Below are 72089 nucleotides of genomic sequence, written 5' to 3' on the forward strand. Positions count from 1 at the left end.
CTCCCATATTTTGTGCATAAATATCTATTTCCCAATTAAACCAAAGGATAAAACCTAAATATCCATAAAGATAAAATGAAAACATGAATATGATTCTGTCCACTTTTTCATAACTGTATTACACATTCATATTTATATTTATTGCTAAGCATAAAAACAAAGGCAAGTTTGTTTTGTGTTGATTTAGATATGATGTCAATGGATTTCTGCCTTTAATTCTATGTTCATATCTACATTACAGTGACCTGTAATGTATGAAGTTTTCATCACTAATTCAAGGCAAACATATAGTGTGAAGCACACGTTTACTGACCTGAAACTAATATAATATTAAAAGATAGAGTCAAGTTCATAACACATACAGGTGTTCATATTAGCATTCCAAAATATTAGGTAATATGCTGTGACAGCATCCTTGAGCTATTAGATCGAACTGTAAATTTTGCAATATATATATATCTCACTTTGTAAGCAACGTAGTTGCTTATCATCCTCTGTTGTCCAATAGCTACTCTTGGCCTTTTGGGGCTCCAAATAACTACATGAAGATATGTCTCAAATGTACTGAGTAAAGCATCATTCAATGAATGCTTTAAAGAATTCTCACTAGTCATTCCAACCCGACTTGTGTTATACTACCATGCCAAGGGTGTGAAAACAACAGGCACATTCCTATTAAAGCACTGTCAAATAACTCTGTCACAGCATAAATGGAGCAATTCACATTGCACAGATATATTTGAACACCACATTTTAAAGATTATGCTAAGTAGCTCTACTCATTGACTAATTCAGGAGTTGTGGAACATGAGCTCTGATAACAATACATATTGCTATAAATTCTGTTTTGCCCTCCTGAATTTTACTTTAATAGTATGATAACACATCAAAAAACTAATGTTCTTTGAGGTTAAGTAACAGCATTGTCCTAACATTATGAGATCAAAAACCAAAGTTTTGAGTCTATGGGAAACCTTTCTGAAAGGTGTAAATTTCTATCCTGAAATTCAGAGCCTCTCAAGTTATCATCTACTCATTTGCAGACCCATGTTTAGCTCCTTTGCCAATAATACAACCAATAGATCCCTACAATTCTCTAACTTCCAAATGATTGTTCTCTAAGATAAGAGTGGGCTAATTTTCTTTAATTGGAAGAGCCATAATAATTACAACCTTCAGAATGCTAATAATCTTCACTTCTGCATACTCATGACCCAAATATTCATATGACACATCCCAAATGCCCAGTTAGTATCCTCAAGTCTCACCACAGTGGAATATCAAGAAATTAAGTTTGTAGAAAAAGGATGAATGTTATTAGAAGTGGAGTTGTGACAAGAAAGGGCTTATGAGGAGGAAATGTGATTAAAAATTCTAGATGTTATATACTAGTGTGAGACTGCCATTTAAATTGATATGTGATATAGAAAAGTCAGCTATAATAAATTCAGCTCCATAATGCATAAAATTTACTCATTTATTATTCAAATGCTATAAAGCTTACCTCATGTTTTACATCATGCGACAAATATGGGTTGACCATGGTGTCAAAGCCATTCAAAAGTATTGCTCTGCCTTTTGTTCTTGGAAGACTGTTAAGTCAAGAAATTCTTGCTCACCTGGACCCTTCACATGACCTCAATCTCTGACTTATTGAAGCACCTTTGAATCTTTAACAGTATATATAATTTCTTATGCACTTTGTATGCCAACTTCCCAAGTCACATCAGCTGGATTTTCTTCTATCCAAAATCATTCCATGCTTCCGAATATTGTTTTTAACTTATGGAAGAATCTGAGATTTAATGCAAATTATTTTGATGATCTTTCTCTCTCCAATAATGTTGTTCTACTCCCATAAGTTTAAAAAAAAATCAATACTAGAAGGCTGGAGTTTCCTCCTAACTGTTGTCATACTTATACTCTATATCCATAAGGTAACTTTAAGAAAGTAACTAAACCCTTTCCTCTTTGTCAGTTATAGCTTTTTTTTAATGAGGACATTAGCTAGAAGGGAAAGGTTAGACACTCTATGAGCTGCTAGAAGGAACTGTAAATGTGCTGTTATCCTAAACATGAGGGAGAGCTCAGTCATTGCAGAAACAGACAACGTCTTCTTTCTGACTTTTCCCCCTGAGTGACTCTATTCTGTAGTCTAGAAGCAGGTGGAAATGATGGGATAAAGATTCAAAACTATGTTGCATTTGGTAAAAACTTTAATATTGTTACTAAGAACTCACATGGCAGATCATGAGATACAGACCAGCCAGAGGATTACCACTTGTGCATGCAACCATCCTCTGTCTTTGTTCTTTCCTTGTGTGGTCCTAAAGTTATTGTTGCTGTAAGAAAGATAAATTCCTCTTTGCCCTTCAAGAGAACTCTCACTGAGGTAAACTCTTTCTATTTTTGTACCTGCAGTTACATTTAGGATTGGCATCAAGCTTGTTCTTTAGTATTGATGCAGTACCAGAATTTTGGACTACATCTGACAGAAGTTTCATTTCTTCAGTCCTTAAATTTAATTTTTTATTTGTTCTGAGTTCTTTTTCTACCATAGTTATGGCCTTCTTTTATCCTTCTTTATGTCCAGGCTCAACTTTCTCAGTACCATTTGTCACAATCTTTGTCCTTTCTCTAATGTATGATCTATATCAAAATGCATCATACTGTGTCAAAACTCAGTTGACTACATATACATGTTTCTGTCTCTACTGTAGGTTATGCCAGATTTGCCTGGATTGCTTAGTAGTACTATGTAGATTTTGGGGAATAATCAAATGACTGTGTTTTCTTAAGTACTATATTAAAGGACACTAAAACACCTTCCACCTCTAGAATAACTCCCACTTCTTGTCTGTCTCCTTAGATCATGGAACGTATAAATGCTTTGTTTAAGCATTTAGGTGCTTAAAATCATTTCCTTTGAGATGGAATATAAGTGTCACTGTAAAAAGTTGCTTTGTGTATTACATCTTCATGCTAGACTATAGGGATATAAAGCATGAGAAAGAAGCCTGTCTTCTGCTATCCATATTCAGTTATTCTCTAACTTTGTATTTGAAAGTAGACTTCAGATTCATTACTTAAAATTGATCTATATATCCATACAGTTAACACAGTGACCTGTGTTAGATAGATTGAAAAATACTGGAAAGTGATACCTAAATCCTCAAGTGACTTTAGTATTGGAGCATATCTCATGAATGTGGATTTCTGAAAACCTATCCTTAGCTTTATGCTGTTCATCCCAATATCTCTGCCTTTTCCTCCTGTTCATCTCTCACATCTTATTTGAGTTCCTATCTGAGAAAATCTAAGTCAGAATGTTCTTCAAATATGATGCCATGAAAGATAAAATAAATCCCATGATTTTTATAGAGATTAAAGACAATTGTGAACTACAGGGTCTCCAATGGAGGATTAGAGAAAGGACTGAAGGAGCTGAAGGTGTTCGCAACCCCATAGGAAGAACAACAATATCAACCAACCAAACCCTCCCTCCGCCCCCGAGCTCCCAGGAACTAAACCACCAACCAAAGAGTATGCATGGAGGGATCCATGGCTCCAGACACATATGTAGCAGAGGGCATCCATGGGAGAAGAGGCCCTTGGTCCTATAAAGGCTCAGTGCTCCAGTGTAGGGCAAGGAGGCAGGAGTGGGTTTGTGGGTAGGGAAACACCCTCATAGGAGCAGTGGGAGGGGCAATGGGATAGGGGATTTTAGGGGGTAGGGACCAGGAAAAGAGAAAGCATTTGAAATATAAAATAAAGAAAATATCCAATAAAAAGGAAAATAAAAGAGAGAAAGCAATACATTTTTATTTTCCCCCCATCATCTGTTTTGAAGTGTATAAATGTAAATGTACATTATATACTTTGAATTGTCTTTCAGATAAATGTTATGCTCACATTACTTAAATACTTTTCAGTGTTCTTTGTTGTATAGAGTTTCTCTACTAATCTAAAGTTCAGTTACTTTTCTCTTATATCATGCAACTATTGCTCAAGCTGCAGTGTGTTCATGCTTTAACAATTTGTAAGTTTTTGTAACTCAAGCATATTAGCTTTCATTATCAAAAGTCATTCTTGTTGTCTTGACTTACTAAATGATGGTAATTATCTCACTGTCATGGGTTGCTACTGATACTCACTGAGTAATATATTTTAGAATACATGTTGTATTTTACAATTTTTTATTGAGAACCTTCTGGTGGGGTGTTCAAGAAGGAAATTTATATTGTTTGGATGTTAAGTATATATATATATATATTATATTATATTATATATTATATATTGTATAACACACATTAATATTGTATAAATGAGGGGGCAGTAGTGGTGGCATTTGCCTTTAATCCCAGCACTAGGGAGGAAGAGGCAGACAAATCTCTGTGAGTTCCAGACCACCGTGGTCTATGTAGGTTATTCTAAGACAGCCAAGTTTACATACAGAACAAGCAATGGTCTCAAGATAAAAACACTAAAAAAGTAAAAATGTTATCTTTAAATGAATGTATGCACATTTTAACAATAATTTATTAAATATAATTTTACCTCACACAGGTATATATGTTGAATATGTTAAATATTCTTATATTTACCTTTGAGGTATTATAAGTGTGTAGAAGTATCAGCACATAGCAGTTTCGTCCCTTCTGCTCTCTTCTGTGTTGTATTACTTTTAAAATAAAAGTTCATGTAAATCCCATAGAATGACTATGAACTCACATGCAATGATAACAATGTTAAAGAGTTGGTTAGGCAATGCTATAGATTAATTCCCTTTCCCTTTTACATTTAGATTATCAAGCCAACATACACAGAGGGGAATATTTTTGTCTACGTAATGACTTTATACTTAGTTTTCTTCTTTTATTGGTTCCTATGAGCCGAGAGATAACATTTACAAAATATTGAGTATATTTATTTTACTTAAGTGAATAGTTAAGACATTGCTTTGGCAAAGCTGTCCATATGTCATTCAGATATATTATGTAATAAAGAGTAATGGGTCAATTCACTATTTACAGTAAATGTTAGGATTAGACTCCTTACCTAAGACACTTCTCTATAAGCCTTAGTCATTTATTAAATTTGTACTGGCAAATGCCTATTCTTGGCTCAGGCACTCTGTAGCTGCTCTCTGGTCACTGTATTATTTGTTTGGAGATTTGGCATCCTTCAAGCAGTAATAAATAGCATTATGTAACTCCTTTTTCTTATAACTGATAACTAAACCCCCTTCTGTAAATCCCCTTTTTGCCAAACCTTTTTTTTTACTCACATGACTAGGCAAAAGTTTTGCTTATAATTTCACCTTGCCAAGAACTTGGTCATTTGGAGGTCTTACAGAAGAACTTTGCTATACCAAGATTCTAATAGATCTAAATATTTATCAGAGACCCATTCACAGGTAAATTCCACTGAAGATGAAGTTTGAAAGGTGAATCATATAAATGCACATTTCAAAATAATGATCATGCTTTGTGATCAACAAAACTAAAGTAGTTCTATTACAATTAGCTCACACAAAAATTTATATCAAAATATCCTGAAAAACAATCAAATATCTAGGGATTAACCTAAGCAAGAAAGTAAATTGCCTCTACACTGAAAATGTTAAGTCTCTGAAGAAAAAGATTGAGGAAGAAATATGAAAATTGGAAGACATCCAATGCTCATGGATTGGTAGATTTATTACTGTAAAAATGACCACCTTGCCAAATACACTTTTCAGACTCAGTGAAATCCCAATGAAAATTTCATGACATTGGATAGACAAAACAGGTTTGACCCAAATAAACAATTGTAGAATTCCCATACCAGATTCCATGCTCTGTTATAGACTCTAATAAAGAAAAATAATAATAGGGCTGGAAGGATGGTTCAGCAATTAAGACCAGTTGTTGTTTTTACAGACTCATTTCCCAACACTTCCACTGAACTATCTGTAACACTGAGACTAGGTCATTTGGTGGCCTCTTCAATCCTCCCATAGGCAAGAGGCCTCCACACAGTACACCGAAATATATGCAAGTACATATCCTCACATACACACACACTCACTCATTCAATAAATAAAATGAATATTTTTTAAAAAGTATAACAGCACAAAACAGACATATGTCAATATAACAAAATGGAAAACCAATTATGATTTGTGTGCTAATTATCTGCCTAGATTTCTTAAACTCTTTAGTTACTAGTTTTTCTCAGGGATGATTTCAGGAGAATGGCTGTAGTACAAGTGACTAAATCATTTAAGCAAAGCTTCACTTACTTCATTAATCACTGCTTTGGTGAGTTAGTGTATAATTCCAGATTCTTTTCTCCTTTTACATTGAAGGCATTAACTACTTTGTGGTTACTATGAATTTTCTTGCTGAGTCAAAGATTTTGAAGAATATAGCAAATGAGATAGCTCTTGTATCTCCAAGGAATAAACCATCAACCAAGGGGTACACAGGGTTCCAGCAAAAAATGTGGCAGAGGAATGCCTTGTCGGCTATCAATGGGAGGAGTGGTCCTTGGTCAGGTGAAGACTCAATAGATCCTCCAACAAAGGGAAATGGGGGTGGGTGGGAGTGGTAGGGGTGGAGGGGCATATAATAGGTGGCAGGGGGTGTGAGGAAGGGTTGGGGGCTTTTGGGGAGGGGGGAAACCAGGAAATGTTTTACCATTTGAAATGTAAATGAAGATTATATTAAATAATAAAATGAAAAAAAACCAAATAATCTGACTTACGTCACTCTCTTAAGGAGTGCCAGGCATCATTCCCACAAGCTTTGGATGCAGCCAAAAAGCTTTATCAGGTAAACATTGCAATTATTTTTCATTTGAATGACAATTTTGAAGACAGAGAAGAGCTTCCATTGCAGTTACAATTAGAAAATTTCCTGACCTTAGAATTTATGTAGGAGATAAACTAGAATTATAGAATGATACCTTTTACAATGGAATTCAGTTTGGTATTATGAAATGCTGATAACTGAGCAGTGAATTTGCATGACCACATTTGTAAAATTTTTCAAACTGATATGGTAATTTCAAAATTATGTTTGTTTATGTTAAGTAAGTTAACATGAAAATGCATGTACAGCATATAAGAAAACTAAATGTTGTCAACAAGTGTTAAGTTTCTTTTTTTATTGATATATTATTTATTGACATTGCAAATGATTTCCCCCTTTCTGGGTCCCCACTCCCCGCAAGTCCCATAAGCCCTCTTCCGTCCCCCTATTCTTCCATCCACCCCTTCCCACTTCCCTGTTCTGGAATTCCCCTATACTCTTGCACTGAGTCTTTCCAGAACCAGGGGCCACTCCTCCATTCTTAATGGATTATGTCCTGGGTATTCAAAGTTTCTAGGCTAATATCCACTTATCAGTGAGTGCATACCATGATTGATCTTTTGAGACTGGGTTACCTCACTTAGTATGATGTTCTCCAGCTCCATCCATTTGTCTAAGAATTTCATGAATTCATTGTTTCTAATGGCTGAATAGTACTCCATTGTGTAAATATACGACATTTTTTGTATCCATTCCTCAGTGGAAGGACACCTAGGTTATTTCCAGCTTCTGGCGACTACAAATAGGGCTGCTATGAACATAGTGGAGCATGTGTCCTTATTGCATGCTGAAGAATCCTCTGGATATATGCCCAGTAGTGGTATAACAGGGTCCTCAGGAAGTGACATGCCCAGTTTTCTGAGGAACCGCCAGACTGATTTCCAAAGTGGTTGCACCATCTTGCAATCCCACCAGCAGTGGAGGAGTGTTCCTCTTTCTCCACATCCTCGCCAACATCTGCTGTCTCTTGAGTTTTTGAACTTAGCCATTCTGACTGGTGTGAGATGAAATCTCAGGGTTGTTTTGATTTGCATTTCCCTAATGATTAATGGTGTTGAACATTTCTTAAGGAGTTTCTCCGCTCTCCGAAGTTCTTCATATGACAATTCTTTGTTTAGCTCCGTACCCCACTTTTTAATGGGGTTATTTGGTTCTCTGGGTTCTACTTTCTTGAGTTCTTTGTATATATTAGATATTAGCCCTCTGTTGGATTTAGGGTTGGTGAAGATCCTTTCCCAGTCTGTTGGTTGACGTTTTGTCCTTTTGACGGCGTCCTTTGTAGTTTTATGAGGTCCCATTTGTCAATTTTTGATTTTAGAGCATAAGCTATTGGTGTTCAATTCAGGAACTTTTCCCCTGTGCCCATGTCCTCTAGGGTCTTCCCCAGTTTCTTTTCGATTAGTTTCAGTGTGTCAGGTTTTATGTGGAGGTCCTTGATCCATTTGGAGTTGAGCTTAGTACAAGGAGATAAGAATGGATTGATGTGCATTCTTCTGCATGCTGACCTCCAATTGAACCAGCACCATTGTTGAAAAGACTATCTTTTTTCCACTGGATGCTTTCAGCTCCTTTGTCGAAGACCAAGTGACCATAGGTATGTTGGTTCATTTCTGGTTCTTCAATCCTATTCCATTGATCCGCTTGCCTGATATTGTACCAATACCATGCAGTTTTTATCACTATTGCTCTGTAGTAGAGTTTAAAGTCTGGGATATTAAATCCCCCTGAAGTTCTTTTACTGTTGAGAATAGTTTTAGCTATCCTGGGTTTTTTGTTATTCCAGATGAATTTGAGAATTGCTCTTTCTAGCTCTATGAAGAACTGGGTTGGGATTTTTATGGGAATAGCATTGAATCTGTAGATTGCCCTTGGCAAGATGGCCATTTTAACTATATTAATCCTGCCAATCCACGAGCATGGAAGGTTTTTCCATTTTTTGAGATCTTCGATTTCCTTCTTCAGAGATCTGAAGTTCTTGTCATATAGGTCTTTCACTTGTTTGGTTAGAGTCACCCCAAGATACTTTATACTGTTTGTAGCTATTGTGAAGGGGGTCATTTCCCTAATTTCTTTCTCAGTCTGCTTATCCTTTGAATATATAAAGGCTACTGATTTGCTTGCATTGATTTTGTAGCCAGCCACTTTGCTGAAGTTATTTATCAGCTGTAGGAGTTCTCTAGTAGAGCTTTTAGGGTCACTTATGTATACTATCATATCTTCTGCAAATAGTGATAGTTTGACTTCTTCCTTTCTAATTTGTATCCCTTTGACTTCCTTCTGTTGTCTAATTGCTCTAGCTAGGACTTCAAGAACTATATTGAAAAGATATGAAGAGAGGGGGCAGCTTTGTCTAGTCGCTGATTTTAGTGGGATTGCTTCAAGTTTCTCTCCATTTAGTTTGATGTTGGCTATCGGTTTGCTGTATATTGCTTTTACTATGTTTAGATATGGGCCTTGAATTCCTGTCCTTTCCAAGACTTTTAGCATGAAAGGATGCTGAATTTTGTCAAATGCTTTTTCAGCATCTAATGAAATGATCATGTGGTTTTTTCTTTGAGTTTGTTTATGTAGTGGATAGCATTTATGGATTTCCTTATGTTGAACCATCCCTGCATCCCTGGGATAAAGCCTACTTGATCATGGTGGATGATCGTTTTGATGTGTTCTTGGATTCGGTGGGCAAGAATTTTATTTAGTATTTTTACATCGATATTCATAAGGGAAATTGGCCTGAAATTCTCTTTCTTAGTTGGATCTTTGTGTGGTTTTGGTATCAGTATAATAGTGGCTTTGAAGAAGGAGTTGGGTAGTGTTCCTTCTGTTTCTATTTTGTGGAAAAGTTTGAAGAGTATTGGTGTTAAGTCTTCTTTGAAGGTCTGATAGAATTCTGCACTGAAACCATCTGGTCCTGTGCTTTTTTTTGGTTGGAAGCCTATCTATGACCCCTTCTATTTCTTTAGGGGTTATGGGTCTGTTTAGATGGTCTATTCGATCCTGGTTTAATTTTGGTAATTGGTATCTGTCTAAGAAAATGTCCATTTCCTCCAGATTCTCCAGTTGTGTTGAGTACAGGTTTTTGTAGTAGGATCTGATGATTTTTTGAATTTCCTCGGTTTCTGTTGTAATATCTCTATTTTCATTTCTAATTTTGTTAATTTGGATACTTTCTCTGTGCCCTTTGGTTAGTCTGGCTAAGGGTTTATCTATCTTGTTGATTTTTTCCAAGAACCAGCTTTTGCTCTTTTTGATTCTTTGTATGGTTTTCTTGGTTTCTACTTGATTGATTTCAGCCCTGAGTTTGAAGATTTCCTGTCTTCTCCTCCTGGGTGAATTAGCTTCTTCTTGTTCCAGGGCTTTCAGTTGTTCCATTAATCTTCTAGTGTAAGCTCTCTCGAATTTCTTTTTGGAGGCACTCAATGCTATGAGTTTTTCTCTTAGCACTGCTTTCATTGTGTCCCATAGATTTGTGTTTGTTGTGCATTCATTTTCATTAAATTCTAAGAAATCTTTGATTTCTTTCTTTATTTCTTCCTTGACCAAGGTATCATTAAGTAGAGTATTGTTCAGTTTCCATGTGTATGTGTGCTTTCTGTTGTTTTTTCTGTTACTACAGACCACTTTTACTCCATAGTGACCTGATAGGAGGCATGGGATTATTTCAATCTTCTTATAGTTGTTGAGGTCTGTCTTGTGACCAACTATATGATCTTTTTTGGAGAAGGTACCATGAGGTGCTGAGAAAAAGGTATATTCTTTTGCTTTGGGATAAAAAGTTCTATATATATCTGTTAACTCCAATTGGTTCAAAGCTTCAATTAGTTTCATTGTCTCCCTGTTTAGTTTCTGTTTTCCTGAGTGGTACATTGGTGAAACTGGAGTGTTGAAGTCACCCACAATTATTGTGTTAGGTGCAATGTGTACTTTGAGCTTTAGTAAAGTTTCTTTTATGAATGAGGGCACCCTTGTATTTGGGGCATAGATGTTCAGGATTGAGAGTTCTCCTTGTTGGATTTTTCCTTTGACCAGCAAGTAGTGACCTTCCATGTCTCTTTTGATGACATTGGGTTGAAAGTCAATTTTATCTGAAATTAGAATGGCAACTCCGGCTTGTTTCCTGGGACCATTTGCTTGTAGAATTGTCTTCCAGCCTTTTACTCTAAGGTAGTTTTTGTCTTTGACATTGAGGTGTGTTTCCTGTATGCAGCAAAATGTAGGGTCCTGTTTACGTAACCAGTCTGTTAGTCTATGTCTTTTTAATTGGGGAATTGAGTCCATTGATGTTCAGAGATATCAATGAGTAGTGGTTATTGCTTCCTATAATTTTTTATTATAATTTTATCCGTGTATGGTTATCTTCTTTGGATTTGATGAAAGAGGCTTAATATCCTGCTCTTTCCAGGGTATAGTTTCGCTCATTGTAATGGTGCTTTCCCCCTATTATCCTTTGTAGGGCTGGGTTTGTAGAAAGATATTGTGTAAATTTGGTTTTGTCATGGAATATCTTGGTTTCTCCATCTATAGTAATTGAGAGTTTTGCTGGGTATAGTAGTCTCGGCTGTCATTTGTGATCTCTTAGAGTCTGCATGAGCTCCGCCCAGGATCTTCTAGCTTTCATGGTCTCTGGTGAGAAATCTGGTGTAATTATGATAGGTCTCCCTTTATATGTTACTTGCCCTTTTTCTCTTACTGCCCTAAGTATTCTTTCTTTGTTTAGTACATTTGGGGTTTTGATTATTATGTGATGGGAGGTATTTCTGTTCTGGTCCAGTCTGTTTGGAGTTCTGTAGGCTTCTTGTATATTCATGGGCATCTCTCTCTTTAGGTTAGGGAAGTTTTCTTCCATAATTTTGTTGAAGATATTTGCTGGCCCTTTAAGTTGTTAATCTTCACTCTCATCAATACCTATAATCCTTAGATTTGGCTTTCTCATTGTGTCCTGGATTTCCTGGATATTTTGGGTTACAAGCTTTTTGCATTTTGCATTTTCTTTAACTGTTGAGTCCATGATTTCTCATATGGTGTCTTCGGCATCTGAGATTCTTTCTTCTATCTCTTGTATTCTGTTGTTGATATTTGCATCTATGGTCCCTGATTTCTTACCAAGGTTTTCTATCTCCAAAGTTGTCTCCCTTTGTGCTTTCTTACTTGTTTATACTTCTGTTTTTAGATCCTGGAAATTTTTGCTCCGTTCTGTCATTTGTTTGTTTGTGTTTTCCTCTAATTCTTTAAGTGATTTTTGTGTTTCCTCTTTCATGACTTCTGCCTGTTGATCAAGGTTCTCCTGTATTTCTTTAAGTGATTTTTGCGTTTCATCCTTATTGGCTTTTGTATTCTCCTGAATTTCTTTCAATGATTTTTGTGTTTCTCTTGTAAGGGCTTCTAATTTTTGATCCATTTTCTCCTGAATTTCTTTAAGTATGTCCTTCATGTGTTCCTGTACCAGCATCATGACCAGTGATTTTAAATCCAAATCTTGTTTTTCTGGTGTGTTGGGGCATCCAGGACTTGCTAATGTTGGAGAATTGGGTTCAGATGCTGCCATGATGCTTTGGTTTCTGTTAGTAACGTTCCTACATTTGCCTTTAGCCATCTGGTTCTCCCAGGAGTTAGATGATCTTATTGTCACTGGCTGGTGCTTCAACCTACTGTGGATCTTTAAGGTTATCTCTGCAACACTGGATGACTGGGTTTCTTCTGGCACAGATTACTGATATGCTGCCTTCCTCTTTTGTGCCTTTGGAGCCCTTCTCAGTCTTGCCTCAAGCAATGTTATACTTAAGTTGTCAAGGTCAACCAGGTGTTCTCAGTCTGCTCTATTATGGAGGGAAGATGTGGTGGGTGTCACTCCCTCTGTTGATTCTCACATAGGACACAGGTCCTGTGATGGGCTGGCTTGCAGATGAACCACCTATGTGCTCAGTTCCTGAATGCAGGCAGACCCCTGGCGGTTTGCACCACCAGAAATCTAAAGCTCAGGGTGATGCAGTACCTAGTGATCCTTTTGTGTCCCTGCAGGCAGCGAGTATGGCCATGGGGCTTCTCTCCTTCCACAGCCAAGTGTTAAGTTTCAATTGATAATAAATCTATTTCTATCAATTAACCAGAGCAGTATTTCAAAGTTTTAGCAACTGACTCACAGTTACTAAATTTATTTTAGTTTGATATGAGTTCTATTCTCATATATTTCATTGTTTATTTTGTGGTATCTGCAGTCCAAAGGGCCAGTATCTATACTCGGTGATATTCCTGTGTATGACACAGATGAAAGCAACACAATCCTTGTCATATGAAAGGCCCATCGGGCAGCTAGCTATCAATATTGGATTGTCAAAGTTCGGTGACATGTAAGACAACTCTTTGTGTGATACTTGTCTTCCTGGTGCTGTAAGCAACAATGTGTAAAATTATTGTCTCAGGGTCTGGTTGTCCTGTTTTCCAGAATGTCTCAAGAAACCTCATTTTTAATTCTGCCTGCTATTCAGTTGAGTCATTTGGTAGGTACATCAACAGAGAATAAAGTGAAAGGATGGATGGATATGTTCACATGTTTCAGAAAAAGGTCATTTGTTAGGATAAGTTCTGTTTTATGAATGCAGCAGGATACACACATACACACACACACACACACACACTTCCCTTCCCCTTCCTTTCCATAGAATGCTGGCTCTAGGCTCTGTATAATTATAAACATCCATGCTTAGGGATTATGATACAGAGCTTTTACCAGCATCTATAAAATCTCATTAAGAAGACCATGAGTTCATCATGGGCTCCATAAGAACACTGTCTCAAAACAACAAAAGGAGAAAATAAAAGAGTAGATATTCAAATAATTAGTTTAAAATTAATTGTATTATCTTAATTGTGAATTTGTATACTTTGCATACTTTATATAATTTCTAGATTGATTATAATACCTATGCCAGCTATGCTATAGATATTGTTCTTATATAATGTTTAAGAAAAATAGAAAGGAAATATCTCTCCTTACTCAATAGAACTGCAGTTTTTTTCTGATTTATTTTTATTTTTGTCTGGGTGAATCTGTGCATGTAGAAGCCAGGGCCATGGGTAGAGATAGCCAAGTGTAAAGTTATTAAGAAGGAGATGTGGTAATATTTTGATCAACATTTCAACTTCCTGTATCATCCTTCAGCCAAAGTCCAAACAAAGCTTCAAGTATGAACTTTGAGATATGGGTTTTTCTTCATTTTTGGTATCCAATTCATTTTTTAATGCCTTTGTTGAGAAAATGCTTAATGCTTACTAATTTTAAAACAGTTTTTCATATGGTCTATTTTATGATGAAATATTTATTATATGTGAAAATTAGGGAAAGTATAAATCTCTTGTCATTTGCCAGATGTACATACAAAGTTGATTATGCTGATTCCACCATTTGTCTCATTATTTGTGCTGATAATAAAATCTAGTATCTGGTAATCGTACGTGTTCAAGTTTGTTGTACATTGTCTTTGAGATATTTTCGTTGATCTTTAATCCTTTGATTTTTCTAACAATGCTTGGAATTTCTTAATATTCATAAATAAAAATATTGCATACATGTTAGATGAATTTCAGAATATTTATCTTTAAATGATCAGTTTTTAAATTTCATTATTTATTTATTTATAAGATATTTTCTTTATTTACATGTCAACTGTTATACCATTTCCTGATTTCCCCTCTGAAGACACCCTATCCCATCCCCCCCTCCGTGTTCACCAACCCACCTACTCCTGCTTCTCTGCTCTGGCCTTCCCCTATACTCAGGCACTGAGCCTTCTCAGGGCCAAGGGGCTCTCCCCACTTTGATGTCCTACAAGGCCATCCTTTGCTACATGTAGCTGGAGCCATGGGTCCCTCCATGTGTACACTTGGTTAATAGTTTAGTCCCTGGGAGCTCAGGGGTACTTCCTATGGGGTTGAAAGCTCCTTCAGCTCCTTGGGTCCTTTCTCTAGCTCCTCCACTGGGGACCTCATTCTTAGTGGAATAGTGGGCTGAAAGCATGCACCTCTGTATTTGTCAGGTACTGGCAGAGTCTCTTAGGTGACAGCTGTATCAGGCACCTGTCAGCAAGCACTTGTTGGTATCTATGTTAGTGTCTGGGTTTGGTGACAGCATAGGGGATGGATCCCCAGGTGGGGCAGTCTCTAGATGGTCTTTCCTTCAGTCTCTGCCTCACACTTTGTCTCCGTATCAGTTTTAAAGAATTAATTTTTCTAGATGTTAAATATGGAATGTAGATTATTCACACATTTGTTTTTTCTGTTAAAACTCATTACATTTTATTCAATAATTTCTTTCTTATAGTTCTTCACTACTGAGAAATACTTATTAAACTTTTATATTTCGATAACTTGATAGATAGTGGTCTAAAATATTATGATTTGGATTTTCAAAACTATTTTAAAATTCATTCCAGGTAGCACTGAAATAGAATATCCATTTTGCCTTCATGATTTTAGATAAGTGTTGTTTTTTAATTGTTTTGAACATTTTTGAACATGTGCTGGACAAGGACATCTTACACTTATGTATAATATTATCTCATTTGTAGGGGCACTTATATATTTTGCTGACAGTCACCTTATAAGACAACCTATGCATTCTTAATATCAACTGAGTTATGATTATTAAAACATGGGCTAATATATGATTCATTTGAATGAAAACTTTTATGTGAAACTAATTGCTACATAGTGAACATATTCTAATTTAAAATAATGATAGATTTAAGACATTATGAAGGTATTGACATCTGTTCACTCAAACATAACTTTTGTCTTTGGCAGTTCTAAATGAAATTTAGGAATGTACAATGTGATATGTCATATTTACTTTGCTATTAAGTACAGGCCTTGCTAACCTTTTCCCACAGTTCTAATGAGTACTCTTCTCGTCTTCAGATATCAGCTTGTTATAGGGGGTAGGCTTATCATATTTATAACAATCTTTTTGTTCAGAAAGTAATTGGTATTAGAAAAGTGACTATATAGAAATTTAAGAAGAAATTCAACGATGACATATGGGGATTAAATTTGAGGAACTAGGGAGATGGCTCAGTGGTTAAGAACATGTACTGCTCTTGGAGAAGATCACAGTTCATTTACAGCTCACAATTGCTGAGGAATAAACTATCATCAAATTACATAATAATTCTAAGGAATATAACATGGGAGAAAAAACAAACATTTGGTATTTAATTTTCAATTAGAAAGGATTTTTTAAACAAATGATGTTTAATTTGTTCCATATGCCATGGTATTCTTTAGTATCTGAAAGAAAACTCACAATGAACTTTCTGATCACCATGGAGTTTTGTGAGGCTACAATATACCCCTCAAATTTTAACAGTTCAAAAGAATTCCTTATGTATTTCCCACACGGGTTACTCAAAGATGGAGAGAATGCAGTTTTTAAAAAGGACTTCAGCCTAGGGGGAAAAAGCACCTTATACTTGAGTACAACTCATTTCTAAGCTAAGTAAATTCACAGGTATGATTTTGCAATGTAAATGAAACATAAATGTGTCAAAGTGGCAAGAGATCTGAGTACTTAGTACTCCACCCAAGAGGGATTATTATTATCTCTGTACTACATCTTAGATAAACCAAGTGCAATTATAAAACTTTAAGAAGCTTAACATCTCATAAAGCAAAAATATAGCCATATAACTAATTCCAGTGTATTTTTATCAAAGTTATAATATGAATAAACTTATACATTTGCAAAGTTGTGAAGAGATGTAGATGCTCCAAAGTGTGAGAGTAGAATGAAGACTCTACAGGCATGTGTGTTGTGAAAGTCTGATGGTCTCAGTTCAAGCTCAAGATCTCATGGTGGAAAGAGAACATCAATTCTCAAAGTTGTCCTTTAACCTCCATGCCTGTGAGGAGGCACATTTGCATTCCCACCTAAATAAAAGGTAAAAAAATCCCAAAACAACAACAACAACAACAACAACAAACAGTTACAAATGCAGGTGGCAAGTGGATGGCATCTATATCATGGTAGGTAAATACCAGAATGTTTATTTTGATTAGTCAAGTTTTTTTCTCATTCTCTCTTAGCTCTTTAAATATTTGTAAAACTAATTATTTTTGAGATTAATATAATTCAACACGTCTCTTTTCTTTCTTCTCTTCCAAGCCTTCTCCCTTTGACTCTCTTTTACATCATGATCACTTAGTGCATTAATGTTGTTATATACTTACATACATATTTAAAAGTACATATACATATTCTAAATATTTAAGCACATTCTGTCAGTCTGAATACTATAATTGTGTGCATATTGGCAGGGCTGGCTTTTTGGTATTGGATAACCTACTGATGTGCTCTTAATTAAGGAAGACTCTTTCTTCCATTTCTCAACATTACCTATTCCTTGTGTAGGACTGAGCAACTTCTTGGACTTCATCCGATCCCTTCCACCAACATCAGCAAATCTATTTCTGTTGTCCATGTTCAGCTAATGATTAAACAGCCATGTTGATGAGTCTTTAAATATGTAACATCTAGCATTCCCTGGAGAGGCGGTGTCACAAAAAACTCATTGATCCCATGCCTCTTACAATGTCTCTGGTATCTCTTCCACAATGTTGTATGAGCCTTAGGTGGGAGAATTGTTTTATAGATATCTACATTGATATTGGGTGCTATAACTCTATCTCCTGATTTGTTGGTTTTTTAAATAATGGTTTCTTTATTGAAAAGAGTTTTCATGTTACAAGGTAAGTGTAGGAATAAACACTTTGAATGTAGTTAGAAAGTGTCATGTTTATAGGTTCTTCTCCAAGATCCATAACTTCATTAGTCTTATACAGTTGGCTAGGTTTCCAGTATCAGATATGATTTCCCTTTTGTTGAGTGGGCCTTAAGTCTAATAAGAGAATTGGTTACCACAATATGATACATTCTGCTATTGTACCCATAGAGCTACCATGCCACACTACTTATTGTTGTTTATGGTTACCATAGCTGGGCAGGGCTGTTGATTGCTTCCTTGCTTTGGAAATTGCATGGTGCCTTCTGGACCCATGGAGGAAGCTTTCAGTTCAGATACAGATGCAAGAGACATGGCAAATGTAATTTAAAAGAGACTAGACAAATATTGCAGTTATTTCTTTTCATTGATTAATTGAAGGAATGTAAATTAGTGTTCATGTACCAAGATTTGTGATTGAAAAGTAGTAGACATTTTCGAGATGAATTAGACTGGGTACATTATGCTTACAGAGTATTTGGCATACTTTAAAAATCCATCACACATAATCTCATTAGATCCTTAAAGTGTCTATGTGAAATGAGTGATGCTATCAGCACTTTGGCTCATATGATCCACTGAAATTAAATAACTTATAAACGTTATTTATAAACGTCCAAATTATAAACGTCCTATCAAATCTGAGGCAGTTTCAAGTATTCTCTAACTTTAGCACCTGTGTGTTATATATTTGCTATATAAAATTGTCTTCATCATTGTAAATTTACAAATGCATTTGCAATTACACAAAGAATAGTTATGTCATGAGAGGCATATTCATGACCTTGTTTTTATTTCATGTGGGCATAAGATATTATTTGTGTCAAGTTGACAAGGGTTGGATTGTAGTGGCTATTCCTGGTTGTCAACTTGACTACATCTGGAATGAACTACAATCCAGAATTGGAAGGTTTCACCTGTGATCCTAATCTGGAGGCTGGGAGATACAAGTTTCTGACGTGGATCTTGGCATGGAGATCCTGAGGCATAGTGACTATGAATCCCAGAAGATTAAGACAGGGAGATCTCTGAGATCAAGGTCATCTGGGACAGAGCAAGTCCTAGATCCAGACATGGTAGTTGATGATGTGCTGAGAGACAGGCATTGTTTAAAGGTCATGGTAAAATAAGCTTCACTCTCCACATTTACATTTCACCATTAACTTGAGTGTCTTCAGTCCCCTGATTATCAGTAATTATTATCATCTACACTGCCTATGTTTCTCTTAGTATTTGGGGCAACTCTCCAAAAAGAGTTTTATATATGAAACTCATTTCAAAATGGGCTTTTAAAAGAATATACTGTTGTTTATTCTTTATTTTTTATATTTTATTAAAAATATACACAAATTCTGAATTTATACATGTTGCATGTGTATCTCTGTGTGTTTTATGTTTGTCTTGTGTGTTTATGTGCATGTGTGTGTTTGTGTGTGTTGTTCTTTGGTCAACATTTCTGATCCTCTACCAGCTTCCACTTCTTCCCCTTCCCACTCAGTCCCCATGCCATGTTTCCATGTTTGCGTGTGCGCGCGCGCGCGCGCGCGCGCGCACCAGGCCAATTGTATATGCATGGTTTTGAAACTATCTATTATAGGATGGGGAACACACTAGTGGCTACATCTCTGAAAGCAATTATTTCCACACCCTTAGCAGCCCTACCAAATATAATTTCTCTCTGTTTGAGAGGAGACCCATAAGCTCCTCCACATCTATGACAATGTTTGTGTCTTGTACAAACCCTTCACAGATAACCACAGTGATGAGTTTATGAGTACCCCAGTCATGTCATGACCACAATACAGTGTTTCCTAGCCCTCTCATTATTATCTGGCTCTTATATTATTCCTGCTTCTCTTCCATGTGCCCTTCCTTGGCAGAGGTGATACAGTTGTCCTGTTTAAACTTCAGCATTTGGTTACTATTTGTTCTCAAAAACTTGATCATCTTTGAGTGTCTGTACTAACTGATACTCATTGCAAAAGAAGCTAATTTGATCAAGTTTGACCTAGTCTTGGGCATGGGCATAAGTAACTATGAGGCAGATTGACAATATGTCCATTTAGCCAGAACAAATTAGCCTGCAGTACTTTGACCAGACAAAATATTAACACGAATTATCTTCTATGGAAGGAGTCTCAAATCTAATCAGAAATTAATTCATTTCAATCATTGCCACGTAGCTCTTGACCAACAAGTGTGTGATTTAGCTTGTAAAGTCTAACGCTGCAACCAGTCATCACTGACTTTACTCAGCCAGTTGCCTACACGACAATTTTCAGTACACTGAGGCCTAAGGAGCATGGAGAAAACTTCCAGCTCTGCTTCTCCATGATTTATTTGTAATCTGTCACCTAAGTGTGTGTTTCCTTCAGTAGTGGGGTCCTACCATCCCGTACTGATGGACAATCAAAGGCAAGGTTTCAGATCTAAAAGAAAGATGTATCTTTTTATAGTCTATAAGTAAATGTAATTAATTAGCATTAATCTTCTGTCATTGCTACTCAAAATGAGATTATTGTATCACAAACTCAAAGAATGAGATTAAGAATGGAGTGTAGCAAAAATCTGGATATGCACATATAATCTCTTAGGTGGTTGTTTTTAAGGCCTATGACTATAAAATATGCACAAATTGGTAAAAGGGAGGTAGCTCAGTATATACTAGTGCTTACTGTGCAAGCATGCAGGCTTGAATACACATCTCAGTACTCATGTAAAAAGCCAGGCATAGCCATATGTGTGGTACACATATTAGGCTGCTTTTGCTAGTCTTGTCAATTCATCAATATCAATTGATTAACAAATTATAAATATAATTTGACATCATTCTTTATTCCAAATGGGGATGGAGGATGGAAAAAGAAGATCATGGGGTCCTTCTGGCCAAAATCCTAGTCCCAGATTCAGTGAAAGGCATGCTGCAAATGCATAGAAAACCTAACTTTCTCCTCTGTTGTCCCCTCATACACAAAGGGATACACATTTTCCCATACTTGAAGGCATATGCCACACATACATATAGCATACCCAAACATACAAATACACACAACTTGAATAAACACACAGAAAGCACCCATATGAAACAATCTAAACAGACTGAAATGATAAGTTCTAAAAAGTTCTTTGAGTTTTGCTAACCCCACACATGACTCAGGAAAAAAATCTTTTCCCAGAGAACTCTGGGAAACAGGAACTGTTAACCTTTCTTTTAAGCTAAACATGTCTGTTCACTGAAATGCAGAGACTAAGAGTCCTCAAGCCCCTGGCATATCTTCTGGATAGCCAATGAATAGCGGCCTATTCTCTCCCAGAAGGACAAGCTGGCTTTCTTCGTTCAGTCAACCATGAACAGGAAACTGTCTGACCTTTAGAGACTGGGTAATATCAGGATGTTGTTATTTGATCGAGAATCATTTCAAACACTGTGTCTCTTTATATGACCTCTGATTGTTATAATCACAGCAGGAAACAGGATTTTTATTTCTGGCTCACCTCTCAACAAATGTCTTTCTCCTATGTCATGTTCAAAGGGCTTCTTATGAGAGCTCTCATTTTTATAGTATGCATGGGTGGGCCTCTTATATATCCACCATATGTGCACTAACTGTTCCAAACTTTTGAAACTTCCATTAAGATCTTAGATCTATTTTGAATTGATCTGGTACAGGGTGAATATTGAAATTTAATTTTAATGTTCTTCCATGAAGGTATCTGCTTTTCCCAATATCGTTCCCTGATGAGACTGTCCAGTCTTTAACATGTTTTGACAGTTACGCCAAGAGGCATTTAGTTATAGATGGAATAGAGTATTAGAATATTAGGATTATGTCCCGTTTGTCAAGGGTGCCCAATGTGCTGTGGCTGTGGCACTTATATTCTTTTTCTTTCTATACCATGCTTCTTTCTTCTTTCTTCTTTCTTCTTTCTTCTTTCTTCTTTCTTCTTTCTTCTTTCTTCTTTCTTCTTTCTTCTTTCTTCTTTCTTCTTTCTTCTTTCTTCTTTCTTCTTTCTTCTTTCTTCTTTCTTCTTCTTCTTCTTCTTCTTCTTCTTCTTCTTCTTCTTCTTCTTCTTCTTCTTCTTCTTCTTCTTCTTCTTCTTCTTCTTTCTTCTTCTTCTTTCTTCTTCTTCTTCTTCTTCTTCTTCTTCTTCTTCTTCTTCTTCTTCTTCTTCTTCTTCTTCTTCTTCTTCTTCTTCTTCTTCTTCTTCTTCTTCTTCTCCTTCTCCTTCTCCTTCTCCTTCTCCTTCTCCTTCTCCTCCTTCTCCTTCTCCTTCTTCTTCTTCTTCTTGTTCATTTTCAGTGTTACTTTTTCAGGCTTTGTTATGTTTGGTTTTGGTTCTCTCCCCTCCCATCCCCTCCCCTCCCCTCACCTCCTCTCCCCTCTCTTCCCTTCCCTTCCTTTCCTCTTCTCCCTTCCCTTTCCCTCCCCCTCCCCTCCCCTTCCCTTCTCCTCCCTTCCCTTCCCTTCCCTTCCTCTTCTCCCTTCCCTTTCCCTCCCCCTCCCCTCCCCTTCCCTTCTCCTCCCTTCCTTTTCCCTCCCCTCCTCTTCCCTTCCCTTCCCCTCCCTTTCCTTCCCTTCTCCTCCCTTCCCTTTCCCTCCCCTTCCCCTCCCCTTCCCTTCTCCTCCCTTCTCTTTCCCTCCCCCTCCCCTTCCCTTCCCCCTCCCCTCCCTTCTCCTTCCCTCCCCCTCTCCTCCCCTCTCCTCCCCTCCCCCTCCCTTCCCTTCCCTTCTCCTCCCCTCCCCTCCCCTTCCCTTCCCCTCCCTTCCCTTCCCTTCTCTTCCCCTTTCCTTTGAAATAAGGTTCTGTGATGCCTCCAGGGTTTTTCCTCTTCTTCAAGATTTCTGTCTCAATTAGCAATCTTCTGTGTGCCTATTCAATATTAATTTTGTTCTTCAAGTTCTATGAAGGTTGTTTGTGGTATTTCATGGGGATTACATTTAATATTACATTGTTTGTAATAGTACTGTCATTTTATCAACATTAATTCTCTCTATCTGAAAATGGGAATTCTTATTTGTAATCTCATGCCTTCAACTTGTTTCTTCTGTGCTTTATCATTTCTGTTGTGAGGCCTTTTATTTCCTTGGCCTTGTGGTTTTTCTTTGATCATGTTTTCTCTTTGAGACAATGATAAATCAGACTATTTCCTTGGGTTCATTCTGAGAAAATTTATTATTGATGTGTATAAAAGCTACTAATATTTTATCCTGTTAATGTATCGAGTTTGGTAATTCATTCTAAGAATCATCTGGAAGGTTAAGGGTATCAACACATAGAATCATGTCATCTGCAAACAGGTACAATTTGACATCATTCTTACGTCTTTCTCTTGCCTGACTCCTTCAATAAAATGTCTAATATTACATTGAATAGACATGGTGAGAGTAGATGCCCCAGTGTTATTCATAACTTTAGAAGGTAATTCCATGTTTTCCCCCACAAGCATGTCTTTGCTTGTGGGTTTTTTATATGGGTAACTCTTATGCTGAATATGGTCCTCAAATGCCTAATTTCATCATGTTTTGTCATAAAAGGATGCAGAGTTTTATTCCAGTTTATTTTGTTTATTGAGAAGACTGTAAAGTTTTTATCCTTAACTTTTTCTATGTGTGGTATTACATTTATTGATTTAATAAATTGAACCATTCTTGCATCTCTAGAATAACTGTAAGTTGGTTATGACTTCTCTTCTTATCATTTGAGAATTTATGATTGTACTGTTAAGTCATTTTCTTCCCTCTTTTTCCCTCTAACTGCTCAATATTCTCACTCCATTTAGAACTCCTTACTTATTCTATATAATTATGGTTTTATATATGTGAGTGTGTGTATGTAAGTGTGTGTCTGTTCAAAACTGAATACAATCAATGTTGACTGTGTGGGGGGAGAGAGAGAGAGACAGAGACAGAAATAGAGAGAGACAGAGAGAAGGAGGGAGGGAGAGGGAGGGAGAGAGGGAGAGGGAGGGAGAGGGAGAGGGAAGGAGGGAGGAATGAGGGAGAGGGAGAGGGAAGGAGGGAGAGGGAAAGAGGGAGGGGGGGAAGGAGGGAGAAGGAGAGGGAAAGAGGGAGAGGGAAGGAGGGAGAGAGAAGGAGGGAGAGGGAAAGAGAGAGAGAGAGAGAGAGAGAGAGAGAGAGAGAGAGAGAGAGAGAGAGAGAGAGAGTCTGTCCCCCTAGGATTAGGATCTCATCCCTGAAGGAGAAAAGACTCTTTCTCCCTCCTTCGACAATCATCTATAGCACCTCATCTATGTGTGGGGGTCTCGTGACAATTTCCTCTACCCACTGTGACATATTGACTGGTGCTAATTTTGCATGTGCAGGCAACCATATCTTGAGAGCTCATGACATTCTTTTGTCCTGGTTTGCAAATATTTGATTGAGGAGTTTTGTGCCATGAGTATAGAAATATAGTTTACCTTCTTAAGACTATGTCATTGCCTGGCTTTGGTAGTAAGGCAATAATGGCTTCTCACAATAAAATGCCCCACTATCCTATTTTGTGAAATAGCCTCAAAAAGGTTAGTGCTGATTCTTTGACAGTCTGATAACAGTTTCTTATTTTAGGAAAATCTTCTTAATTTACTGGAATCTTATACTTGTTATTAATGTGTTTATTTATATCCCTGTGGACCAATTTTAATATGTATGTACATATATTATTGAGGAGTTTTGTGCCAGAAATACTGTTCTGTAGTTTGCATTCTTTTTTTATAATTAGATATATTTTTTACTTACATTTCAAATGATTTCCCCTTTCCTGGCTCCCCACTCCCCTAAAGTCCCATAAGCCCTCTTCCCTCCCCCTGTTCCCCCATACCCCCTTCCCACTTCCCTGTTCTGGTATTCCCCTATACTGTTGCACTGAGCCTTTCCAGAACCAGGGTCCACTCCTACGTTCTTCTTGGACATCATTTGATATGTGGATTATAACTTGGGTAATCCAAGTTTCTAGGCTAGTATCCACTTATCAGTGAGTGCATACCATGATTGATCTTTTAAGACTGGGTTACCTCACTTAGTATGATGTTTTCCAGATCCATCCATTTGTCTAAGAATTTCATGAATTCATTTTTTTCTCCATTGTATATATACACCACATTTTTTGTATCCATTTCTCCATTGAGGGACACCTGGATTCTTTCCAGCTTCTGGATATTATAAATAGGGCTGCTATGAACATAGTGGAGCATATGTATCCTTATTACATGCTGGAGAATCCTCGGGGTATATGCTCAGGAGTGGTATAGCAGAGTCCTCTAGAAGTGACGAGCCCAGTTTTCTGAGGAACCGCCAGACTGATTTCCAGAGTAGTTGTACCAATTTGCAACCTCACCAGCAGTAGAAGAGCACCTGTTTTCTCCTGAGTTTTTGATCTTAGCCATTCTGACTGGTGTGAGGTGAAATCTCAGGGTTGTTTTGATATGCTATTGGTGTTCACAGGAACTTTTCCCCTGTGCCCATGTCCTCAAGGGTCTTTCCCAGTTTCTTTTCTATTAGTTTCAGTGTGTCTGGTTTTATGGTAGTTTGCATTCTTATGACTATGTTCTTGCCTGGTTTTGGTAGTTTAGCTTCTCAGAGTACAATACTTCTCTATCCTATTTTATGAAATAGCTTCAAAAACATTACTGTGGATTCTTTTAACAGTCTGGTAGAATTTGACAGCAAGCTAACCAGATCGTCACATTTCTGTTTTAGGTGACCATTCCTAATTCATTGGAATTTTATGCTTGTTATTGATCTGTTTATTTATATCCTTCTGGTTCAGTTTTAATTGGTTATATGTGTCTAGAGAACTGCCCATTACAGCTAAGTGCTCTGAGTAATTGGCATTTAGAAAATATTTCAGTGTTTCTGTGGATCTCTCTCTCTCTCTCTCTCTCTCTCTCTCTCTCTCTCTCTCTCTCTCTCTCTTGCTCAGGTTAATCTTTGGTCACATTCTTTGTCATCTCAATGTACCTACTCTTCTTTCACTGTTATTTTAGCTTCTGCTGTGACTTTTGTACTTTCTTCCTTTCATTAAGGTTTAGTTTATTCTTGGTTTTGTGATGTTTTAAATGTGCCAGTACATGGGGGTACACATGGGTGGAGCCCTCCTTCTCAGAGGAGAAGGGGAAATGGGGAGGGATGTGAAAGACAGACTGGAAGGTGATGAGGGAGGAGGCTGTGATTGAATGTAAAGTTAATAAACAAATTAAGAAAAAGTTACTAGCAAATATATACATACATGTATGTATGTATGTATGTATGTATGTATGTATGTATGTGTAATTAAGTTATGGTAGTAGTTTGAACTAAAAGTCCCTCATTTTCTCATATATTGGAGTACTTGATCCCCAGTTACTAGCATTCTTTGGGGAGGCTTTGTAGATATGGCCGTGCTGGAGGAAATGCAGCACCAGAGGTAAGTGTTGAGGTTTCAAAGCTTTCCACCAGCTCCAATTCACTCCCTACTTCCTGTCTATTTCCTATCTGTGGGTTGATATGTGAGCCCTCAGCCCTCTGCTCTCAGCTTCTAGCTCCTGACTCCACCTGCCTGCTGCCATGCTCTCCAGCTGTCATGGTGACAGAGTCTTATTCTTCTAGACCCATGAGTCACCATGTAAACTGTGTCTTTTATAGGATGCCTTGGTCATGGTTTTATTTACAGCAATACAGAAGTTAACTAAGACAGTTATGTGCTTGACATACTTTGTATTATATAGGCAGGCATAACTAACAGCTTCCCTCTAGGTCTATTTTTATTGTCTAACACAGATCTTGCTATATTGTGTTACATTTCTGTTTGAATTTAGGAGTGATTAAAATGCACTCCGTATTGTTTTCTTGGTTCACGTCTAAGTGTTTTACTGCTATGAACAGACACCATGACCAAGCTGACTCTTGTAAGGACAACATTTTATTGGGGATGGCTTACAGGTTTGGAGGGTCAGACCATTTTCATCAAGATGTGATCAGGACAGTACCCAAGCAGGCATGGTGCAGGAGGAGCTGATAATTCTACATGCCCATCTGAAGGCTAATAGTAGGAGACTATTTTCCAGGCACTTAGGAATAGGGTCTTGTAGCCCATACCCACAGTGACACACCTACTCCACAAGGCCACACATACTCCAACAGGGCCACACCTTCTAGTTGTGCTACTCCCTGAGGGGACCATACACAAACCATCACAGCCTGGTATATTGTTAATCGCCATGTGTTTGTACAAATTTCTCCTGTTCTTGATTTATGGTTTCACTCTCTTGTTATTTTACTTCTTTTATAATTTGTTAAGACATGCTTTATGGCTAACAATCTGATACATTTGTGAAAATCACCCTGTGATAATAAAAAGTATGTATTCCATCATTGGTGACCAATTTATTCTGAAGATAGCCGTGTTAGTAGATTTACTTACATAGATTTTGCAATCTTTATTGTTAGTTAAAATTTATATCTCTCGGTTAAGGTTTTGTGTGGATGATTTTTCTAAATTGCCATCAATCTATTGTTTTAGCAGACTGTCAAAATCATCACTATCATTGTCAACTGATCTCTGTTTTATGTTCTGTAGTGTTTGCTTTTTAAGATTGTATGTTCTATGGTTGCATTCATGGTTAAATCATTCTGTATTCATGATGGACTTTTCCCTTAATCAATATGTATCTCTCTCTTCTAATTTGTTTTTCAAGTCTATTTTTTTTCCTATTTGAAAACAGATTACTAGCTGGGCAGTAGTGGAGCATGCCTGTAAGCCCAGCACTTGGGAGACAGAGGCAGGCAGATTTCTGAGTTTGAGGCCAGCCTGGTGTACAGAGTGAGTTCCAGGACAGCCAGGGCTATACAGAGAAGCGCTGTCTCAGAAAAACAAAAAGCAAAACAAAACAACAACAAAAAGAAAACAGATTACTGCCATGCCTTCAGATTCCATTTTCTTGGAATTTTATTTACCATTCTGGCTGTAATAATTTAGACTGATTTTTTAAAGCTTTATTTGTTTACTTGTGACCATGAAATATATCTTTACATGTCTTCCTCGGCTTTAGAATGTCTATTGAGAAATTCTTGCTGTTGGCATTATCTTTGCATCATTAAGTGCTTATATCAAGGAATTTTGGGAAGCAGTTACTTTGTGAGATTGAGAGGTAGGGCCGGGGGTGAAAATTTGAGAGAGTCTCACTCTTAGCAACCACTCTTCTCTTAAGTCTGACAAAAGGAAGCCTCCCAAAGAAATCTAGATTCCAAATTACTAGTGACTACCTTGTATTTTTAAATAATTGGGTAAAAACTTAGTTACATAAAATGTCATATGTAAAATTGATTATTAATCTATATTAATTATCTCTGTGGTCCTTTAAAAAATCAAATCTTATGATGCCTATGTTGACCCCAAAATTTCTATGTGGCTGTGGGTAACTTTGAACTCCTGATTCTTCTTGCCTCCATATCATAGTTGTAGCACTGCAGGAGTGTATTGCTATGTCAACTAGCACTTTTAATATTCTTTCTTTGTTCTGAACCTTTGATATTTAACTACAATCCATAATGGGAAAGTTCTTTCTGGCTACACATATTTGGGGTCACAAATATTTTCTTTTTTATATGTTTTTTATTGAATATCTTATTCATTTACATTGCCAATTTCCCAATTTCCCCCTCCCAAAAGCCCCCCCCCCCAAAGATTCCCTACTCCTCCTCCCACCCCCGCCTCCATATATATGCCTCTCTACTGGACACACTCCCACCTCCCCACCCCCACTCCTTGTCCATTTCCCTTTGTTGGGGCCTCTATTGAGCCTTTATCTGAAGAAAAACCACTTCTCCCACTGATGCCCAACAAAGCGTTCCTCTGCCACATTTTTGGCTGGAACCACATGTATCCCTTGGTTGATGGTTCAGTCCCTGGGAGTCTTGGGGTGTCTGGGTATCCGAAGTCATTGTTCTTCCCATGGGGCTATAAACCCCTTCAGCTCCTCCAGACCACCCTCCAGATCCTCTGTTGGGGATCCCAAGCCCAGTCTAATAGTTGGAAGCTAGTTTCTGCCTCTGTATTTGTAGGACTCTGGCAGGGGCCCTCTGGAGACAGCCATGGCATGCTCCTTTTGGTAAATGCTTCTTGCCATAATATCGGGGTTTGGTGACTGTTTATAGGATGAATCCCCAGGTAGGGCAGTCTCTGGGTGGCCTTTACTTCAGACTCTGCTCCACACATTGCCTCCCTTATTGCTCCTGTGAGTATTATGTTCCCTTTCTCAGAGGAACCATAGCACCCTCACTTAAGCTTGAGCTTCCTGTGCTGGGTGAATTGTAAATTGTTTATTTTGAGCTTTTGGTCTAGTATCTGCTTATTAGTGAGTGCATACCATGTGTGTTCTTTTGTGACTGGGTTATCTCGCTCAGGATGATACTTTCTAGTTCCATCCATTTGCCTAAGAATTTCATGAAATCATTGTTTTTAATAGCTGAATAGTACTCCATTGTGTGTGTGTGTATATATGTATATATGTACATATATATATATATGTATATATATATATATATATATATATATATATATATATATATATATATACACCACAGTTTCTGTATCCATTCCTCTGTTGAGGGACATCTGGGTTCTTTCTAGCTTCTGGTTACTATAAATAAGGCAGCTATGAACATAGTGGAGCATGTGTCCTTATTACATGTAGGAGCACCTTCTGGGTATATACTCAGGAGTGGTATAGCTGGATCCTCAGGTAGTACTATGTGTAATTTTCTGAGGAATCGCCAAACTGATTTCCAGAGTGGTTTTACCAGCTTGCAATCCCACCAACATTGGAGAAGTGTTCTTCTTTCCCCACATCCTCTCCAGCATCTGCTGTACCCTGAGTTTTTCATCTTAGTCATTCTGACTAGTGTAAGGTGGAATCTTACACCAGTGTTGTTTTGATTTACATTTCCCTGTAACTAAGGATGCTGAACATTTCTTTAGGTGCTTTAGAGCCATTTGAGTTTCCTGGGTGGAGAATTCCCTGTTTAGCTCTGTACCCCATTTTTTATTAGGGTTATTTGATTCTCTGGAGAATAACTTCTTGAGTTCTTTTTATACATTGGATATTAGCCCTCTATCGGATGTAGGGTTAGTAAAGAACTTTTCCCAACATGTTGGTTGCCGTTTTGTCCTATTGACTATGTCCTTTGTCTTACAGAAAGAAGCTTTGCAGTTTTATGAGATCCCATTTGTCGATTCTTGTTCTTAGAGCATAAGCCATTGGCGTTCTGTTCAGAAACTTTTCCCCTGTGCCCATGTGTTCAAGACTCTTTTCCACTTTCTCCTCTATAAGCTTCAGTGTGTCTGGTTTTATGTGTAGATCCTTGATCCACTTGGACTTGAGCTTTGTACAAGGAGATAAGAATGGGTCAATTTGCATTTTTCTGCATGCTGACCTCAAGTTGATCCAGCCACTTGTTAAAAATGCTGTCTTTTCTCCACTGGATGGCTTTAGTTCCTTTGTCAATTATCAAGTGACCATAGGTGTGTGGGTTCTTCTCTGGGTCTTCAATTCTATTCCATTGATCTTCCTGCCTGTCTGCATACCAATACCAAACAGTTTTTTATCACTATTGTTCTGTAGTAGAGCTTGTGGTCAGGGATGATGATTCCCCCAGGAGATCTTTTGTTGTGGAGAATAGTTTTGCTATCCTGGGTTTTTTTTTTTTTTTTTTTTTTTTTTTTGTTCTTCCAGATGAATTTGAGAATTGCTCTTTCTACATCTATGAAGAATTGATTTGGCATTTTGATGGGGTTTGCTTTGAATCTGTAGATTGCTTTCGGCAAGATGGCCATTTTTACTATATTGATCTTGCCAATCCATGAACATGGGAGATCTTTCCATCTTCTGAGACTTTCTTCGATTTCTTTCTTCGGAAGCTTAAAGTTCTTGTAATATAGACCCTTCACTTGCTTCATCAGGGTCATACCTAGGTATGAAATATTATTTGGGACTATTGTGAAAGATGTCATTTCCCTAATTTCTTTCTCAGCTTGTTTATTCTTTGAGTAGAGGAAGGCTACTGATTTGCTTGAGTTAATTTTATATCCCACCACTTTGCTGAAGTTGTTTATCAGCTTTAGGAGTTCTCTGGTGGAAGTCTTGGGGTTGCTTAATATACTATCATATCATCTGCAAATAGTGATAGTTTGACTTCTTCCTTTCCAATTTGTATATCTTTGACCTCTTTTTGCTGCCTGATTGCTCTGACTAGGACTTCAAGTGCTATATTGAATAGATAGGGAGAGAGTGGGCAGCCTTGTCTGGTCCCTCATTTTAGTGAGATTGCCTCAAATGTCTCTCCATTTAGTTTGATGTTGGCTACTGGTTTGCAGAATATTGCTTTCACTATGTTTAGGTATGGGCCTTGGATTCCCGATCTCTCTAAGAGTTTTATTATGAAGGAATGCTGAATTTTATCAAAAGCCTTTTCAGCATCTAATGAAATGGCCATGTAGTTTTTTTCCTTTAGTTTGTTTATGTAGTGAATTACATTGACAGACTTCTGTATATTGAACCATCCCTGCATCCCTGGAATGAAGCCTACCTGATTGCAGTGAATTATAGTTGTGATGCATTCTTGGATTCGGTTAGCCAGGATTTTGTTCAGTATTTTTGCATCCATGTTCATGAGGGAGATTGGTCTGAAGTTCTCCTTCCTTGTTTGGTCTTTTTTTGGTTTTGGTATAAGCATGACTGTGGCTTCATAGAATGAGTTGGGCAGTGTTCCTTGAGTTTCTATTTCATAGAAAAGTTGGAAGAGTATCGGTATTAACACTTCTTTGAAGATCTGATAGAATTCCCCGTAAACCCATATGGTCCTGGGCTTATTTTTTTGAAGAGAGACTGTTAATGACTGCTTCTATTTCCTCAGGGATTATGGGACTATTTAGATGGTTTATCTGGTCCTGTTTTAAAATTGGCACCTGGTATGTATCTAGAAAGTTATCCATTTCATCCAAGTTTTCAAACTTGGATGAGTATAAACTCTTGTAGTAGGATCTGATTATTTTTTTGAATTTCCACAGTTTCTATTGTTATGTCTCCCTTTTCATTTCTAATTTTATTAATTTGGATACTGTCTCTGTCTCCCCTGGTTAGTCTGGATAATGGTCTATCTATCTTGTTGAATTTTTCAAAGAACCAGCTCCTTGTTTTGTTGATTCTTTGTATAGCTCTTTTTGTTTCTTCTTGGTTGATTTCGGCTCTAAGTTTGATTATTTCCTGCAGTCTATTCCTCTTGGGGGTATTTGCTTCCTTTTGTTCAAGAGCCTTCAAGTGCGCTGTCAAGCTATTAGTGTAAGCTCTCTCCATTCTCTTTTTGGAGGCACACAGAGCTATGAGTTTTCCTCTTAGCACTGCTTTCATTGTGTCCCATAAAGTTTGGTTTGATTTGTCTTCATTTTCATTGAATTCTAAAAAGTCTTTAATTTCTTTCTTTATTTCTTCCTTGACCAAGCTATAATTGAGAAGAGCATTGTTCAAAGTCCATGTGTAAGTGTTCTCCATTGCTTTTGTTTGAGCTTAGACCAGCCTTAGGTTGTGGTGATCTAATAAGTTACATGGAATAATTTCAGTATTTCTATATCTGCTGAGGCCTGTTTTGTGACCAATTATATGGTCAATTTTGTAGAAGGTACCATGAGGTGCTGAGAAAAAGGTATATTCTTTTGCTTTGGGGTGGAATATTCTATAAATATCTGTTAGATCCAGTTGGTCCATAACTTCAGTTAGTTTCACTGTATTTCTGTTTAGTTTCTGGTTCCATGACTTGTTCATTTTTGACAGCAGGGTCTTGAAGTCTCCCACTATTATTGTGTGGGGTGCAATGTGTGCTTTGGACTTTAGTAAAGTTTCTTTTATGAATGTGAGTAACCTTGCATTCAGAGCATAAATGTTCAGAATTGAAGAGTTCATATTGGTAGACTTTTCCTTTGACCAGTATGAAGTGTCCCTCCTTTACTTTTTTGACAACTTTTGGTTGAGAGTCAATTTTATCTGATATAAGAATGGCCACTCCAGCTTGTTTCTTGGGACCATTTTCTTGTAAAATTGTTTTCCATCTTTTGACTCTTAAATAGTGCCTGTCTTTGTCACTGAGGTGGGTTTCTTGTATGCAGCAAAACGTTGAGTCCTGTTTATGTATCCAATTTGTTAGTCTATGTCTTTTTATAGGAGAATTGAGATCATTGATATTAAGAGATATTAAGGAAAAGTAATTGCTGCTTACTGTTATCTTCTTAGTTAAAGGTGACATTCTGGTTGTGTAGCTGTCTTGTATTGGGTTTGACAAAAGATTACCTTATTGATTTTTCTACAGTGTGGTTCGCTATCTTGTGTTGGTATTTTCCACCCATTATCCTTTGCAGAGCTGGACTTGTGGAAAGATACTATGTCAATTTGCTTTTGTTGTGGAATGTCTTGTTTTCACCATCTATGGTAATTGTAAGTTTTGCTAGGTATAGTAGTCTGGGCTGACATTTATGTTCTCTTAGGGTCTGTATGATATCTGCCCAGGCTCTTCTGGCTTTCATAATCTCTAGTGAGAAGTTTGGTGTAATTCTGATAGGTCTGCTTTTAAATGTTACTTGACCTTTTTCTCTCACTGCTTTTAACATTCTTTCTTTGTTTAGTGCATTTGGTGTTTTGATTATTATGTGACAGGAGGAATGTCTGCTGTGGTCCATTCTGTTTGGAGTTCTGGAGGCTTCCTGTATGTTCATGGGTATCTCTTTAGGTTAGGGAAGTTTTCTTCTATAATTTTGTTGAAGATATTTACTGGGCCTTTAAGATGTAAATCCTCATTTTCTTCTATTCCTATAAACTTAGGTTTGGTCTTCTCATTGTGTTCTGGATTTCCTGGATCTTTTGGGTTACCAGGTTTTTGCATTTTGCATTTTTTTGACTGTTGAGTCAATGATTTCTATGGAATCTTGAGCATCCGAGATTCTTTCTTCTATTTCTTATATTCTATTGCTAATGCTTGCATCTATGACTCCTGAATTCTTTCCAAGGTTTTCTATTTTCAGAGATGTCTCACTTTGTGATTTGTTGTTGATTCTATTTTGAGGCTTAGATCCTGGATAGTTTTGTTCAGTTTCTTCACTTGTTTGTTTGTTTTTTCCTGAAATTCTTTAGGGACTGTTTGTGTTTCCACTTTACGGGCTTCTACCTGTTGATCCATGTTTTCCTGTGTTTCTTTTAGGGATTTTGTGATTCCTCTTTAAGAGTTTCTGCATCGTAGAAGGAACTGGGTAGTGTTCCTTCTGTTTCTATTTTGTGGATTAGTTTGAAGAGTATTGGTGTTAACTCTTCTTTGAAGGTCTGATAGAATTCTGCACTGAAACCATCTGGTCCTGTGCTTTTTTTGGTTGGAAGACTTTCTATGACTCCTTCTATTTCTTTAGGCATTATGGGACTGTTTAGATGGTCTAGTTGGTCCTGATTTAATTTTGGTATTTGGTATCTGTCAAGGAAATTGTCCATTTCCTCCAGATTCTCCAGTTGTGTTGAGTACAGGCTCCTGTAGTAGGATCTGATGATTTTTTGGATTTCCTCAGTTTCCGTTGTTATATCTCCCTTTTCATTTCTAAGTTTGTTAATTTGGATACTTTCTCTGTGCCCTTTGGTCAGTCTGACTAAGGGTTTATCTATCTTGTTGATTTTCTCAAAGAACCAGCTCCTGGTTTTGTTGATTTTTTGTATGGTTCTCTTTGTTTCTACTTGATTGATTTCGTCCCTGAGTTTGATGATTTCCTGCCTTCTACTCCTCCTGGGTGAAATAGCTTCTTTTTGTTCTAGGGCTTTCAGGTATGTCATTAAGCTGGTAATGTATGCTCTCTCCATTTTCTTTTTGGAGGCACTCAGGGCTATGAGTTTTCCTCTTAGCACTGCTTTCATTGTGTCCCATAGATTTGGGCATGTTGTGTTTTCATTTTCATTGTGTTCTAAAAAGTCTTTAATTTCTTTCTTTATTTCTTCCTTGACCAAGGTATCATTGAGTAGAGTATTGTTCAGTTTCCACGTGTATGTGGGTTTTCTGTTGTTTCTGTTGCTATTGAAGACCACTTTTACTCCATAGTGATCAGATAGGAGGCATGGGATTAGTTCTATCTTCTTATATTTGTTGAGGTCTGTCTTGTGACCAATTATATGGTTGATTTTGGAGAAGGTACCATGAGGTGCTGAGAAAAAGGTATATTCTTTTGTTTTAGGATAGAATGTTCTATATATATCTCTTAAATCTAATTGGTCCAAAACTTCAATTAGTTTCATTGTGTCCCTGTTTAGTTTCTGTTTTCCTGATAGGTCCATTGAGGAAAGTGTAGTGTTGAAGTCACCCACAATTATTGTGTTAGGTGCAATGTGTGCTTTGAGTTTTAATAAAGTTTCTTTTACGAAAGAGGGTGCCCTTGCATTTGGAGCATAGATGTTCAGGATTGAGAGTTCTTCTTTTTGTATTTTTCCTTTGACCAGCAAGAAGTGTCCCTCAGAGTCTCTTTTGATGACTTTGGGTTGAAAGTCAATTTTATCTGATATTAAAATGGCTACTCCACAATTACGCTGATACCAAAGCTACACAAAGATCCAACAAAGAAAGAGAACTTTAGACCAATTTCCCTTATGAACATCGATACAAAAATACTCAATAAAATTCTTGCCAACCGAATCCAAGAACACATCTAAACGATCATCCACCATGATCAAGTAGGCTTTATCCCGGGAATGCAGGGTTGGTTCAATATACGGAAATCCATCAATACAATCCACTACATAAACAAACTCAAAGAACAAAACCACATGGTCATTTCATTGGATGCTGAAAAAGCATTTGACAAAATTCAGCATCCTTTCATGCTTAAAGTCTTGGAGAGAACAGGAATTCAAGGCACATACCTAAACATAGTAAAAGCAATATATAGCAAACTGGTGGCGAGCATCAAACTAAATGGAGAGAAACTTGAAACAATCCCACTGAAATCAGGGACCAGACAAGGCTGCCCCCTTTCTCCTTATCTTTTCAATATTGTACTTGAGGTACTAGCTCGGGCAATTCGACAACATAAGGAGGTCAAAGGGATACAAATTGGAAAGGAAGAAGTCAAACTATCATTATTTGCAGATGACATGATAGTCTACCTAAGTGACCCAAAAAAACTCCACTAGAGAACTCCTATGGCTGATAAACAACTTCAGCAAAGTAGCAGGTTATAAAATCAACTCAAGCAAATCAGTGGCCTTCCTATACTCAAAGGATAAGCAGGCTGTGAAAGAAATTAGGGAAATGACCCCCTTCACAATAGCCACAAACAGTATAAAGTATCTTGGGGTGACTCTTACCAAACATGTGAAAGATCTGTATGACAAGAACTTCAAGACTCTGAAGAAGGAAATGGAAGAAGACCTCAAAAAATGGGAAAACCTCCCATGCTCATGGATCGGTAGAATCAATATAGTTAAAATGGCCATTCTGCCAAAAGCAATCTACAGATTCAATGCAATACCCATCAAAATCCCAACTCAATTCTTCACAGAGTTAGAAAGAGCAATTATCAAATTCATCTGGAACAACAAAAAACCCAGGATAGCTAAAACTATTCTCAGCAACAAAAGAAAATCTGGGGGAATCAGTATCCCTGACCTCAAGCAATACTACAGAGCAATAGTGTTAAAAACTGCATGGTATTGGTACAGTGACGGGCAGGAGGATCAATGGAACAGGATTGAAGATCCAGAAATGAACCCACACACCTATGGCCACTTGATTCTCGACAAAGAGGCTGAAAACATCCAATGGAAAAAAGATAGCCTTTTCAACAAATGGTCCTGGTTCAACTGGAGGTCAGCATGCAGAAGAATGCGAATTGATCCATCCTTGTCTCCTTGTACTAAGCTCAAATCCAAATGGATCAAGGACCTCCACATAAAGCCAGACACTCTGAAGCTAATAGGAAAGAAACTGGGGAAGACCCTTGAGGACATCGGTACAGGGAGAGAGTTTCTGAACAGAACACCAATAGCGTATGCTCTAAGAGCAAGAATTGACAAATGGGACCTCATAAAATTACAAAGTTTCTGTAAGGCAAATGACACCATCAAGAGGACAAATCGGCAACCAAAAAATTGGGAAAAGATCTTCACCAATCCTACATCAGATAGAGGGCTAATATCCAATATATATAAAGAACTCAAGAAGTTAGACTCCAGAAAATCGAACAACCCTATTAAAACATGGGGTACAGAGTTAAACAAGGAATTCTCACCTGAAGAAATTCGGATGGCGGAGAAGCATCTTAAAAAATGCTCAACTTCATTAATCATTAGGGAAATGCAAATCAAAACAACCCTAAGATTTCATCTTACACCAGTCAGAATGGCTAAGATTAAAAATTCAGGAGACAGCAGGTGTTGGAGAGGGTGTGGAGAAAGAGGAACACTCCTTCACTGCTGGTGGGGTTGCAAATTGGTACAACCACTCTCGAAATCAGTCTGGTGGTTCCTCTGAAAACTGGGCACCTCACTTCCAGAAGATCCTGCTATACCACTCCTGGGCATATACCCAGAGGATTCCCCACCATGTAATAAGGATACATGCTCTACTATGTTCATAGCAGCCCTATTTATAATTGCCAGATGCTGGAAAGAACCCAGGTATCCCTCAACAGAAGAGTGGATGCAAAAAATGTGGTATATCTACACAATGGAGTACTATTCAGCCATTAGAAACAATGAATTCATGAAATTCTTAGATAAATGGATGGAGCTAGAGAACATCATACTAAGTGAGGTAACCCAGACTCAAACGGTGAATCATGGTATGCACTCACTAATAAGTGGTTATTAACCTAGAAAACTGGAATACCCAAAACATAATCCACACATCAAATGAGGTACAAGAAGAAAAGAGGAGTGGCCCCTGGTTCTGGAAAGACTCAGTGAAACAGTATTCAGCAAAACCAGAAGGGGGAAGTGGCAAGGGGTGGGTGGGAGGACGGGAAGAGAATGGGGCTTTCGGGACTTTCGGGGAGTGGGGGGCTAGAAAAGGGGAAATCTTTTGAAATGTAAATAAATTATATCAAATAAAAAAAATTAAAAAAAAAAGAGTTTCTGCATGTTTGCCCATGTTCTCCCATAATTTCATATGGAATTTTTGTATTGCCTCTTTAAGGGCTTCAACCTGTTGATCCACATTCTCACATATTTCTTTAAGAGACTTTGTGTTTCCTCTTTTAAGGCTTCTGCTTTTTTGATCCATATTCTCTTGTCTTTCTTTAAGGGATTTTTGTGCTTCTATCTGTTGATCCATGTTCTCCTGTATTTCTTTAAGGGAGTTATGTCCTTCTTGAAGTCCTCCATCAGCAATATGAGATGTGATTTTAAATCTGGTTCTTGATTTTCTGATGAGATGGAGTATGCAGGATTTGCGGTTGTGAGAGAGCTGGGAGAGCTGGAAGAGCTGGGGAAGCTGGGGGAGCTGCGTTCTGATGGTGCTATGTTGCCTTGGTTTCTGTTGGTAATGATCTTACATTTGCCTTTGGCCATCTTGTTATCTCTGGTGTTATCTGGTCTTGCTGACACTATCATCTCTATCCTGCAGGCCTATGTTTCTGTACTCCTGGGATTCTCTTTCTGTCCAATGCCCTGCAAACAGCTAATTTTCCAGGAAGTATCAGGTCTCCCCTGTGGCAGACTTGGCAAGGGTCGAATGCCCTGCTTCTGCCAGTTCTCAAATGCCCTGCTCCTGTAGGTTCTCTAATACCCTGCTCCTGTAGGTTCTCTAGAGAGTATCAGGAAGTGGTGTCTTCTTTGTTCCAGATGTGGTGCAGGTCTGCCACATCCCATGGAAAGGGGCGGTGATGGGGGGGGGGGGATGGAGGAAGGAGTGGTAGAAGGGACAGAAGGTGATATGCGAACTGGAGGTTGCTGGGTAGTGAATCCCAGAGCAGAGGGGCTCTGGGACTCTCTGTGTTGGGCGGTGATGCTTACCTAATACCCTGCTCCTGTCAATTTTCTAGAGAGTATCAGGAAGTGGTGTCCTCTCTGTGCCAGATGTGATGCAGGTCTCCCACATCCAATGGAAAGGGGGTGGTGATGGGGGAGGAGGGAGGGGTAGAAGGGGCGGAAGGGGATAGGCGAACTGGAGGTTTTTGGGTAATGAGTCCCAGAGCAGAGGGGCTCTGGGACTCTCTGTGTTAGGCGGTGATGCTTACCTAATACCCTGCTCCTGTTGGTTCTCTAGAGTGTATCAGGAAGTAGTGTCCTCTCCATGCCAGATGTGGCACAGGTCTCCACAAATATCTTCTGATTCTAACATTTCACATCATCCTTTAGACAATACTCTACTGTTTCATTGAATAGAGTTTCCACATTTTTGTCTTATAGTTATCAATTTTTGATTACCCATGCATTTGATTTCTAATAGTGTCTTTTGTATTCTGTTGTTGATTCTTGCATCTATGACACCCGATTTCTTTCCCAGAGCTGTCTCCCTTAGTGGTTTCTTCATTGTTTCTACTTCTATTTTTTAGATCCTGGATGGTTTGGTTCAGTTCCTTCACTTGTTTGTTTGTATTTTCCTGAAATTCTTTAAGGGATCTTTGTGTTTCCTCTTTAAGAGCTTTTGCCTGTTGATCCATGTTCTTTAAGGGAGTATTTATGTCCTTCTTGAAGTCCTTTCTAAGCATCATGCGATGCGAGTTTATATCCAGCTCTTGCTTTCCCAGTGTGTATTCAGGACTTGCTGTTGTGGGAGAACTGGATTCTGAAGTTGCCAAGTAGCCTTGTTTTCTGTTGGTAGGGTTCTTGTGCTTGCCTTTAACTGTCTGGTTATCTCTGGTTTATTTGGTCTTGTTGTCTCTGGCTGGAGCTTATCCCTCCTGTGGGTCTATAAATCTGCATCCATACTCCTGGGAAACCAAATCTCTTCTGGCAGGGTCTGTGCACAGAAGGCTGTGGAGCTGCCTGGCTCCCTGGTGTAAATAGCACCTGGAAGGCTCCTGTCCCAGGTGCTCCGCTGATCGTATGCTCTTGCACTACTAGCTGCTCCCCTCCAGAGATACATAGGAGAGAAACTGGAGATCTCACATCTGCTATCAGAATTGGAGGCACTGCTAGGGGATCATTCTCTCCTAGTTGAATGTGAACAGAAGGCTGTGGAGCCACCTGGCTCCCTGGTACAAATGGCGATTGGAAGACTCCTGTCCCAGCTGCTTCACTGACCATATATGCCTTGTGAGCTACTAGCTAGTCCCCTCCAGAGAGAAAGTGGAGATCTCACCTCCATTATCAGAAGTATCAGTATCAGCTGCTGGGAGATCACTCTATCCTGGCAGGCTATGCACACTAGGCTGTGCAGCTGCCTGGCCCCCTTGTACAAATGGTGGCCTGAAGGCTCCTCTCCCAGCTGCTCCACTGATCCTATGTCTCTTGCATCTAAGTTTAGAATGAACTTTGGTACAGTTAAATCTAATCAATATTTTATCTTCTGTCCTTGTGCCTATAACAAATTATTGTTTTCATTTTACAACCTTTGGTTAATTATTTGAGAGCTGTAAAGAATGTTTTCTAAGTTGTAGCAGAAGAGCAGAAGAGAGAGTAAAATTGGGAGGAAGAAGAGAGCAATACACATAATGCAGAGAGAAAGGGAGCTAAAGAAGGAGCTAGACAGAGTGCAGGAAGATTAGGTCGGCTTCTCCTTACCATGTGATGGAACTGAGTGTTTCATAACATCAAGGTAGACGTTATTCTTACTAAAGAGGATAAAGCTTTTTACTTACAGACTTGGGCTTAATTCATTTGGTAATAAAAGGGTTGAGAGTTTTTCTTTCTCTATGCAATAAAAATTAAAGCTTATTTTTCATCCAGATTGAGTGAGTTTTTTCTGCTCTGGCACTTGGGCTTTTTCTCTATATGTGCATGTAGATACGTATAGCTATGCCTCTGTAAGTATGTCAATTATGAGACAAATGGTTGGGCCCAACATGTAAGTATGTGATGTTGACTTATATGTGAGTGTATACATGTTATGCACATTTGCTTGTGTAAAAGGTTTTCCTTCTATGAGCATGACTCTCTTCTCCTGCTTCAATTAATATTTATTACTCCACACCTCACACCTACCTGGCAAAGAAGAAGCAATGTTTCTCGGTCAGAGAGAAAAAAGCCCTAGAAATCGTAGGGTTTTGTTTTTGTTTTTTCCACATCAGCAGTTTTATCATTTGACATACTTAGAGAGTTTAAAGGCAAGAGATTATCACCTTTCTGTCTAAGTCCTATGCTGTGTCAACACATTCTAGACTGGGCAGGCTTCAGGCATAAGTTATATTTATTTTTAATTCGGGCATTCAATACATGTAAATAATTTTCAGTTTGGTATACAGCCGTTGAGCTGAAATTGTAAGTAGCCAATAAATTGAAATGTTAAGGCATAAACAGAATAAAAAGAACAAAAAATAAGAGAAAATAAGAGAAATATAATTGTTTTTAATATAGAATTAAAGTTTACAACTTTTAATGAAACCATTTTAGACTATTTGGAAATGGGTAGTAGGAGTTACCTATTAATAATGAAACATCCTAAAACACTACTTTTCTCTGAAGAAATCATAGTCTTCTTCCAAATTATTAAGAACATACTACCTGTAAAATTTGAAACACATATATTTGAAGATAGTTAACAAAATATAAACACTATGAGAATATCAAAATACATAAATGAATTATTTTTCTAATTATTACATTTGCAACATATTAGATCTACATGATTTAGATTAGGCAAAGTATGTAAAAAAACTACATTTTCTTGGGCAATCTGACAGCATAACCAAAGTTCCTTATCTAAGGCTCATAACTAATATAAATTTATCAAGCAACACTTTAGCTATTATATTGTATAGAATATAACAAACAGTTTCTAAATATGATGATTTATTTTGAAAAACTTTTAAGACATAGTGAAATTCTTTCTGTTCCTACTTAGGACATTGGCTTATTGTTTGAATACTTTTTGAAAGGAATATTTGTTTCTACATGACTGATTTCAGAATGGAGTTCTGGCAACTTAAATGTCCTTGAGACTTAGAGTGAGTCTATGAAAAGATAAACAGTAAACCGTGAATCTTTATAATTTTCTCTAATATTAAATACATTAAAATGTTTAAATGCATAATTTTTGGAATTATTATTTGTTTATTATTTTAGTATTCATAGCTATTTGTGTACCTGAATGAATTTATGTATATCATGTGTATAGAGGACCCTCCAGAAACTAGAAAACTTCCTTTGGTCTCCTAGGACTAGAGTTGACAGTGTTCGTGATGCTGATAGAGGACTTCAAGAAGAACATAAATAACTCCCTTAAAGATATACAGAAGAACATGGGACAACATGCAAATGCCCATAAAAATGAAACACAAAAATTCCTTAAAGAATTACAGGAAAACACAACCAAACAGGTGAAGTAACTGAACAAAACCAACCAGGATCTAGAGATGGAAATAGAAACAATAAAGAAATCACAAAGGGAGAAAACAATGGAGACAGAAAATCCAGGAAAAAGGTCAGAAGTCATAGATGCAAGCATCACCAACAGAATACAAGAGATAGAAGAGAGATTCTTAGGGGCAGAAAATACCATAGAAAACATTGACACAATAGTCAAAGAAAATGCAAAAGGCAAAAAGCTCCTAATCCAAAACATCCAGGAAATCAAGGAAACAATGAGAAGAACAAACCTAACAATAATAGATATAGAAGAAAGTGAAGATTCCTAACTTAAAGGGCCAGTAAATATCTTCAACAAAATCATAGAAGAAAACTTGCCTAACCTAAAGAAAGAGATAATCATGAACATACAGGAAGCCTACAGAACTCCAAATAGACTGGACCAGAACAGAAATTCCTCCTGTCACATAATAATCAAAACACCAAATGCACAACAAAAAGGAAGAATATTAAAAGCAGTAAGGGAAAAAGGTCAAATAACATATAAAGGCAGATCTATAAGAATTAGACAAGACTTCTCATCAGAGACTATGAAAGCTAGAAGATCCTGGACAAATGTCATACAGACCCTAAGAGAACACAAATGCCAGCACAGAATACTTTTATAACAACCCAAGGTTGTCTGTGCCTTCCTTCACTGGAGACTGTCCACTATCTTTTCTAATATTCTAGTATAATTAGAACTCTCTTAACCTTATTTGAATAGCTGAGAAGGTATTCTGTAGAGGGATACTTAACCACTAGTCATCACACTAAGGCCCCCAGTGTTTCTTTAATTTTCCTGAAAGTACAAGATTAGAGTTAGAATGGAACTCCCATTCAGCAAAAGATTAAATGTAATGTTTGATAAATGCTATGCTTTTACTTTTGGTGATGTCATGTGATAAGTACGTCATGTAGCTAGGGATAGCATCAAACTCTTGATGTTGAGACATTACATGTAGCTCGAGCTAGCTTCAGATTCATGATCCTCCTGTTTCAGACATCATAGTTACATGAGCACTGCAGATGCATATTTTTCCTTACTCAAGATATGCTTCCTGCCCTGCTCCCAACAACAATTGTAATTTTAACTCTCTTCTCCATACCAGACAGAGACTACCTAGCTTTTCTACAACTCAGTTGGAAAAATATGAAGAAATAATTATAAATCACTTCATTGGAACTTCAAACACTCATACTGGATGTATTAAAAAATGATAAGGTGAAATACTCCAGGGTCCTGAACCAGGCCCAAGTATCTTCTGCTTACTTTACAGGTACTGAAACTGAGGCACATCAAGTTAAGTGACTTGTGGAAGACCACTCACCTAATGCACCATTGTTGAAATTACTTCTATAGCAATTTATAAATACCAGGCATTATTGGATGTGTAATAACAAAGAACCCATATGGATGAATCTACAGCAATGGAACAAGTGGGAATACACAATACTGAAGAACTACTTGCTACTGGTAATGTAGAACATTTCATTGTAATGAACTTGATTCTATTTAATACAGGGGCAAGACAGTTTTGCTTGCTGTGTTGTGATGTTTAAATATTTTTAAATGTGTTATGAATAGTGGTTCATTTATCACCAAACATGCATATATGCCTGTGTTCCTGCTCAATTAAAGAGACTTTAATTAATCACAATTAATAGTTTAAACCCAACATATTATGGTATATAATAATGTGAAATTTATAAAAATTCAAGTAGATAGTGGTGACTCACAGTTGCAATCGCTGTACTTGGGTAGTTGAAATTAGAGAATTATGCATTCAAGATCAATCAAGATCAGTCTAAGCTAGACCTAAGACTTTTTAATCAAAATGCCAAACAAAAAAAAATACCTAAAGAAACAACCCAATCCGGCATAATAAAAAAAATCTGCAATAGGTTATCTCACAGAAAAAAAATATGTACCATATGTAGTCTGAAATAAAGAAGGTGATTATTAAGGTCTGCAATAAGCAGTGTATAGGTTTCTGGTAACTGTCCTCAGAAACTTCTGTGATAGGACAGGTATTAGCATCTATACTGAAGACCTAGGCTTAAGGTCTAGGGAGGATAAGATACCAAATTTGATCCTGCTTCCATGACTGAGTAATGCATAGTGGTAATAACTTCTGATTCTAAGCATGATTGTGGAATCCTGGGACTGCTTTAATTAAGCCTTATTTCCAGAGGCAAATAGGTGGGCTGCAGAATGGAGTGAGGTCTAATTACTAAGCAGAGTTGGTCCAGAATACTGAAGATTATCTGGCTCATTGCTGAGGTTTGACCTGGAAACCGCTTTGACGTTTTACTCTTAGGACAAGAGGAACAAATCTCTTGAAAACAAAGAATTTTAAAAATTAATATAGTCAAAACCATGTATTCTTATTGTTTCTGGTTTTGCTGTTTTGTTTAACTAATATTCCTTGTTGATATTTTTTCCTATATATTGCTAGGATTAAATGCAAATAACGTTTCTTTTTTACTGAATATTTTCTTCATTTACATTTCAAATGTATTACCCTATCCAGGTCTCCCCTTCAGAAAACCCCTATCCCATCCCCCAACCCTGAGGGTGTTCCCCCACTTAACCAACCATTCCCTTCTTCCTACCCTGGCATTTCCCTACATTGAGAGCATTGAACACCCTCAGACCCAAGGGCCTCTTCTCCCGTTGATGTCCAACAAGGCCATCCTCTGCCACATGTGCAACCAGTGCCATGGGTCCCTCCATGTGTATTATTTGGTTGGTGGTCCAGTGCCTGGGAACGCCAGGGGGATCTGGCCTCTTGGCACTGTCTCTCCCTCCAGGGGAGATGCAAACTCCCCCACCTCCTTCAGACCCTTCTTCAAATCCTCCATTGGGTACCCTCAAGCTCAGTCCAATGGTTGGCTGCAAGCTTCTGCTTCTGTATTTGTCAGGCTTTGGCATAGCCTCTCAGTAGACAGCCATCTCAGACTTCCATTAGCAAACACTTCCTGGTATCTACAATAACTTCTAGGTATGGTGGCTGTATGTGGGATAGATCCTGAGGTGGGGAAATCTTTGGATGTCCTTTCCTTCAGTCTCTGCTCCACACTTAGTCCATATTTCCTCTGGTGAATATTTTGTTCTTCTAAAAAGCACTGAAGCATCCACATTTGGATATTCCTTCTTATGGTCGGTGAATTAAATCATGGGTATTGCAAATTTTTGAGCAAATATCCACTTATCATTGAGTACATACTATGTGTGTTCTTTTGTGACAGAGTTAGCTGGTATTTACTAGATCCATTCTTTTGCATAAGAATTTTATGATTTCATTGGTTTTAATAGCTGAGTACTATTCCATGGTATAAATGTATCACATTTTCTGTATCCATTCCTCTATTGAGGGACATCTGGGTTCTTTACAGCTTCTGGCTGCTATGAAAATAGTGGATCATCTGTTCTTATTACATAGTGGAGCATATACTGGGTATATGCCCAGGAATGGTAAAGCTGGGTCCTAAGGTAATAAATACTGTGACCAATTTTTTGAAGAACCACAAGATTCATTTCCAGAATGGTTGTATCAGCTTGCAATTGCACCAGCAATGAAGAAGTGTTCCTCTTTCTACACATCCACACTAGTATTTACTGTCATGTGAGTTTTGATCTTAGCCATTCTGACTGGTATGAGGTGGAATTTCAAGGTTGTTTTGATTAGCAATTCCCTGATGACTAAGAATGTCGAACTTTTCTTTAGGTGCTTCTCAGCCATTCAAGTTTCTTCAATTGAGGTTCTCTGTTTAGCTATGTTACCCATTTTTAATAGGGTTATTCGGTTCGCTGGAGCTAATTTCTTGAGTTGTGTATATTGGATATTAGTCCTCTATCAGTTGTAAGACTGGTAAAGATCTTTTCCCAATCTGTTGGCTGCCATTTTGTCCTATCGACAGTGTCCTTTGCTTTACAGAAGCTTTGCAATTTTATGAGGTTCCATTTGTCTGTTGTTGATCTTAGAGCATAAGCTTTTGGTGTTCTGTTCAGAAAAATTTCCCCTGTGCCCATGTGTTGAAGAATTTTTCCCACTTTCTCTTTTAATAAACGCAGTATATTTGGTTTTATGTGGAGGTCCTTGATCCACTTGGTCTTGAGCTTTGTACAGAGAGACAAGAATGATTCAATTTGCATTCTTCTACCAGTTGACTGTCAGTTAAACCAGCATCATTTGTTGAAAATGCTGTCTTTTTTTCCACTGGATGGTTTTAGCTCCTTTGCAAAATATCAAGTGACCGTAGGTGTGTGGGTTCATTTCTGGGTCTTCAATTCTATTTTATAGATATACTTGCCTGTCACTGTACCAACAGCATGAAGTTTTTATCACTATTGCTCTGTAGTATAGCTTGAGTTCAGGGGTGGTTTTTCCCCAGAAGTTTTTTATCGTTGAGAATAGTTTTTGCTATCCTGAGATTTTTGTTATTCCAAATGAATTTGAGAATTGCTCTTTCTAATTCTATGGAGAATTGAGTTGGACTTTGAAGGGGATTGCATTGAATCTGCAGATGGTGTTTGACAAGATGACCATTTTTACTATATTAATCCTGCCAATCCATGAGCATTGGAGATCTTTCCAACTTCTGAGGTCTTCTTTGATTTCTTTATTCAGAGACTTGAAGTTCTTGTCATACAGTTCTTTCACATGTTTGGTTGAGTCACACCAAGATATCTTATATTGTTTGTGACTATCATGAAGGGTGTCATTTTCCTAATTTCATTCTCAGCCTGTTTATTCTTTGAGTATAGGAAGGCTACTAATTTGTTTGAGTTAATATTATATCCAGCTACTTTGCTGAAGTTGTTTATCAGCTGTAGGAGTTCTCTAGTGGAGATTTTGGGGTCACTTAAGTATACTATGATATCACCTGCCAATGGTGATATTTCGACTTCTTCCTTTCCAATTTACATCCCTTTGACCTCCTGTTGTTGTCTAATTGCTCTAGCTAGAACTTCAAGTACTATTTTGAATAAATATTGAGAGAAAGGGCAGCTTTGTATATTCCCTGATTTTAGTGGTGTGGCTTCAAGTTTCTCTCCATTTAGTTTGATGTTGGCTACTGGTTTGCTGTATATTGCTTTTACTGTGTTTAGGTATAGGCCTTGAATTCCTGATCTTTCCAAGACTTTTAACATGAAGAAATGTTGTATTTTGTCAAATGTTTTTTTCCACATCTAATAAAATGATAATAAAATGTGACGGGGCAGTGGTGGTGCACGCCTTTAATCCCAGCACTTGGGAGGCAGAGGTAGGTAGATTTCTGAGTTTGAGGCCAGCCTTGTCTACAGAGTGAGTTCCAGGACAGCCAGGGATACACAGAGAAACTCTGTCTCAAAAAACCAAAAAAAAAAAAAAAAAAAAAAAAGATCATGTGATTTTTTTTTCTTTGAGTTTATTTTTGTAGGGAATTACATTGATAGATTTCCATATATTGAACCATCCCTGCATCCCTGGGATGAAGCAGACTTGATAGTGGTGAATGCTCATTTTGATATGTTCTTGGATTCAGTTTTCAAGAACTTTATTGAGTATCTTTGTATCAATATTCATAAGGGAAATTGTTCTGAAGTTCTTTTTCTCTGTTGGGTCTTTGTGAGGTGAGGTTTTGGTGTCAATGTAAGTGTGACTTCATAGAACAAATTGGGTAGAGTTCCTTCTGTTTCTATGTTGTGAATACTTTGAAGAGTATTGGTATTAGGTCTTCTTTGAAGGTCTGATAGACCTTCAAACCCATCTAAACCCATCTGGTCCTGGGCTTTTTTTTTCTTTTTTTTGGTTGGGAGACTTATAATGACTGTTTCTATTTCTTTAGGGATTATGGGACTGTTTAGATGGTTTATATGATTCTGATTTTATTTTGGTATTTGGTATCTGTCTAGAAAATTGTCCATTTCATCCAGATTTTTCCAGTTCTGTTGAGTATAGGCTTTTGTAGTAGGATCTGATGACTTTTAGAATTTCCTCAGCTTCTTTTCATTTTTGATTTTGTTAATTTGAATACTATCTTTGTGCCCTCTGGTAAGTCTGACTAAGGGTTTATCTATTTTGTTGATTTTTTTCAAAGAAGCAGCTCCTGATTTTATTGATTCTTTGTATATTTTTTGGTTGTTGTTTCAGACATGAGTTTGATTATTTCCTGTCCTCTCTCCTCTTTGGTGTATTTGCTTCTTTTTGTTGTAGAGCTTTCAGGTGTGCTGCAAGGTTGCTAATGTATCCTCTCTACAGTTTCTTTTTGGAGGCACTCAGAGCTATGAGTTTTCCTCTTAGCATTGCTTTCATTGTGTTTCATGAATTTGGGTATATTGTACCTCCATTTTCATTAAATTCTAAGAGGTCTTTAATTTCTTTATTTCTTCCTTGACCTAGTTGTCATTGAGTATAGCATTGTTCAGCTTTTATAAGTATGTGGGATTTCTGTTGTTTTTGTTCCTATTGAAGACCAGCCTTAATCTGTAGTGATCTGATAGGATGCATGGGATTATTTCAACCTTTTGTATCTGTTGATGCTTGTTTTTTGTCTGATTATGTGGTCAGTTTTGGAGACGGTACAATAAGGAACTAAGAAGAAGGTATATTCTTTTGATTTAGGATGAGATATTTTATATATACATATATTTGTATATATAAAATCTGTTAAATCAATTTGGTTCATAACTTCTGTTAGTTTCACTGTGTCTCTGTTTAGTTTCTGTTTTCATGATCTGTCCATTTATGAGAGTGGTATGTTATACTTTTCCACTATTATTGTGTGAGGTGCAATGTGTGCTTCTTTTATTAATGTGGGTGCCCTTGAATTTGGAGCATAGATGTTCAGAATTGAGAGTTCCTCTTGGTAGAATATTCCTTTGATAAGTATGACATTTCCTTTCTTATATTTTCTGATAACTTTTAGTTGAAAGTTGACTTTATCCAACATTAGATATTCCAGCTTGCTTCCTAGGACAATTTGCTTGGAAAATTGTTTTCAAGCCCTTTAGTCTGAGGTAATGTTTGTCTTTGTCACAGAAGTGCACTTCCTGTATGTGGCAAAATGCTTGGTCCTGTTTAGGTATCCAGTCTGTTAGCCTATGTCTTTTTCTTGGGGGAACTGAGTCCATAGATGTTAAAGAGATATTAAGGAATAGTGATTGTTGTGTCCTGTTTATTTTGATGTTATTTTTGTTTGTGTGACCATCTTCTTTTGGGTTTGTTGGAAGATTACTTTCTTTTTTGTGGGTGTAGTTTCACTGCTTCTGTTGGTGTTTTCCATTTACTATCCTTTGTAAGGCTGGATTTGTGGAAAGATATTATGTAAATTTGGATTTGTCATGGACTATCTTATTTGCTCTGTCTATGGTAATAGAGACTTTTGCTGGGTATAGTAGCCTGGACTGGCATTTATGTTCCCTTAGGGTCTGTGTGAGATCTGTCCAGGATCTTCTAGCTTTTATAGTCTCTGGTAAGAAGTCTGATGTAATTTGTATTGGTCTGACATTATATGTTATTTGACCTTTTACCTTTACTGCTTTTAATATTTTTTCTTTTTTTGTGCATTTGATGTTTTGATTATTATGTGAAAGGAGGAATTTCTTTTCTGGTCCATTCTATTTAGAATTTTGTAGGCTTCTTGTATTTTTGTGTTTATCTCTTTCTTTTGGTTAGGGAAGTTTTCTTCTATAATTTTGTTGAATATATTTACTGGCTGTTTAAGTTGGAGATCTGTAGTCTCTTCTATACCTATTATTGTTAGGTTTGTTCTTCTCATTGCTTCCTTCATTTCCTGGATGTTTTGGGTTAGGAGCATTTTGAATTTGACATTTTCTTTGACTATTGTGTCAATATTTTCTATCTTATCTTCTATACCTTAAATTCTCTCTTCTATCTCTTATATTCAGTTTGTGATACTTCCCTCTATGACTCCTGATCTCTTTCCCAGGTTTTCTATCTTTGAGGTTTGTCTTGCTGTACGTTTTGTTTATCTTTTCTATTTCAATTTTTAGGTCCTGGATAGTTTTGTTCAATTCCTTTACCTGTTTCGTTGTGTTTTCTTGTAATTCTTTCAGGGATTTTTATGTTTTTCTCTTTATGGGCTTCTAGCGGCTTACCTGTGTTCTCCTGTATTTCTTTAAGGGAGTTATTTATGTCCTTCTTAAAGTCCTCTATCATCATCATCAGATGTGATTTTAAATCAGAGTCTTGCTTTTCTGGTGTATTGGAATATCCAGGGCTCACTGTGGTGGGAGAACTGGGTTTTGATGATAGTGAGTAGCCTTAGTTTCTGTTGCTTATGTTCTTGCCCTTACCTCTCTCCATCTGATTATCTCTGGTTTTAGCTGTTTATGCTGTTTCTGACTGTAGCTTGTTCTTCCTGCAAGTCTGTATGCCAGTATTCCTGGGAGACGAGCTCTCTCTGAGAAGAATTTGGGTATGGAGAGCTGTGGCACAGGGTCAACTCTGGGATGCAAACAGAAACCAGAAGGATCCTGTCACCAGCTGTTCTTTGGTTCCTGTGTCCTGATGGCCTCACTTGGGCCTGGAATTTCAATAGAATAGGTGATTTTACCTGTACTCACAGGTGTGTCAGCACTCCTGGGAGACCAGCTCTCTCCTGGTGGTATTTGGTTATGTACCACTGTGGCACAGGATCAGAGCAGGACACTGGCACAGGATCAGCTCTGGGTGCAAAGGGAAACTGGAAGGCTCCTGTCCCAGGATGCTCCTCAGTTCCTGTGTCCTGAGGGTTCTGTGAGGGTGTCTCTGAGCAGAAGTGGTAGTCTAACCTGCACTCAATGGCTTCTCCGCACTCCTGGTAGGCCAGCTCTCTCCTGGAAGCAGTATTTGGGTATGTGGGCACAGGATCAGCTCCAGGTGCAGAAGGAAACCAGAAGGTTCCTGTCAATAGTATCATTCTTCTCTTCAAGTTATAATTCTAGATTTTAAAATTCTTTCATGCTTAAATTATGTGATACTGCAGAACATCCTCAAGCTATTGATAAGTTGTATTAAGCACATTTGAGGTTATCTTGAGTGGCACAAATTTATAAGTTTAGAGCAATCTAGTCTGTTAATTCCTAGCCAAAATCCAAATATTAAGTAAAAATTTGATAGCAAATTTAAGTGTTTATATCCTAAATGTCTGAATTGACAAATATGATTGTGTGAAATGTGAACTGAAAAATATAGTGATTAATCATTTTGGGGTATGCTTTTGCTGACCCTATGTGTATGCCAATTGCCTGATAGTTTGTCTTCCCATCTTTATCTCAGTGTCTACTCTGGTAGGATTTGTCTCTTTTACAAAAGTGTTTGCACTGGCCAGACATGGAACATTCCGAAGATATTCTTTACTGCATTCCCCAACTCTTTATCGCAACTCCAACCTTTCCCAGACTTCCTGTTAATCATTTCCAAAGGCTACAAACTACAAAGTCAGACCTTCCTATGCTAGCCTAACACACTTGGCTGAAGAGAAGTTTCATATAGGTGGTTAATGTCACATGCATTTGTTAGATGATTTATCTTTGAGAACCTGATCATTTGTGTAAAACTGTAACTTTCTTTGCTTTGTGATGCTGCACATAACAGCAACTTCTATGCTACCCATAAATACAAAGTATAGAAGTTGCTTTGTTTATCACTGTGATAAAGTCCCTGGAGAAGCAATATTGTGAAGGGGAAGAGTTTATATTGATTCATGGTTTCTGAGGAAGCAGTCCATTGTGTTGGAAAGGCATGGCCAAGAAATTACATATATATGATGAAGAATGTGGGCAATAGGTGCATCTCACAAGTGATCAAAACAAATAGCATAGGACTGGAAGCAGATGAGGGTACAATCCTCCAAGGCCTGCTCATAGGAACCACACAGCATTCTAATACATAAGACATTGATACCAGCTGTGGACCAAGTGTACAAACACACGAGACTCTAGTAGACCTTTCAGATTCAAACCATAGCATCCCAACTATTTCCTATAAATTCATAGCCATTTAGTAATGTAGAATATCTCCAATTAAGTATCAAGAGACCTGATAGTCCTAATGATCCCAACACTATTTAAAACTCCAAATTTTCCACTGAAACACAAGATAACAATAGTGAGGCCCTACAAAATCAGAAATACATATTTTTAACATGCTGTGTCCTGGAGTCTCTGGGAGCCATTACTATTCAAACCATCACACCTACTTTTCCTTTTCCAAAAAGGAGAACCAGATGGTTGGCAGGAGAAATTAGACCAAAGCAATATCAAAATCCATCAATGGAAATGCGATCTTGTGGCGCCATGTTTTGTTCTCTGGGTCACACGGTGGCAGTGACTGCACGACCTCCCCATCACATACACAGACCCACCCTGCCATGCCTTCCCTAGAATGAGAGATCTTAGAAACTGTGAATCAAGCATTAGAAACATGGAAGCATGATCTGAGTGCCAGTGAACTTGTTTGAAAGTTCAAGAGTGAGAAAGATGAAGAGGCCCATGACTATGAAGAAGGCCCATGGCACTACCTTTTTCTTTCTTATATTTTTCTTTCTTATAAATAGCTTATGCCCCTGGGTCCCCTCAAGACAGACATTTAAGAATAAAGGCTACTCCTTTTTGAGGCCTGGTTTTATTTTTTTCTTTTATTTTTTATTTGATATATTCTTTATTTACATTTCAAATGATTTCCCATTTCCTGTATCCTCCCTCCACGAAAGTCTCATAAGCCCTCTTCCCTTCCTGTTCCCCCATCCAACCCTTTCCACTTCCCTGTCCTGGTATTCCCCTACACTGCTACACTGAGCCTTTCCAGAACCAGGGGCCACTCCTTCCTTCTTCTTGGACATCATTTGATAGGTGGATTGTGTCTTGGGTATTCCAAGCTTCTAGGCTAATATCCGCTTATCAGTGAGTGCATACCACAAGTGTTCTTTTGAGACTGGGTTACTTCACTTAGGATGATGAATCTAAGTGATCAGCTCCATCTATTTGTCTAAGAGGCCTAGTTTTAAATAGGCCTGTTTTCTTTTGTCACCTGAATATTTGATTACTGCATCAGCATTAAACACAGGTATAAGGAGCTAATTCAAACTTTGTTCTCTGTGTTGGTAGTAGGAACGAGGAATCTTATAAATCAGAGTAGCACACCCCTGTTTTAGTTAGGGTTTTTATTCTATGAATAGACACCATGGCTACAGCAACTCTTATAAAGGAAAACATTTAAATGGGTCTGGCTTACACTTTCAAAGCTTTAGTACATTTTCATCGTGTCTGGACACATCCTATGCAGGCAGACATAATGCTGAGTTATGTCTTGATTTGCAGGCAGAAGGAGACTGTACCACACTGGGTGTAGGTTGAATGACTAACTTCCTTCAATTAGAACACATCTACTTCAACAAGGCCACAGCTCCTAATACTACCACACATTATAGCCAAGTATTCAAACACACCAGTCTATGGGGACCATTTATATTCAAACCAATACATGTACTGTCTTTGTTAGAGCTTAACTGCTGCAAGCAGACACTACAACCAAGGCAGGTCTTATAAAGCACAATATTTCATTCATTGTGGATGGCTTACAGGTTCAGTTCATTATCATCAAGGTGGGAGGATGGCAACATGTAAGCAGGCATCTAGTACAGGCAGAACTGGGAGTTCTACATCTTCTTCTGAAGGCTGCTAGCAGAATACTGGCTTCCAGGCCTTTAGGACAAAGCCCACACCCACAGTGACACACCTACTCCATCCAACACGGCCACACCTTCTTATAGTGTCACTCCCTGGGCTGATCATAAACAAACCATCACATACCACCCCTGGTCCTCATAGGTTTGTTCAAACACATGAGTCTATGGAAGCCTAGCTAGCCATAGCATAATAAGAAAATACATTTAGTTCAATTTCCAAAGTCCCCACAGCTTACATCACTATCAACAATGTTAAAAATCCAAAGTTCAAAGTCTCTTCTGCGATCCAACCAACCACCTAACTATTCCTTGAATCAAGACAGGAAACTTGCTGGGCAAGCTCCAAACTCTGGATCTTCATGTCTGATATCAAGGCAGTTTTAAAATTTTCAACTCCTTTTTTTGTCTTTGTTAACTGAAACAAACTTCTTTTCCTGGGCTGGTTCTTCTCCTTATTAGCATCATTCGTCTGGAGATATCCTATGGCTCTGGTATCTTGAGTATCTTGAGGTCTTTAAGTCAGCTTCCATGTTATAGCTTCTTGTTTCAACATCTTAGATCCACACATATTCTGGTCACCTCCAAAGGGCTGGTGCCACTTTTCCAGCTCTGACCTCTGTAGCACTGTAAGCTCAGCTTGATCCACTGTTCTGCCACAGCCGTTCTTGGTGATTATCCAACGGTACTGGCATCTTAATACACTCAGGATTTCTTTATCAACTAAGCTTCACCAATGGCCTCTCATAGGCTCTCTTCATGGTGCCAAGTCTCAAATCATTTATATGACCTCTTCAGTCCTGGGTTGTCAACTAAAACTGAGGCTGCACCTTCACCAATCGCCTCACATTGTGCCAAGCCTCAGCTGCTCTTCATGACCCCTTCATGCCTTCAAAACTAGTACCCATGGGTGCCTCTTACACATTACCAAGTGCAGCTTCAGTGTGAGCTATAGCCTTGACTATCTCTGGAACACCGTGCTGTGGTGGCCCAGTGACATCTGTAAAAATGATGTTTTACAGACAGAGGCGAAAAAGAAAAATGTCTCCTGGGAATAACGGAACTCTCTGTATATTTGGAAGCTGATAATCTCACCTGGCAATTTACTGTCTGGCTATTTAAGATGGGCCCTTAGTTCTCAAGTAGCAGTTTGCCCTGACTTCTTCCTTTTCTCTTTTCACTGGGATTCCTAAGGCCTGGCTGATAATCAGATCTTTGAAGTCAACTCACTGACCCGCCAAACCCCCTTTTCAGAATTGCAATGCCTTGCCTCATAGTTGTTTACATAATTACTACCTTCCAACCACATGCAGGTTTTTATGGCTGTGCGTATGTGTATGAGGATGTCTCTGGCACTCTGGTACTGAAAGCATTGATTTACTCAGGAAGTTTTGTTTCATAAGATAGAAGGCTAAATGTTAGATAAGGATTTCTCACAAGAACTTGTTAAGACCCATGTGGTATAAGAAACTTCAAACTCTTTGAAGATTTACTGTAAACTATGAGTGACTCTATATTCTAATCAGGAAGTTTGATGGCATCTGTAAATTGATCTTCTATATCTGTTACTTGAGAAACTTTGTACCTGAGTGATTTTGCATTTCCTTGTACCAAATGGCTATGATAGTTGTGCCTGCCTCACTGGCTACATCTTTTGAAATGGTAATACCAACTCTTCCTGTATAAAAATCCTTGCCTTAGAGCTCCAAAATACTTTCAGTTCAAACCGCCTCTGTGTGTGTGTGTGTGGTTTGTTCTGTCTGTCATCTCAGCCAGACCTCTGCCTTCCTGGACCAGAGGACCCTGGTTATCCCACAGCAGACCCATGGTCTGTAACAACACCACTTCTTTGTGATCTCAGAAAACACTTCCCGGAAGATTAGACTTCAGTGATACTGGTCTCCTCTCAATCACCACTAATTTCTTAGCTCCAGCTAACCAGCATCAATTGTCTCAGTGGTCCCTTCTGTTTTTCACTCAAAAGCCAGAGCCACATTGCCAAAGCTACCATGCTGCTTGCTGGGGCTGGAACATGGCTCCCTTATTCTATTACATTGTCACCAGCTTTCTGTTTTCCAACTACTTCATTGAGTAAGTTTGGCTGTCCTGAAATTTTTTTCATAAACTGACTTTAAACTCAGAGATCTGCATGCCTATTTCCAGAAAACTGGGATCAAAGGTATGGTTTACTGTTACACTCAGTTCACAAGATTCCCAAGAGACAACCAGGGACCCCCAATCCATTGCAAGCACACAAGTGTTGTATTCTGTAGCTGCCTGCAGCTACTACGAACTGGGTTGCTGGAACAGAAGCTGAGGCATGGATGGGGAAGCGGTGAAAAGAAGGAGGCCAGGATGATAGTTTACTGATTGATGCCCCAACTTTAATTGAGGTCAGACCTTTTAACAGTTTGGGCAAGCCCCTATCCCCAGACTTCGGGCTGAGTTCCGGGGAAGTCTTCTGGTAGTCCTTGGCTCTACTGCTCAGGCAGATGGGTGGGTCACCTGCTTACTTTAGGAATTTGTAGACCTGGAGGAACAATGAACTTAACCTTCTTTCTGAACTTCTCCACCCTAGGTGGAGCAGGATCCAGACTAGCTAGGGAATCATGCTTAGCATAGGCTGGCAGAAGTTCACCTTGACCAATGTTAAGTACACTCTGAACACTCCACCCTAGGATAAAAATTCCTGCTGTAACCTACTTCCCTATTATGCCCTAAAGTCAGATTCCTGCCCTGAAGCCCTTGTACTTGGCTAATGTCAAGTTCCTACCATGTAGCATGACACCCCAATATGGCTCTGTACACACAAGAGTCTTTATTCAAGTTCAAGAATGGGCTACAAACCTTCCTGATGGAACAGGAAGGATAGTGACCCACAGCTCTTGGTGAAGGGGGTTATAAAGGGAAAAAAAAACTGCAAGTTGGGGTTTCTAAGCCTTATCTTTACATGAGAAGGTAAAGAAATATCAGTTTCTTTTTCAGAGCCCAAGATTCTTTCTGACACTGACTGGCAGTTTTGCTTGTCATTTATTATTAGAACTTCAGAAAGAAATGCAAGTAGTGGGCCTCAGAGCTCTGAAGTATAAGTTAAAGTTTAAATAATGATAAATTTGCAATTATTATTACTTTGGCTGTAGGCCTGGGAATATGGAAGCCTGCAACTTTGGAGTACTGTGGCAATAAATCCCCAACCCAAATGGCCAGGTTAAAGAAATCACAACTTTATTAATTGGAATACAAGCTACACACCTAGACTGGGAGGATCTACCACTACAGTACTCTATTCCCATCTATGTGATCCCAAATAACTTGCAGTTTCTCTAAGCCATGTGCTTCTGCTCCATTCCCCATCCACCTCCTCCCTCTCTTCTCACCTCTCCTTCCCTCCACCTTCCCTCCTACTGCCCAATCACTGGCTCTAGCCTTTTTTTGAAAAGTTAAGGTGGGGAGAGGGTTCACAAGGCACCTGTATACTTGATTCACTCCTAGTCTGCTACCCCTCCCAGGAGAGCAGAATTAGCATCAAAATACCAGACCAGGGCTATCCACAACAGGGAACAATTGCAATTCTTGATTCTTTGTGGGACGTGGTTATTCTTTTGAATTTGATTTGGCAATAATTATACAATTGTTTTTTGGAGTGTTAGTAAAAGACTGAGGCAAGAAAAGTGCTAGAGAGAATGTAGAGAGCAAGTGTGGTGTGTGTGAGGTGAATGTGGAGAATGAAGAGTGAGAGTGCATTAGAAGAGCATGTGAAGAGACAATGTGAAGAGTTAGTGAAGCCAGCATGGGAGGTGTGTATGGAGAGTGTGTGTGTGAGTGAAAGGAGAGTGCATGTGGTGTGAATGGGAGTTGTGTATGAAGAGTGTGTGTAAGAGTGAAAAGGGAACACACAGGGGTATATATGAATGTGGGAGCTCAAGAGAAGTGAAGTGTGCAGGAGAATGCAGAGTGTGTGCAGCCTCAAGCTGTGAGCAAACAAGAAAGAGCAGAGAATGAGTGAAAAGAGAGAGAAACTTTAAGCCTTGAAAAATTGCCTGTCAGGTTGTACCCAAAAAAGTAGTCTGTGTATATTTATTATGCGCATTCCAGATATCCCTGCTTCCTGTGGAGAACTCAGATCCTGTGTCAAGGCTGGACCCCAACATTTGGATCTGTGAATCATATCATAAATATAAACTTTTAATCAATATGCATTCAAACAATACAACACATGAAATTTTCTTCCCATGTAATAGTTAATCTCATTTGTCAACTTGATGAGATCTGAAATCACCTAGGTGATGAGACTTTTGGGAAAGATTAGGTTAGTTGTGGTAGGAAAAAACAATTATTGTGAGTAATACCTTTCCTTGACCTGAGATTCTAGATTGCAGTAAATAGGAGAGAGTGAGATGAACACATATATCTATTATTCTCTTTGATTGTGGATGCTATGAGACCAGATGCCTTGTCAAACATCTGCCACCATGAATTTCCTACTACAATGGACTCTAACCTTGACTTCTGAGGCAAAAGAAACCCATCTTTCCTTTCTTTCTTTCCTCCCTTATTTCTTCCCTTCCTTCTTTTGACCCTTCCTTCTTTCTTTCCTTCCTTCCTTCCTTCCTTCCTTCCTTCCTTCCTTCCTTCCTTCCTTCCTTCCTTCCTTCCTTCCTTCCTTCCATTTCTCTTTTCAGAACATCTTAAGAGAGCAACAAGAAAAATAACCAAGACACACATGGCCAGCTCCTTGCTTAATCAATATCATTTATATTGCATTTATTTTTATAACTAGAAAGCCAAATTCAATTCCATCTGTCTTAATTTGTATTGTTTTGAAGAAACTCCATGTCCAAGGCAATTTATAGAAGAGTTTTGTGTAGAGTTATTCAAAGTTTCAGAGGCTTAGTCCATGGCGAGGAAGCAGGCATGGTAATGGAAAGATAGGTGAGAGCTACTTTGACACAACACATGCGTCTGAGAGAGAGTTAACTTTGAATGGTGTAGGTTTTTAGAAGCTTAAAGCTCACCCCTGTGACACAACTTTTCCAACAAGGCTTTACCGCCTAAAACTCCCAAAGAGTTTCACCTTATTTGGATGAAGCATTCGAATACATAAGCCTATGGTAGCCATTCTCATTCAAACCAACATATCACATAATTTCTGTGAATTCTACACTCACTTGGATACTTTCTGAAACAGACTTGGGAGTAAAACAAATTAAACCTCTTGTCCACTTGGGATGGAATTCAAATAAAGCTTTGCTTGTTATGCCTGCCAGATTGACTCAAACTCATATATGTTAGTTTGGTGACTCTAAAACCCTGAAGCACTCTGCAGGAAAATAAATCCATATCTGTGAAGGTTTGTATATGTTTGGCCCAGGGAATGGCCCTATTAGGAGGTGTGGCATTGTTGGAGTAGGTGTGTCACTGTATTTCAGACCCTCATGCTAGCTGCCTGGAAGCCAGTCTTCTCTTTGCCCTCAGAACAAGATTTTGAACTCTCAGCTTCTCCTACAACATGCCTACCTGGATGCTGCCATTCTGGACTGAACCTCTGAACCTGTATGGCAACCCAGTTAAATGTTATCATTATAAGAGTTGTATTGGTCCTGGAGTCTGTTCACAGAAGTAAAACCTTAACTAAGACAATATCTTTTTTGTCATTATTTCAAGCTATGAAAGAAGTATATATACAAACACTGGTTATATTGAGATATCAGTCATTAAAATTGTTTGATTGTTTTACTGCCTTCCCTTTCTATTTGGAAAGGTTTGTTGGTGGTAATGGTGGTGGTTTTTTTTGTTTGTTTGGTTTGGTTTTTTTTTTTTTTTTTTTTTTTTTTTTTACTAGTATGATGTACCTGGTCATATCAAACTCTTTGCACACACATTGCAAGCAGTTATTGAGTCCATTCAACTTTAAACTTTAAAGTTTGTGAATTAATTAATGCTTTCTTTACCTAGTTCAGATAGCCGGTTGCTGCAACAGATGTTAAATAAAACTTCTTTAGGATCCCAACATAGACTGAAAAACAGCACATAACCAGAAATCAACCTAGACACCAGCACCAAATTGGGACTGAGATATCCAGAATCATGAAATAAATAAATTCTCAGCCTTTTCAATGCAAACCATTCATTCTTGGACTACATGACACAAACACTGTAAGTGCTGTGCCCAGATTGCAAAAGCCACACAGAGACCACCAAGAACCACAACTCTGATGCCAGCTTGTGAGAGTCTTTATGCAAGCTCAAAAGCTTGGGCCACAGACCTTCCTGAAGCAACAGGATAGGAGAGCTGCCCCAGATCTAGCAGAAGGGGGATTACAAAAACAAAAACTAAAACAAAACAAAACAAAAACCCTAGAGGATTTTTCAACCTTGGTTTTATATGAGAGAGTAAAGGAATGCTGGCCTTTAAGCTAATTTATTTACAGCATCTGGTTAAATCACAAGGAGGGATCCTACATCAAAATAGAGGCATCTTGACCAGGGGACGACTTAGGTTTTCTTAGTCTACTTTGTTGTTATCATATAGCTGCAGCTGCTGTTCATATTTTGCAATATCCAGGGACATTTCATGAAGTTTATCAGATCTCAAGGGTTGGGGGCCATGCGTCTCTAAGGGCAAATTAACTTAAAATGGAGAATTAAGAACAAAATGAAGTTCATTCTGCTATCTCAGTCCCTTCATAAGTCAAAGTAATAAATCATTATAAACTAAACAGCACAGATATTAAAAAGAGGAAATCTATGTAAAAAACTATGCGACTCCAAGGGCTGGTGAGAGGGCTCAATGAGCAAAGTCACTGGCATCTTGACTGCCTGAGTTCTATCCCGGAACACACATGGTCAAAAGAAAAGATCAACCATACAAGTCATGCTCTGATCTCTGCATGCATGTGCACAATGACACATACCCATGAATAAATATAAAGTTGAAAAACACGGACAGGGAAAAATGAAAGCCTGTAAGTCCTAACCTTTGTCACTGCTACTAAAAGTGGACACATATGAATAAACATCCTGAAAGGGTAAGTGAAAGACCCTGTGCTATAACCCCATTTTAGTGACAGAGTGTAAGAATGCATATGAAAAAATACAGAAAACTATCCATATTTTACCTTGAAGTTGCAGGTATTGGTTACAGACCACTAACCTAACTGAATGAGAATATAAAAATGAAAACAAAATCTAGCCTAGCTTAAATTTAGTAATTTAAATTTAAATTCAGCATTTTATTACCCAGATGTGAAATCATTTACTCTCCATGTGTGCTTTAACCATTTACTCTCTATGTATGTATGTTTTCCAAACATAGATTGACCAAACAGCCATGTTGAAGAAACATTAACAAAATATTACTGAACTTTAAAGAGTTGTAAGCCTAGAGTAAACATCTTCCTCAAAATGGACAATTACTTTTATCCTTTGTTTTTTATCAGAGACCCAGTGCCAAGTTCTTTGGTCACAAGGGGGCAGCACGTGAACATCTCCTCTCATCTCTTCCTGAGTTTCTTCCCTGATTTTCTACCACCAGTGCATGAGCAGTATGAGGAGAGAGGCACTGGCTAAGTGATACCATCATGATAAACACTGATATACTGCAGAGAGATGCAAGAGTCCACATTCCAGAACTTTATTCACAACTCTGAACCAAAATAATAATAGAGGTTTTATTTTTATTTATTTATTTTTTTAATAGTGAATCCATGGAAATAGAATGGAGTTCATCTACACATGCTACTTTGATTCTGTGACTTTAAAATTATGGATGGGATGCATACACAATGATGAATATATGTTTCTCAAAGATATTAATATTAAATTTGCTTTTCATAATAGAGTAATCAGCAATCTTGACTCCAATGACAGGAGTAGTCTGGACTTGGGTAAGTTTACTATGCATGTAATAAAAAGGGGATCTGGTATCTCATCTTACTAAGAAGAATGGTACCTAGTAAAGTAACATTTAAAGGGGGACTGTGTTGTTAATACATATCTTTTTTTTAACTGAAAAAAAATTTAGCTCTTTTTTTTCCTTGCTAGAAAAACTTGTACATGGGAGTGAGATTCAGAGAAATGCATGAAATAAAAACAAAAATAGGTGTTCAATAGAGAAGTAGAAGGAAATAGCATTTCTGAAAATCGATAACTTGTGATATACAAAGCAGACAGTGAGGTGAAGGAAGTAGTTTGATTGTTTGAGAATATATGCAGAAACTCATACAAAAGGCTGTGGTAGGAACATCTAATAGAGATACAATGGGGGGAGGGGGGCTCCCAAATACAATGCAGGGTTACGATGGTCTCAAAATAACCATTTGACCTTAGATACTTTTACTAGCATGTACCAAAATTCCAAGAAGCCAAAACTTTTGACACCCTTGCCTGTACATGTGGAGAGCTATGCTTGTCATTAAAATATTCCAATCCTATTTAAACCCTAGATTCACCTTTCCCCTAACTCCATTTCCCTGTAGTATCTCAGCTCCTCTCTTTACCTCCCTTTTCCATGAGATCATTAGCCATTCTGTAAATTGCCAATTGCCCTTTTCTTTCCTTACAAGTCAGCATGTTATTGTTCTACTGTGAGTTTTGGGAAAGCATGGGATGCAGCCGGCATTTCCAATGGTGGTTTTGTGACAGCAGGCTGATAGGTCTTCTCTACCACATAGATGGAATTACCATATGGCAAGAAGTTGCTCCCTTAAAGCTACTGTTCTTCAGACTCTGAGTATCTGAGGCTGATGAGCTGGACCTTCAAATTCAGAGACTTATGACTCAGCCTGGAGAAGCAGATTTCAGTTTGCTCTCAAGGGCAAAGGTCTATTTTTCATAGCCTTGATTTCTCTTGGCTTTCAGGCTGAGCTTTCAAACCCAGGTGCTGCAAGTTCCAAGTCTTGAGAAGTAGATAACTGAGAACAAAGAACAGAGAAACACTTCAGGCGTTTGAAGCCAGATGCTGGTGGCTCTACTCTCTAGGCCAGAAGTCTATTTTTCTGACCCTTGAGTTTCAGGGCCTCTGCCCTTAGCAGCCAGCCTTAAAGTTCCAAGCACTGGAAGTTAGCACCATCTAGGTGACTTGTTGGTTTTCTGTAACCCTTCTTTTTTTTTTTTTTTATTGTTATATGCTTTATTTACATTTCAAATGATTTCCCCTTTTCTGGCTTCCCACTCACCGAAAGTCCCACAAGCTCTCTTCCCTCCCCCTGTTCCCTCCTCTACCCCTTCCCACTTCCCTGTTCTGGAATTCCCCTATACTGCTGCACTGAGTCTTTCCAGAACCAGGGGCCACTCCTCCGTTCTTCTTGGACATCATTTAATATGTGCATTATGTCTTGGGTATTCAAAGTTTCTAGGCTAATATCCACTTATCAGTGAGTGCATACCATGATTGATCTTTTGAGACTGGGTTACCTCACTTAGTATGATGTTCTCCAGCTCCATCCATTTGTCTAAGAATTTCATGAATTTGTTGTTTCTAATGACTGAATAGTACTCCATTGTGTAAATATACCACATTTTTTATATCCATTCCTCTGAGGGGAAAAGTTCCTGGACAGAACATCAATAGCTTATGCTCTAAGATCAAGAATTGACAAATGGGACCTCATAAAACTTCAAAGTTTCTGTAAGGCAAAGGACACTGTCAAAAGGACTAAACGTCAACCAACAGATTGGGAAAGGATCTTCACCAACCCTAAATCTGACAGAGGGCTAATATCTAATATATACAAAGAACTCGAGAAGGTAGAATCCGGAGATCCAAATAACCCTATTAAAAAGTGGGGTACAGAGCTAAACAAAGAATTTTCACATGAAGAACTTCGGATGGCTGAGAAGCACCTTAAGAAATGTTCAACATCATTAATCATTAGGGAAATGCAAATCAAAACAACCCTAAGATTTCACCTCACACCAATCAGAATGGTCAAAAAATCAGGAGACAGCATGTTGGCGAGGATGTGGAGAAAGAGGAACACTCCTCCACTGCTGGTGGGATTGCAAGATGGTGCAACCACTTTGGAAATCAGTCTGGCGGTACCTCAGAAATCTGGGCATGACACTTCCTGAGGACCCTGCTATACCATTCCTGGGCATATACCCAGAGGATTCCCCAGCATGCAATAAGGACACATGATCCACTATGTTCATAGCAGCCCTATTTGTAGTAGCCAGAAGCTGGAAAGAACCCAGGTGTCCCTCAATGGAGGAATGGATCTGTAACCCTTATAAACATCTGGTTTGCTGCTAGCCTACAGTCTCAGTTGTTTCCAGCCATTTGCTTTCTTGAGTCATGGGTCCTCATCATACCTCCCTTTAGCACTGTGGTTCTTGTCTCTGGATTTCACACGTACTGGCTAGTTTTGTGTGTAAACTTGACATAGGCTGGAGTAATCACAGAGAAAGGAGCTTGAGTTCCAGTCCTGACTTCTTTTAGAGATGAAAAGCAATAAGGAAGTGTAAGCTGAATAAACCCTTCCTGCCCCAACTTGTTTCTTGGTCATGATGTTTGTGTAGGAATAGAAACCCTAAAACACACAGTATTTCCATAGTTCCAGTTTTCAAAGCTGTTGCTCACAGCTATACTCTGAACCTTTTCAGTGACACTTAAACTGCTGTGGGGAATGTACCTGCACCTGGAAGCTATGAGGATCCTCTGTTATTTTGTGTAATCATCACAGTATGATTGGCAATATGATGTCTATCTATGGCAAAGACAATCCACAGAGTCTTTATTTGAAGCCTATTGTTGTATAGGCTGGAGACCCTGAGGTGAGTGTTGTTTATACTAGTTGCCCATGCTCAATAGATTCCTTTGGTGCCACAGGTACTTTTCCCTGAACAAAGTGGACAATTGCAATAAGACCTGGAGACACTTTGTGGTCAACCTTAAAATGGTTGTAGGCAGATCTAAAGCTTTAAAGGGTACAATAGAGTCTTTCTTAGAGCACATGTAACTGAATTTGTCCTTTCCCCCAATGTCTGTGGGGAAAGGAATGACTTATCAAGGTATTGGCTCACCCTCTGGCTTTATTCCTTTTACTTTCGAATTGTTTGCCCTTGGAAATTTGGCAGGTTTTTCCTATAGGTGGTTGCTTACCTAAGTCCACAGCCATTTACCTAACTCAACTTCCAACCAGCATTCTCCACATATGTTCAAAGTAACCAGAGAAGTTCATCCCAAATCAATGCCTAACATGCCTATGGGCAGAGATAATCAGGTATGTTTCCAATACATGAAAGCATTAGAGGCTGACTTCCACATTTCTGCCTTCACTATTGATTTTAATATGGGTTAAATAATAACAGAGTCTCCATTCTTTCTATTGTTCAGTTTCCAGGCTTATTTTCTACATCTTGATATTTGTTCTTGTGTTTCTTAGTTGAAATGAGATTTACTCTTATCATACAGACTGTTTTTCAAGCCAACAGACCACAAAGACCTTTGTTAAAATATGTCCACTTGACATGGAAAATGAGATTTTTCTGAAACTGGCAGCTCACAACAACATTAAAAACTTGTAGCTGTGTGTTTATGCTAAATGATAATTGCAAAAGTTCCACTTTTGATAAGATTTGCTTGTTTGCAAAGGCTATGAAAGAGCTATATAAGGCTTCCCCTGCTGCAGCAGCTTAGACTCTGCTTTTTCTTCTACTCTTATGGAGAACAAAGTGCCCAGCCATCATAAAAAATGTTGGCTATGCAAATCATGTGTGTATTGGGAAGGCAATGATGTCATGCTCTCATCAATGATCTTATTTCCTTATGCTGTCTTAAAGCACAAGTGTCATACTGTTTAGGGAAAAGGATAAATGATAAATATTTTCTCTTTCTGGGGAATTCTGTCAATGAATTATAAAAAGACAGGAATAGAACACACGGATTCTTTTCATTGAATACAGAAATATTTTGAAATATGTTTTTATATTGATTAAACTGCTCCATATTTCTGAGTATTTCATGGTATTATAACACAGGACAGAAACCCAAAGACCTACTCTGGACTGCTGGGATTCTCTACAAATGAAATTCCATTTGGAATTTATCATAAGTTACAACTGCATGTATAACATTTAATTACATTTCTCTTTGAATAGATCCAAAAGTAGAGACAATCATGTGACTCCCTCAACAAAAAAATAATGGCTTAGTCATCATATCATCAAGAATTATCCTTGACTAATTTCACAGAACAAATACAATACAGATATAAATATATATGTTAACTCAAATGACTATAGGACTTTACTAACAATGTGTTAATATTAGCATAATTAAAATTATTTTGCTACTGGATTTGAAGATAAAGGGTCACAAAAGCATGGTCTGCAGAAATGACACTGAGCCTAGTGATTAAACTGGTTCTTCTCTGAAGTCCCTAAAAGGAAAACTCGCTAGTGTAAGAGAAAGCATTTATTGGTTTAGGGAGGGTTGTGTATCCATACTAGCTCTGTGTCATCAGACAGCTCATCTAGATCTGAGCTCTCCTGACCTATAATAAGTATAGATTGTTTTAAACTTATAACTGGTGACAGTTTGCTACAGAAGCAAGAGGAAAATAAAAAATAGTTAAAAAATTAAACCTCAGGGAGTCTTTGTTGTGACAAAGTTGCTGTTATTAAATATAGATTACCTATGTGGTTTTGAACTCCTGGAATTGTATGCTGCAATGATAAATTGATTTTTTTATTGGTGTACTTTTCTGTTTTCTGCATTGTATGGAACATTCATTATTTTTAGGGCATTACATTAGTATTTTTTTAATAATCAGCAATCTAGTGGATCTTACTTTAAATAACATTTACTTTTCCAGTAAGTATAATGAGCTGTAGGGGAATTTAATAACCAGGTAAGACAACCAGGTGACAGCAGAAAGGGAATGACAGATCTTGGATGAAAACTAATTTCATTAAATTATCGTATTACTGGTCCATTGGTCAACTGGCATAATTCAGTCTCTGAGCAGAGCCCCATGAAAACTGTGCAAACGTTTTCTTTGGAACAGCTGAAGGCACATGAGTAAGAGGACACACAAGAGGCAGGTTCCCTCTTCAGTGTGTACAGTGGTGAATGAGGGTCAATTTGCCCTACATACTCCTGAAGTACTCCACAGAGGAGATAATGCAAAATACCCATTTCAAATTTAAGACACAGACAGCTTTTCAAATTAATAAGTAAAAAAGTTCATCCTATATAAGCATACTCTCGTTTTTCTTTATTTTTTAAAATTTTAATTATTTTATTAATTTACATTCCACAAGTTGTCCCCCTCCTACTCCCCTCTCCCTAAGGTCATCATGCCATCCCTCCTGCCTTCTCTTCCCCCCCCCATCCAAACTGTGCTCCCCCATCTGCCACCACACTCACTTCACATCCTCCCTGGGGGATCCAGGTTCCATAGGATTAAGTGCTTCCTCTCCCATTGAGGACAGATAAGATAGTCCTCTTCTACCCCTGTGCCTGGGGCACATATGAACAGCCCATGTATGCTCCTTGGTTGGTGGCTTAGTCTCTGGGAGCTCGGAAGGATCTAGGTTTGTTGACACTGCTATTCTTCCTATGGGGCTGCAATCCCCTCAGCTGCTTCAATCCTTCCCCAAACTCTTTCATAGGGGTTTCCGACATCAATCAATTGGTTGGCTGTAAGTATCTACATTTGTCTCAGTCAGCTGATGGTAGAGCCTCTCAAAGGACAGCCAATCTGAGCCCTTGTCTGCTGATGTGTTTATAAAAAGATAAAAATATATAAGTAGAGACGTTCTATGGGGGTGTGCTGAGGTATGGGAGAAGGGGGTGCTCAGTGGGCCCATTCCAAGGCATCCTCCCCCCCCAGGGGCCAGCCAAACAATGGTATAGCATAGAATAGAGTTTATTCAGGGCATGGGGAGGGGAGTTAAGAGGGTAGTAGAGATAGAGAAAGGCAGAGAGAGGGAAAGAGTAGAGAAGTAGAGGCCAACCAGGACCACAGGGAGTGGGGAAGGGAATGGGGAGAGAGAGGGAACAAGAGAGCAAGAGGCAAGAGAGAGAGAGACAAGAGGAGGGGCAAGTAACTCCTTTTATAGCAGCTGTTGCCAGGTAGCTGTGGGGTGGAGTTTAGACAGAATGTTAACATTTGCCAGCACAGTGTGGCCTCAGAAACAGTATCAGGATTTGGTGTTCATGAATGGGACGGATCCCCAGTTGGGTTGGTCACTGAGTAGCTTTACTTTCTGTATCTGCTCTATTTTTGTCCCTGCATTTCCTTTAGACTAAAACAGTTCTGGGTGTCCCTTAAATATCATGAAATTAATTTGGGCCAAATAGCACCCAAAATAACAATCAATATTTTTTGGTCTTTGTAAACTGGTCAGCTTAATAACTAACCAATTAGTTCTTGACTGAATCTAAATTGAACAGTAAATATTTAAGTTACTACTTATATTCATTCCATAATATTTTGAAATTAGTAGCAAAATTCACTCATACTGTAAAATATAAGCATATATAGCAATGAAACTACAGAAACAGGAAAAACCAAAGATAAATTTCTACAAAATTACACTGTATTTATTTTATTATTGGTTTCCCAAAACACTTAATTTAAGAAGTGAAAGAGAAATTGCACAGTATCTAGAAAGTATCCTTGCATCTTTTAGCCACTTACATTTAATTTCCATTTAATTGCAACATTGATCCATGCTGTTTTACTCTGTCATTATTAAAACACAATATGGTAAGAGAAATAGACCTTGGATGTTTCTTATGGATGCTTTAGAAGTATAAGCTCATTGATATTTTTCCTCTACAAATCCACTCAGAGAAAAGCTATCTATTGAGGAGGCTAGACTGACTCCATGACAAGTTTCAAATAGGCAACCTAGGAAACTAGGCCTAAGAAATGAGCAAGTCTAGACAAATCAGGTTTAAAAACTCAGGCTTCAGGCAGCTAGTCAAAATCCAGAGTGTGCTCGGTAACCTAGCTTAAAGAAAGGACAGTGGGTCAGCTAGTCTCCAGACCTCCCCAGGAACAGGTCCCAGCCCCCAAACCCTAGTAATGGAATGCCCTTAGAAATGGACTAAAATAGAGGTTATCTACCCCAGAATCTCCTAACTTGCTTTAAATTGCTTGCCTGTCTCTGTCTTGGTAATGGAGAGATCCTATCATAGTCTCCCTCCTGTCCCGACCCACTTCTATGAAAGTGCTTTTCCACCCACCCACTCACCCAGTTCAACCTCCCCACCCTACCATTTCCCTACACTGAGATATCAAGCCTTCACAGGGCCAAGTGCCTCCCCTCCCTTCCATTGATGCTAAATAAGGCCATCCTCTGCTACATGTGTAGCTGGAGCCATGGGTACCTCCAAGTCTACTCTTTGGTTGATGCTTGAATCCTTAGGAGCTCTGTGATTGGAGGGGGCAGTCTGGCCAATTGATATTGTTGTTCTTCCTATGGGGTTACAAGCCCCTTCAGTGCCTTCATTCCTTCCTCTAGCTCCTCCTTTGGGGCCCCTGTGCTCAGTCTGAAGGTTTACTGCAAGCATCCGCATCTTTATATTGGTCAGGCTCTAGCAGAACCTCTCAGGAGACTTTTCATCTATTTCAGAAGTAAGTATATTTTGTTTTGTAGGAATGAACCTTTTAAGAGTCAAGAATTAAGGCCTAGAGTATAGGATTTGATGATGAAAAATGGTTAACTTTAGTTGCATCTAATTATTTTCTATGACAATTGAATGTTTAATAAAATATATTAAATAAATTTAAACAAGTGAAATTATAAAATTAAAATATTATAAAATATAGAGAAAAAGCATTTAGTAACAATGTTGAATTCGAAGAGAAGAAATACATTGGAATTTGCCTGTTTAAATTATAGAGTAACTCACATAGAACATCTGAGTTTCCTGAAATAGCAATAAGGCATAGTAGGCAAAATAAATCAGTAGTCCATTGTAGAATGATTCTCACAAGTCTAGCAATAAATATTTTGTGAAAAAGTAAAATATTGAAGACTTGATGTCTGAGAAATCTCAATGCATAAAGCCGTGAACCTTTAATTCAGTTCCTCATGTTGCAGTGAGCCCGCATCGTCATAACTATATTTTTACTCCTGCTATGAATCATTAAATATTTGATATGGAGAGGGGTCATAATTCACAGGTTGAGAACCACTGGCATAAAGTATATTATAGTTTAAATATAGAGTAAAAGTTAGGTAAAATTGTAAGATTTTCTTATACTAAAAAATAAAGTACATGGGAGACTGAAAAGATGGCTTGGTTGTTAAGAGCATTGAGTACTCTTCCAGAGGACCTGGATTGGATTCCTAATTCCCACATTCGCCTACACTGAGATATTAAGCCTTCACAGGACCAAGGGCCTCCCCTCCCTTCCATTGATGGCTCATAAACAACTGCATTTTGGGTTCTAGGGAATATAGTGCCCTCTTCTGACCTTCACAGGTACTACACACATGTAGTACCTACATACATCGATAAGTTTTAAAAAATGTAGTTAGCCAGGCTTAAAATTGCTTCACTTTTTACATTTGAACAAATCAGCTGCAAAAACATTCTTGTTTTGCATAATTTGTTAGTGATTTTAATTTCCCTATACTTTAATTATTTAAAAATATCTTTACCATGAAGTGAACAATTACTAAGAGGGGGATAGAAAACAAGTAGATATCTTAAAGTCTACAATATCATCTTGATTCTTTTTACTGTAAACCACAGAGCTAAACAACAACAACAAAAACCACAACAAGTACAACCTACTAACATGTGTAAAGTAAATCTTAGGGAAACATGATCATACAAAGTCTAGAAATATAATCCTTTCTAATCTTCCATTATTCTTAATGGATAAGTAATTAGTTAGCATTTGCTTAGAACTGTGGCTCTGGAATGGGCTTTCTTTATTTGACAGCACAGATGCTCTCAGAGTACAAGGATTGTGATTTTTCTCTCAAAAGAATTCAAGAAGTTAGATACCAACAAACCAAATAACTCAATTAAAAACTGGAGTACATGAATCTGCTCAATATCGTACTCAAGGTTCTAGTCAGAGCAATAAGACAACAAATAGAGATCAAGGGGATACAAATTGGCAAAGAAGTTAAGGTATCACTATTTGCAGATGATAAGACAGTATACATAAGTAAGCCCCAAAATTCTACCAGAGAAATTTTACAGCTGATAAACAACTTCAGCAAAATGGACCATACAAAATTAACTCAAACAAATCAGTAGCCTTCCTTTAATCAAATGATAACATGGCTGAGAAAAATTATGGAAACAATACCTTTCACAATAATCACAAATAATCTAAAATATCTTTTTTTAAAATTTTAAAATTTATTTTCTATATTCTTTGTTTACATTCTAAAAGCCTTCCACTTTCCCAGTCCCCCCCATATGTTCCATAAGTCCTCTTCTCTCCATCCATTCTCCTTTCTTTCCCCCTCCCTTTTCTCTGTCCTGGTACTCCCCTACAATGCTGGATAAAGCCTTTCCAGGATTAGGGCCCTCTTCTTCCTTCTTCATGAGAATCATTTGATATGCTAATTGTATCTTCAGTATTCAGAGCTTCATGGCTAATTAATATCCACTTATCAATGATTGCATTCCATGTGTATTCTTTTGTGATTGGGTTACCTTGCTTAGGGTGACATTTTCCAGTTTCATCCATTTGCCTAAAACATTCATGAATTCATTGTTTTTGATGGCTGAATAGTACTCCATTGTGTATATATACCACATTTTCTGTATCCATTCCTCCATTGAGGGATATCTGGGTTCTTTCCAGCTTCTGGCTATTATAAATGGGGCTGCTACGAACATAGTGGAGCATGTGTCCTTATTGCATGCTGGGGAATCCTCTGGGTATATGCCCAGGAGAGGTATAGCAGGGTCCTCCGAAAGTGTCATGCCCAGTTTTCTTAGGAACTGCCAGACTGATTTCCATAGTGGTTGTACCATCTTACAATCCCACCAGCAGTGAAGGAGTGTTCCTCTTTCTCCACATCCTCGCCTACACCTGCTGTCTCCTGAGTTTTTAACCTTAGCCATTCTGACTGGTGTGAGGTGAAATCTCAGGGTTGTTTTGCTCTGCATATCCCTAATGGCTAATGATGTTGAGCATTTCGTAAGGTGCTTCTCGGCCATCCGAATTTCTTCAGGCGAAAATTCTTTGTTTAGGTCTGTACCCCATTTTTAATAGGGTTATTTGGTTCCCTGGGGTCTAACTTCTTGAGTTCTTTGTATATATTGGATATTAGCCCTCTATCTGATGTAGGGTTGGTGAAGATCTT

The sequence above is a fragment of the Apodemus sylvaticus genome, chromosome 23, assembly GCF_947179515.1.
Source record: "Apodemus sylvaticus chromosome 23, mApoSyl1.1, whole genome shotgun sequence".
Taxonomy (NCBI): Eukaryota; Metazoa; Chordata; class Mammalia; order Rodentia; family Muridae; genus Apodemus; species Apodemus sylvaticus.